The sequence below is a fragment of the Nicotiana sylvestris genome, chromosome 11 (genome assembly GCF_000393655.2).
Source record: "Nicotiana sylvestris chromosome 11, ASM39365v2, whole genome shotgun sequence".
NCBI lineage: Eukaryota > Viridiplantae > Streptophyta > Magnoliopsida > Solanales > Solanaceae > Nicotiana > Nicotiana sylvestris.
Window position 1 is genome coordinate 118,749,257 of NC_091067.1, and position 72,089 is coordinate 118,821,345.

General features: G+C 37.8%; 3 protein-coding genes and 1 long non-coding RNA gene across 4 annotated transcripts; 1 reads left to right on the forward strand and 3 right to left on the reverse strand.

Moving 5' to 3' along the window:
* Nucleotides 1-1,599: 1,599 nt before the first annotated feature.
* LOC104248450 (uncharacterized) lies at nucleotides 1,600-2,591 on the reverse strand. The gene is made up of 2 exons (XR_716458.2): nucleotides 2,472-2,591; nucleotides 1,600-2,169 (listed from the first exon to the last, which is right to left on the reverse strand). It is a non-coding gene; the product is annotated as an uncharacterized lncRNA (long non-coding RNA).
* An 8,245-nt stretch (nucleotides 2,592-10,836) lies between these two features.
* LOC138881558 (uncharacterized) lies at nucleotides 10,837-15,001 on the reverse strand. The gene is made up of 8 exons (XM_070161792.1): nucleotides 14,215-15,001; nucleotides 14,004-14,104; nucleotides 13,762-13,947; nucleotides 13,491-13,557; nucleotides 13,337-13,400; nucleotides 11,904-12,231; nucleotides 11,639-11,743; nucleotides 10,837-11,508 (listed from the first exon to the last, which is right to left on the reverse strand). Exons 1-8 carry the CDS (start codon nucleotides 14,999-15,001, stop codon nucleotides 10,837-10,839), a joined length of 2,310 nt encoding a protein of 769 aa, XP_070017893.1.
* A 1,177-nt stretch (nucleotides 15,002-16,178) lies between these two features.
* LOC138881559 (stress response protein NST1-like) lies at nucleotides 16,179-17,171 on the forward strand. The gene has a single exon (XM_070161793.1). The coding sequence runs from the start codon at nucleotides 16,179-16,181 to the stop codon at nucleotides 17,169-17,171; it is 993 nt and encodes a 330-aa protein (XP_070017894.1).
* A 17,536-nt stretch (nucleotides 17,172-34,707) lies between these two features.
* On the reverse strand, nucleotides 34,708-50,522 carry LOC104248449 (uncharacterized). Its single transcript, XM_009804702.2, has 3 exons — nucleotides 50,269-50,522; nucleotides 49,304-49,487; nucleotides 34,708-35,150 (listed from the first exon to the last, which is right to left on the reverse strand). The coding sequence occupies exons 2-3, from the start codon at nucleotides 49,463-49,465 to the stop codon at nucleotides 34,995-34,997; spliced, it is 318 nt and encodes a 105-aa protein (XP_009803004.1). The 5' UTR covers nucleotides 49,466-49,487; nucleotides 50,269-50,522; the 3' UTR covers nucleotides 34,708-34,994.
* Between the last annotated feature and the right edge of the window lie 21,567 nt (nucleotides 50,523-72,089).

Consider the following 72,089-nt stretch of genomic DNA (forward strand, 5'->3'; position numbering starts at 1 on the left):
TAAAAACGAACAGATAGAGTACGTTGCTATAAAAGGACAGCAGTCAATCACACTAATTTGCATGAGTCACACGTACAGGTTCTTTTTTCTGGAATTACTCCCTCAGGTTTCAAATATTAGTCATTTTAATATTGTATTCCCTCCGTTTCAGTTGATGTGAACCTATTTCCCTTTTGGTCTGTTTCAAAAAGAATGAATCCTTTCTAAATTTGGAAATAATTTAGCTTAAACTTCCAATTCTACCCTTAATGAGAAGTTTTTATAACCACACAAATACTATAGACCCATTTTTGACTTGTTTAGGACCACAAATTTCAAAAGTCTTTATTTTTTCTTAAATTCCGTGTCAAGCCAAACAGGTTTATATAAATTGAAACGAAGGGAGTAATATTTTTCATATGTTGTAAGAAGTCACGTATTGCTTCTGTTTTTTTTCTTTTGGAGCAAATGACTCAAAACTGTTCTTATTGTTCTAACTAGTGAAGCATTAATTAAGTGAAATGTTGGAGAGATAAAAGAGAAATTTAGACATATACAACTCATTATACTCACCCGTCTCATATTATTAGTCGTGGTTATTAAAAATAGTTATCTCAAATGATTTGTCATTTTAGAAGTTCAAGACAAAATTGATTATTTTTTTCCTTTTTTATCCTTAATAATAATTGTTCTTCAAGATGGAGAAAATACATTAATAGAGTAAATATTCAATGAAGAGAGATTTTTATCTTAAGACGTGAATAAGGATAAAATAGTCTAATCCCTTTCTTAATTAATATTTCTCAAGGAACGCATAAAAGAAAAATACAACTATTAAGAGTCATGTGCACAGTTGTATTAGTTGGTTAAGTGCACGTGTGAGCTAGTTAAAATGTGTATATGTACTGTTGCTTCTATGAATGAGAATACAGCGCTCAATTTCATTTTCTTTTGGTCATTCTCTCTTTTATCTTCTCTCTGCTATCTTCTAGAAAGTGCGATGACCTGCAATGGAGGTTCCTCATCTTAACAACAACATATAATATGAAACAGAAGGAGTAATTAATCAAGCCTATTAAAATATCTTTAATTTATTTTTTATGTGTATACAAAAATCATAAAAGACTTAAAATATGGACCTTTAATTAGGTAGTATTTCTGAAAGTGGAGAGTGCGTGGGAGTAGTGCTTAAAAATGGCTTAATTGAGAACATACAATATCTTCCAAGTTCCAACAAACCATGTGAAGCATCTTACAATATTAAATTTTAATGAACTACAAACGTTTCAAGTTTGTGTAATTAATGAAGGTAATAACGAGGGTTGTCGCAACAAAAATGGATGCATTTAGTAAAGATAGAAATTATATACTCCCTCTGTTCCAGTTTATATGAACATATTTTTTTTTGGTTCATTCCAAAAAAATGAGCCTTTTCTAAATTTGGGAATAATTTAGATTAAATCTACAATTTTATCCTTAGTGAGAAGCTTTTATAACCACACAATTGCTCTATCCCTTTTTGACTTATTTAGGACTACATATTCCAAAAGACTTCATTTTTTCTTAAACTTCATACCCAGTCAAATATGTTCACATAAATTAAAACGGAGGGAGTATATATGAGCTGCTAACATCAAAATTTTAATATGAAGGACCAACCATATATGTATATATAGCAGGTCTCAATTGGCTACAAAAACTAATACGAAATTCCACACAATCAAAAAAAAAAAAAGATTGATATCAAAACTAAAACCTAAATTAAGACTTAAGGCAACGAAAATAAGATTGTTTCTTGAGTTCATCCCTTGGAGTTCTTGATTCTTTCCTCATGGAAAAAATCAAGCAAAACAGTACTCTTGCATTTAGGGCATTTTGGCTCATGCACTGATAGCATAACATACATTAAACATCTAGGGCATCCCACAAGCATCATGGAAGTTGTCTCTGGGCTGCTAGGGTAACCGATAAACTGATCGTCGGGGCTCGGTTCTCGAGAAACACATGAGCTGGCTGCTGGTGATGATCTCTCCATTGAAGAAGAAGATGATGATGATCTGCTTGGTGAAGGTGAAACTCCTCTTGCAAAAATTGCCCTTGGTGGTGATAAGTTCAGCTTCAAGTCAAGCATTGCATGCCTCTCGTTGCTATAGTTCATTTTATTTTCTTGATACTTTAGCCCAGGAAATCCTATATCATATATATAATACAAAAAAAATTAGAAAAAGAAACAAATAACTGCTTGGACTAAAAATAGCTGACGGATGTAAAATATATGTATAATTCATGTTAATATGTATATAACTATGTATAAATAGTGTATAATCTATGCATACCAGCTTGAAAAAGTAAACAGTAAATCTACTCATGATATATTTTTGTAACGATCCTATAATTAAAGAATTAACCTAGATAAGTATGAGAAAAAAAGAACCAAGATTAAGAATAAATAAATAAAAAGAGATGTGACCATGTCAAGAAGATAAAATTACCTTGATGAGAAGAGTTGACAATTTACCTAATAGTAGATCAAGATTTGTAGCCAATGTAGAGAGTGAGAATTGAGGGGAAGAAAGTAAGCTTGGAGTGGGAGGAAAGAGCCTAAGTTGGCCAAGATTTATATAGTAAGTTAGAAGAAAGAGAAGTTATGATGTTTGTTAAGTGCAGAATTAATTGTGATTGCGACTTGGATACAGTAGGACTACGTGGAATATTATTGAGAAGGCTAGAGGAGTTGAAAACTTTAACTTAGGTACAAGTAATGAAGAAGAATTCGGTAAAGCAGTTAAAAAGAGTAAATTTCATGTGGCAGAGATAAATAGCGGTTTGAATTATTTATTAGATTCGGGTAGATTATTGAGATATAGTAAATTTTTGCAACTTTATATAAAGTCCAGAGAAGGTTTCCCTTCAATATATGCTGTAATTGTAGGCTTATAAATTAAATCTCATTAAAAGTCTAACCGCTGTGATCATTTTAATATATAAAGCTGAGGGACGATTTCATTAAAATCTAGGAAAATATCGCTTTGTCAGGAGTAGAAGCCTATTACTACTATTTACTATGAGCCCGTTTGACTTAGCTGATTTAGAATAGCTGATAAGCAGTAAGTGCTGAAGCTAATTTAAAAAATAAGCAGTTACGTGTTGAATAGAAGTGCTGAAATTAATAATAAGTAACTGAAGAACTGGGTATACAAAGAGTTTTGTTTTAAAAAGAAGTATTTTAGGGATAGAATGGTAAATATTTTGGTCAAACTTAAAGTGTTTATAAGCTGAAATTTGATAAGTTGGGGGGACCAACTTATGGCTCTTGGCTTATTTTTGGCTTATAAGCACTTAACTTATAAGCACTTTTAATTTTACCAAATGCGTAGATAAGCCAAAAAGTGCTTATAAGCCAGTTTGACCAGCTTATAAGCTTAGCCAAACACCCTCTATAATGGAAATGATACACTCTGTAAATCCAGATTAGGTGTGGACGTGTTAAATGAGTATTAATATGACACCTTAGACATATGAAGTTCTATTGGGATGAGTATGGATGGAAATAGTTGTTTTGAAATCAAGACGGAAAGTGGGGTGCATAAGATTCGATAAAAATCGAATAAGCCTGATTCCATGAAATTCTGTTAGGAAGTTGAGAAAACTCAAAACATCAAAGTTGTATCCCTTTGAAATACCTTTCCAATAATATATTGTGAATCCCGAATAAATCTTTGTACAAAATGTTATGTGCGTTTCACTGGACAATGTGCAGTGTGTGCGCTCAAGTGCGCGACCGCGCACCTGTGGCAATGCCACTGTGATGACCCGATAGATCATCTTATGAATTACAACCAACTTCTATGTTCCGAAGCTTTAAAAACCTTATTTTATCCTTTCTCGATTTGCATGCGCAGTTCGGACGTATTTCCAGAAAGTTTTTATGTTGAAGTTGATAAAAATAAGTATTTTTGATTAAAAACTTTATTTGAGTTGACTTCGGTGAATATTTTTGGTAAACGGATCCGGATTCATGTTTTGACAGTCCTGTGGGTCCGTATCAAAATATGGGACCTGGGCGTATGCCCGGAATCGGAATTGGTGGTCCCTAGCTCAAGTTATGAATTTTTGTTGAAAATTGAGAGTCTAAAAATTTAATGGTTTTTAAGAAATTCTTAATGTTTGATCTTGTTGGTATGGGGTCTGTATTTTGGTTCCAGAGCTTGGTACAGGTTCAATACAATATTTAAGACTTGTCTGTGAAATTTGATGAAAAATGGAATTGGTTTGACATGATTCGGACGTTCGGTTGAGAAAATAGAAATTTCAAAGTGTTCTTGAGAATTTCATTCTATTTGGTGCTAAACTCGTGTTTCTAGGTGTTATTTTGGCGATTTGATCACGCGAACAAGTTCGTATGATGTGTTAAGACTTGTGTGCATGTTTGGTTTGGAGCCCAGAAGGCTCGGGTGAGTTTCGGATAGGCTACGGAGTGATTTGAACTTGAAAAAGAATTGCTGGTGTAACTGAGCAGGTTGCGGGCCTCTGATCTCGCATTTGCCAGATGTGGCATCACAATTGCGATCTTTGAGGGGTCCGCATTTGCGAGGAGGAGCTGGGCCAGCAGTATTCGCAATTGGTCACAATTGCAGAAGATCAGGCTCGCATTTGCGAGACTTTCTTCGCATTTGCAATGAAAGCAGGAATGGGGAGACCTTCGCATTTGCGATAGGTTCTTCGCATTTGCGGGGCTCGCATTTGCGAACCCCAAGTCGCAAATGTGATACCTGCAACTGATCAAAAATGACTTTTGGACGGGATGTTTCATTCATTCTTCAAATTTTCAAAACCAAAAACACAAGAGGCGATTTTCCAAAGACTTCTTCTTCCCCAAATCATAGGTAAGTAATTCTTAACTAGTTTCTTTTAATCTTTCACGGTGTTTTACAAGATTTCAACCTAGAATCTAAGGTGTTCATGGTGGAATTTGGGATTTTTGGGTAGAAACTAGGGATTTCCAAATTTGGGGATTTTGACCTCAAATTGAGGTCGGATTCCAAAACCAGTTGTATATCCGGACTCGGGGGTAAATGAGTAATCGTGTTTTGGTTTGAATTTCGAGTTTAGACCAAGTGGGCCTGGGTGTTTACTTTTGTTAACTTTTCAATAATGACCTAAATTGAGTCCTTTAATATCGTGCGTGATTCCTAAGGCTTACTTTGAAACGTTTGGTTGGTAATTTGCTAGATATTGTTGGTTCGAAGGCGTGTTTGAAAGGCAAAGCTGTAATTGAGTTTTAAGTGGCCTTTGATTCGAGGTAAGTGGCTTGCCTAACCTTGTATGGGGGAATTCCCCTTAGGATTTGGTACTATATGATATATGAGCATCGTGTACGTGAGGTGACGAGTGCGTACACGAGCTATTTGTTGAAAACCCCCATTTTCATTAAGCAAATATCTGTTTTTCCTTTAATTGAGCAACACTAGCATATGTAATAATCCTGTTTAGTTTAAGAAATCATGCCTACACGCTTTAACTATCTTAACTGCCTATCTGAACTCTGTGCAGCATGTTTTAGTGAAATTTCTTGTTCCTCCTTGACTCGGACTGTCTAAATTGCGGTTTCTTGTTGTAATTGTTATCTCTGTTTGGTTGAGCTGCATATTTACTTTGGGATTATGGAGCGGTATTGCGAGAGATCCTCTTGTACTGCATATTTATATTGGGACTACGGAACGGTATTCCGGGAGATCCCCCAGCACTGCATATTTACTTTGGGACTACGGAACAGTATTTCGGGAGGTCCCCTGCATATTTACATTTGGGACTATGGAACGGTATTCAGGGAGATTCCCATGTTGCTATTACTGTATTCTGAGTTGTTGGTTCCATTGAGTTCTATTCCTATTAAATTTCCGTATTTATTTTATTGTAATAAATAAAATTGTAATATTTACTAGTATATTTCCGTACTTATTTTATTGTAATATTTAATTTTAATATTCTTTCTGTCTTATTTCATTATATTTACCAGTAGGGCCCTAACCTGATCTCGTCACTACTCGACCGAAGTTAGGCTTGGCACTTACTGGTACTGTTATGGTGTACTCATGCCCTTTCCTGCATATATTTTCCGTGTACAGATCCATGTACTAGCTATCAGCCTCGAATCTAGATGTGTGGTTGCTGCTTCAAGGTACATCTGCCGTGTCCGCAGACCTCGAAGTCCCCTTCTATCCCCTATGTTCATTTTCTTCTTTTCCGTAGAAATGATGTATAGAACAGTTAGGACTTCTTAGAAGCTTGTGACATTGTGACTTTCCGAGTTTTGGGAAAAGTGATTATTGTATATGCCAAGCGGCACGTTTTTGCTTATTAACTATATTCGTTAGCTGTTATCTTTGTATTTTTATTTCATTTCCGCAATATTAGACTTACGTAATCGTAGGGACTAGGTTCCGTCACGATAATTCACGGAGGGAGAAACTTGGGTCGTGATAGCCACTGCCTTTGATGCGCGTTCAGGTGCGTGGTTGGGCCTTCAGCTGAGTGGAGGCACACCCGGAAAGTCATTTTAAAAGACCTACTTCGTCACCCACACCCCAAAACACAAAAACTTGCTATAGAAAGGAAACTCTCAAGAACCTAACTCCTTAAAGGTCCCTCCACCATCCAAGGTAAATTCTAATAGTGATTCTAAGTTAATTTCAATTCTCCAACACCTTTTAAATATGAGTAACCCCTTTAAATCATTAGATATCTGATTGGGACATCATGGTTGAGAAAAGAAACCTTAGAACTCGAATTCAAGAGGACTGAATAAATGATTATAGACTCTAAGTTCATGAGATATGAGTTGATGGGTTTAATAGAAAAGCATGAACGATTATAGGTTTGGGTTGTTGATTTTTTATTATTGGTTAAGGGTGTTGTTTAACTTAAGGGCGAAGAAGAATGATATTGATTATAAGAAAATTGAGATGTTAGAATTTATCTAGGAGCAAGAGAATGGGTTGTTAGGTGTAGAAACACCATTAATGAGGGCTATGAGGCTTTACGCCCATAAGGTGTTTGATAAAATGCCTAAGTGACCAAAACAAGGGTATTATTGCTAATATGGAATCTCTTTGACTTGTATTGATATAGATTAAAGATTAAAGGGTTGGCGAATGTTGTATTATGCTCAAGAGCAGGAAGTTAAGGTACGTGAGGCTAACTCTTTATGTTTGTGAATGTTAATAAGTTTTCCTACACTAAGTTTCTTTTACAACGTTACTAATTACCTCAGAAATATAGTTAAGCTTAGTTCCTTGAATAGTTATAGAACTTCTATTCTCTAGCTTCATAACTCGTTCATGACTTTCATTCTGAACGTTGTGAGCTCAGTACGTAATCAATATAGACTTAGGTTTGATGCCCATGAGTCTCAGTCTAGATTACTTAGCATGTCATAAACAGTTGAAGCTTCAGTTCTCATAATCAGTTCATGAATACATGTCTCGATCTAGTCCTATTCAGTATTCTAGTATCATATAACTCAGTATGGCTCAGTATTTTCAGTATCATGTGTTGCAGTATGATTCTCAGTTTCTGATTTTAAATCCCTGAATATTGAACACCCGTATTTGGGCCTAAGGCCGCAGTTTATGCTTTATGCATTTTTGGGCCTGAGGCCGCAGTTCATGCTTTATGCATCTTTGGGTCTGATGCCGCAGTTCATGCTTTATGCATCTTTGGGCCTGAGGCCGCAGTTCATGTTTTATGCATCTTCGTTGCAGTTCATGCTTTATGCATCTTTGGGCCTGAGGCCGCAGTTTGTATTTTATACATCTTTGAGCCTGAGGCCACAGTTATATGTATACGTATACTTGGGCCCGAGGTCGCAGCTTGTGCATATATATATTGGGCCTAAGGCCGTAGTTTGTTTATTCAAATAAACAAGTGGTTCATCATTCTGAAGAGGGAATATTCATATCCTTACTTCCTTTGTTCAGTTTAATTATCAGTTAATAGTTATCAGTTATCAGTTATCCGTTCAGTTCTCAGTTATCAGTTTTCAGTTTAGTTTCAGTTTCAGCATTTACAGTTTTTTCTTTTAGTTTCTTTACATAACAGTGCAATTCAAATGCATTGACACCTAATTTGCCCGAAGCCTGCATCTCACGATGCAGATAATGATTTACAGGTTGACGATTCAGAGCGGTAGGATTCTTGTACCAGCTATTAGGTGAGCCCCAGTTCTTTCAGAGCATTGCCATTACTATTCAGTCTTTCAGTATTTATAGACAGTCAGTATTTTCAGAACTTCATTAGAGGCTTCACAAACTAGAGTAACACTTAGACTGAGTCACAGGCTCTTCATGTTAAGCAATATTGCTACAGATAGGTTTCAGACTTATATTAGTGTTTTCGCACTTCATGATTTATATCATTCAGACTTTCAGTATATCAGCATGTGTTAGTTTTTGTTCAGCATTCAGTATATTATGATATCAAATATTGATTCAGCGAGTCAGTTAGTTCACTCGGTTACATATAGTCAAGCACTGGGTGCCATGTTACGTCCAGGTCAGATTCGGGGTATGACAGAAAATATCATCATGATGTTATTTAAGGGCTAACTATACATTTTAATTCCACATGCCACCTCTATTATAAGTTTTAAAGAAGAGTTTTTTGGGCATCCAACCATATCAGTAAACAAATAACATGTATTTTCAAACAAAGGTTGTCTTGACAAAATCCGATTCAGCCATTATTACAATTTAACCTGCTTATTTTCCAATTCAATTGTCATGTTTATCGAGTTACTTGTTTATACTTATCATAGAAATTTACTTGCACTTAGTGTTTGAGCAAATAAATGCTAAATCAATTAATGATGAATTAAAGGGCGAATCTTAGTTGAACTTAATAAATTCTGGACCGAATAAAATGGAGCACTTGTGAAACGAGTAGTGCTCAAAAACATTGAATAGTGGATTTAATACACTATGAATGACAATAAATATGATAGCATAAATATGTAATAAATGTAAATAATGGCGATGAATGTAATGAGAAAGGATCTACCACCCAATGATTATATGATTGGGATGTTCCTCTTCTCTATCTGCGATGTGGAAAGTGAGAAATCAGGATGGGTATGGAATCTTAGATTTATGGATAAAGTTTGAACAACGTGTGCTTCAACAATATTATCAACGAAACAAGACAACTTTTGGATATTCTCTTTTGTCCACCTTTACAATGTGTTTTTTTTCAAAAGTTAGAAGATCCCCTTTTTGTTCCCTATCCTTTCCTATTTATAAGGGATATTCCCCAAAAACCCTAAAAAGTACAGCATAAAGAATATCCAAAAGAATATTCGTTATGTCCACTTCTGAACCTATGCTATCGTTACTCTTTCATCTCGGCTGCCCGCTTTTGGCACCAGCCTTTGTGAGAACGACCTTCAATCGTTATACCATGGCCGATCCCGTCCTTTGTCTTACTTATCCGTTATCGCTGAGTCACCAAATTTGGAGCTATACACTAAGCTTATCAGGCGTGATTTTGTTAAATAAATTTTTATACCATCACTGGATAAAAAAAATAGTCGGTTACGGCTTGAATGCCTACCCTTTGGCCCGTGGTCATTATCGTGCTATATTTTCGTTGTGTAACCTAACCTAGTTAAATCATTACATTAATGGAGCACATGTCGAGTACTCTCTTAATTTGATGTTTTCATATTTTTAATGTCACAAGAAAAAATGTTTACCTAATCTTTAATGGTTAATTTTTAGTAAGGGTGGCAAACGGGAGGATCATGTCAAATATGAGCGGATCAAAATGGATAAATTATCTGATCGACCTATATTTAGTACGGATAGAAAATGTGTTAACCGGCCGATAATATAGTTTTTATCCATATTTGACCTATTTTTTAAAAAGTTCATTATCTAACCCATATTTTAGTGGATAATATGGATGTATAACTATTTTTAATCCATTTTGTCACCTCTAATTCTCAACTTCATCTCCTAACATTGCCATACGTGTTCATGAAAACTTTAACCCAATACCAGAGGTAGATGTAGGATTTAAGGCCTATGGTTTGTTTAACCTTTAAGGTTCTTGGCATTGAAATGTTATACATCCTGAAATAGTATTTATTATAATTATAATTAATTTTAAATTTATGCTTCCTGCCAAAAATATTGCGTTTGAATGAACCTAGTAACTTATAACTTATTAAAACACAGAGATAAGGAAATTTCTGATTTTACTTTCTTGAATCAAAAGTGTTGTACATAGTAGTGTATTTATCCGGTAACAAAAAAAGATGGAATCTCTTGAATACTCAAATGCCCATGAGCAGCCCATACTAGTGGATTTGTTTAATTTTGTCTGGTACTATGTACTATTTTTGTTAAAAGTAGTGCCATATTTTTTCTTGCCGTTGGAGGATGTGGAGCATGTGGGAATATTGTCATATTCTGTCTGGTCATTTTCCCTTACTTTATCCACAAACCCATTCAACTTCCCAATATCCCCCCTCAAGTTAGAGGGGCTCGAAGAGACTCCCAGCTTGCTAATTATCGAGTGATGAGCAGGCCCGTGGAGGGGTTTAGTAAATATATCTGCAAGCTGGGATGAGGATGGGACAAACGAGAGAGAGATGAGTCCGGCTACAAATTGTTGTCGGACAAAATGACAATCGAGCTCAACATGTCTTGTGCGCTCGTGGAACACTTGATTTTTTGTGATGTGGATAGTTGCTTGACTGTCGGAGTGAATTGGGATTGGAAGAGATGGTGCTACTGATAGATCCTCTAATAGACGTACCAACTAAGTGATTTCAGCGACTACCCGACGCATCGATCGATACTACGCTTCAGCGGATGAAAGGGAAATTGAGATTTGTTTCTTGGATTTCCAAGATATAGGTGAACCCCCAATATTTATGAAAACCCCGCTTACAGAACGATGAGAATGTAAACGATGAGAATTCGGGCATGATGCCCAATCCGAGTCACAAAAGGTAACTAGGCAAAAAGAGGCCTCAGATGCCATAAAAAGGCCTATCCCCGGGTTTCCTAAAAAGTATTTAAGGCATCTGATTGCAGCATCAAAGTGAGGTCTTCGGGGGTCTTGCATGAATTGACTTAGATGTTGCACTGTGAATGATAAATTGGGCCGGGTATGCATTAAAAAATTTAACTTTTCCAAAATTCTCCGGTATGTAGTTGGATCAGCAAGAAGCTCCCCTGAATTGGCATGGAGTTTGCAGTTAGGGTCGAGTGGAGAAGATATTGGCTTTGAATCAATGCAGTCAAATTCTTGTAGCAAATCCATGGTAAATTTTCTCTGACTAAGTATGAGTCCATTTGGTTCTCTGATTATCTCCATACCGAGAAAATAATGTGCATGGCCTAGATCCTTAATTCTAAACTCATGATTAAGAAACTCCTTTAGTCTGCTAAACTCATCAATATCATTCCAAGTAAGGAGTATATCATCAATGTATACAGCCACAATTGACACCTTAGATCCAGAATTCTTAAAAAATAAAGAGTAATCATTTAGTGAATGAGAGTACCTTTTGAAATTCAAAGCTGCTGTGAGTCGAGCATACCATTGTCGTGAAGCTTGACGCAATCCATGAAGAGATTTTTTTCAAAAGGCATACATGATTTGGTGAATGTGGTTGCATATCAGCTGGAAATCTCATGTAAACTTCTTCTTGTAAATCTCTATGTAAGAAAGCGTTGTTAACATCTAGTTGAAAAAGCTCCTAGTTTTTCTTAATTGCAATTGCCAATAAACATCGTATGGTTGTCATTTTTACCACTAGTGAAAATGTTTCATTGAAATCAATTCCTTCACGTTGAATGTCTCCCATAACCACCAGTCGTTCCTTAAGCCTTTCTACTCTTCCATTTGAATTTCTTTACCTTGTACACCCACTTACAAGGCAAAGCTTTCTTCCCTTTCGGTAACTCCACTACTTCCCAAGTCTTATTTTGTTCTAAAGCTGCAAATTCTGTAGCCATAGCTTCTAGCTGTCCTGGGTATAAAGCAGCCTGTGAATAGGAAGTTGGCTCTGAAATATGTATTACAGAATTGAGTATATTCTGATTGGTAAGAGTTAAGGCTGCAAAAGGTAGAATAGTGGGAGAAGGAGGTGAAAGAAAACAAGAATCTGTGTGATCAGATAAAATCACGGTATTGCAGACATAATCACTTAGATAAGATGGAGTTTGATGAGGCTTGCTGGATCTCCTAAGTATAGTATACAACATTGGTGAAGCTTAAGGAGTATTAGGTGGATGTTGGATATGAGTAGGATGAAAAGAACTAGGGTAGTTTTGTGATTCTGTCTCTGAAAGTTCCGAATGACCTGGATGTTTGGGAGATGTAGGATCTGGAGGAGATTGATTATGTGTATTGATGCAGGGAGATGGAGTGTATGTGTTATTGACCGGAACATGGGAGGATCAATCTGAGATGAAAAAGGAAAGACATGTTCATAAAAGATCACATTTCTAGACACAAAATACTTTTTATATTGAAAGTCGAGCAATTTGTAACCCTTCTTTCCAAAAGGGTAACCCAAGAATACGCAAGGCACGGATCTAGGATCTAATTTAGACCTTTGTTGTGATAGAGTGGAAGTATAGTATAAACAACCAAAGACTCTTAAAGAAGAATAATCAGAAAACTTTCCAAACAACTTCTTATAAGGTGTTTTTGAATGTAGAACTTTGGAGGGAAACCTATTAATAAGAAAAGTGGTTGTAAGAAGGCAATCTCCCCAATAGAAAACTGGCAAATGTGATTGAAAAAGAAGGGCTCTACATGTTTCAAGTAAGTGTCTATGTTTCCTCTCTACAACCTCATTTTGTTGAGGGGTAGCCACACAGGTTGTTTGGTGGATAATCCCTTGTAAAGAAAAAAAATGTGATGTTGAGCTGCTAAAACCTAGCTCAAAAGCATTATCCGGCCTTACTATTATAACTTTTGTGTTGAATTGTCTTTCAACCATTGCCAAAAAAATTTGAGAATGGTAAAGGCATTACTTTTGATACTAAGAAGGTATGTCCAAGTTCCTCTACTGTAGTCGTCAACTATAGTTAAAAAATACTTATACCCATCAAGTGTACTTTGTTTATAGGGTCACCAAGTATCTACATGTATATGCTCAAAAATAGAAGTAGAGGAGATTGCACTAGATTGAAATGGCAATTTAGTTTGCCTTTCTAGCTTACATACTTGACATGGATCATGTATTTCAGATGAAAAAGCATTTGGAATAACTGAAATTTTATTCATGTTTGAAAAAGGCATATGCCCGAAACACTAGTGCCAAAGGCTTAGATCAGTGGACCCTTTAAGAAGACTAGGAACTGAATTGGAAATTGCAACATTTACTGGCTGCTTAGCATTGAAGACTGAATTAGAAATTGCAGGATTACTGGGCTGCTTACAATTGACCTTAAATTGAGAAAAATCTTGATTTCTATCCTTAGAACTAGACTAACTAGACTTCAAAATGTATAGACCTTTCTTGACTTCACCAAGAACCAGAAACCTTTTCATTGAAGGGCCCTGTATTATAACACCATATGAAGAGAAAATTAGTAGACAATTAAATTGATTACACAACTTCTGAATAGAGAGTAAGTTGTATCTGAAACTTGGAACATATAAGACATTTGAAAGAATGAGATTTGGAAAAATCCTGACATTTCCCCAATGGGTAACTTTTATCTTGTGTGAGTTAGGTAAGCTAATGTGTAAAGGACTGTTTACTGGCTTTATATTAAACATGATTGATGCATCATATGTCATATATTTTGATGCGCCTGAATCTAAAATCCAGGTGAGGGAATTGATTGAAGAAGAATAAGAAAAGGATTTGGAGTTGGGAAATGCTTTACCAGCACAGTTGGCAGACACTACGGGTTCAGAGTTTTGCTCGTTCTGACCAGCTTTGACCTGTTGAAGTAAGTTAAAAAGTTGATTAAGATGCTCCTGAGTTATAGACTTGTTACCTCTTTAACATTGACTGATTCTGATGGAATCTCTGATCCTGCATATGCTGCATTGCTGTGTGCGACTCCTTGATATTTCTTAGACTTGGTAAACTTAAAATCTGCAGGAAATCCCACAATCTTATAGCATTTTTTGCTGTATGCCCAGATTTCTTACAAAAACTGCATATCAGGTTGTTTCTCCTTCCCTCATTGCTTCCCTTCTGCTTACTTTCAAACTTTCCTTGTATCTGGTTTCCAAACTTGTTTGTGGTAAAGAAAGCAAACTCTCCCGGGTGTTGTGTGACATGAATCTCCCTTTGTTTTTCATCTTGAATGAGAAATGAGTAGGCTTGATTCACGGTTAGGAGAGGAGACATCATTAAGAAGTTATGTTTAACACTTGAATAAGCTTCATTCAGTCCCATGAGGAACTGAATGAGCCTTCCATATTGGTAAGATTTGAGTGACTTAGCTTTGCCACCACATGAGTGTGTACAACTACAATGAACACAAGTGTTCAGGTTATCCAATTCATCCCAAATTTTCTTTACTTTTGTGTAGTACCCAGCTACATCTGATGAACCTTGAGTTAAATCACTTAACTCTTTTTGTAGTTGATATAGTTGAGCCCCACTACATTGGCCAAATCTGTCCTCCAATTTTGTCCAAAGATACTTAGCAGTCTTTGAATAAATAACACTCTCTGCTATCTCCTTGGAGAGTGAGTTGAGTAGCCAAGAAATCACCATGTCCTTGCACCGATTCCAGGCTTGTGAAAGAGTTGAAGTGCCTGCTGGTTCAACAAAACTTCCATCAATGAAGCCTATTTTATTTTTAGCATACAAAGCCATGAGAACTCTTCTTCTCCATACAACATATCCTTTTCCATCAAATATTGAATATACCATGAGCATCCCTGGAAAGACGGAAGAGTGAAAGTAATAAGCATGAGTGGAGTCAATCACAATAATACTCCCTAAATCAAGGGTAGAGGTCTCCTCTGTGGTAGATCCCATGATGAAGAGAGAAAGAAAGGAGATTGAGGATGAAAAATAAAAATTAAAAAAAATCCGCAGAAACCTAAAACATGAACACTGCTCTTGATACCATATTAAAACATAGAGATAAGGAAATTTCTGATTTTATTTTCTTGAATCAAAAGTGTTGTACATAGTAGTGTATTTATCCGGTAACAATAAAAGATGGAATCTCTTGAATACTCAAATGCCCATGAGCAGCCCATACTAGTGGATTTATTTAATTTTGTCTGGTACTATGTACTACTTTTTGTTAAACGTAGTGCCATATTTTTTCTTGTCGTTGGAGGGTGTAGAGCATGTGGGAATATTGTCATATTCTGTCTGGTCATTTTCCCTTATTTTATCCACAAACCCATTCAACTTCCCAATATAACTACATCCGCCCCTGCTAATACCTAGTAAACCAACATTCTCTATATGATTCTATGTGAACTTATTATTTAGGTACTCATAAGTAATCAAACAGTTAAGAAAGTCAATCAGTTATTCTCTCTCCTCGACTTAACCCAGCGGCTAGTTTATAGACCAACGTCTCTTCCACGCGCCATCTGATGGAACCGCCGGACGACGCCGTCCGGAGCGTCTGGGGGGCCAATCAACTCCAAATAACATGGAGACCCAATCTGCTGATCCAATTGGCAGGAATTTGAACTATGCTTCAAAGGTCGTCTCTTCATCGTCTCCGACCTCTTCGATTTGCCAAGACAGGGAGTCTGTAATTGCAACACACACCATACACAACGGCATGTCGATGGTTCTTTTCAAAGCCACAGATTACTATGGTGTCATGACTGAGGAGTGCAAGCTCACAATCGTTGGGAGATTCCTCAAACCAAGGCTCCAAATTGACAAAATTAGGTCAAAATTCAAGAAATTAATATCAATTAGGGGCTCTATAAAGATCGGGGTCTATGATATGTACAATGTTTTCCTTGATTTCACTAATGAAGAAGATTTTAATATTGTCTGGTTTAAAGGAGTTATCGAAATTGAAGGGCAACAAATGTGGCTTCAAAAATGGTCGCCGGACTTCAAGCCGGAAGAAGACCTGCCTATCGCTCCGGTATGGGTGCTTCTTCCTTGTCTACCTTTTCATATGCACACTTGAAATTATGTTAAACAAGTGGTGAGTGCAATTGGTACTCCCCTTGAAATGGATTTAGCTACTAAAGGAAGAACAAGGCCTAGTATGGCCAAAGTAAGAGTTGAAATCGATTTGCTTAAAGAACAATCGACCTCTGTTTATGTTGTTCAAATATATGACAATGCACCTCAAAAAGGCTTTGTGCAAAAAATTGAATTTGAGGGAGTTCCTAAATACTGTAAATTTTGTCGAAAACTGGGACATAACTTGGTCAATTGTAGATCTTTAGAAAGGAAAAAAGCTTCTGAAAATAGGGAGTTAGAGGCCCAAAAGAATGCTGAAAATCAGAATGAAGATAACAGACTACTTGGGGATCAAAATATGGAATCTGGAAATAAACTTGGTACTGTTACTAATAGAGAAAATACTAGGCTAGTTGATCAAAGCAGTGAAACTGCCGCTACTGTTTCTGCTGAATCTGTTGAAGCTGGAACAGATGCCAATGCTGGGCAATCTGAACACAGAATTAATCAAAAACAAAAAAATGAAAATTTGAAAATTGGCACTACTGTTGATAGGGAAAGTGTGAGACTAGGTGATCAAAATAAAGAATCTAAGGTTGCTGAATATGCTGAATTTGCTGGACCTGCTGAGCATACTGATCAAAACAAAAATTATATTTCTGCTGAATCTGCTGCATCTGAAACTGCTAATAAGGCTCGACAGCAAGAACACAGTTTTAGTCAAAAGGAAAAAAGTGAAAAACAGAATCCTAGAACTGTTGTCTATAGTGAAAATTTGAGACTAGTTGATCAAAATAAAGAATTTAAGGTTGATGAATCTGTTGAAATTGATAAAACTGGAACTGCTACTAATACTGAACAGACTATTAACAGAATTAGTCGAATGAAAAATAATGAGTCTAAGTTTGATAAACACTTGCAACAACCACCTAGCAACATCAGGGAGAGATCGAGGAAAAAAACAAAAAAAAAGCAAAAACAGAAAACTTCCTCAGAAGAGAGCCAAAGTCTTGTTCAAACCAATATACAACTTATCTGATGACTATAGCTGGAGGAAGAAACATAACAAAGAAATAAGCTTGGCCCTTCAAAACATGAACCAGAACATTGCTGAGGACAATATTTGTGAACAGGGAGGTCAAGCTAATGTTTGTGAATTGGGAGATCAACCTAAGGCTGTCAATGAGCAAACTAAGGCACTCAACGACCTAACTGAGGCTGTTAATGATCAATTGCATTCGAGATCTAAGTTAGACAAGCAGGAGAAGAAAGCTTATACCAATGATATTGGAACAATGGAGAATATGCAGGAGTCCATTCGAGAAAATGAGAACATGAGTGAGAGGGGTGACTATGAAAACAGTCAAATTCAAAATAGAGCCCTTAACCTAAGTGATTATGTCAATGAATCACTAGTGTGCCTTCTGAAATCCGAAATCTTCCTGGAATTGAGATGGTAGTTAATCTCAATATGGAATCCAACTTAAAACATGATAGATATGTGACTAGTCAACAAATAGAGGTGACATCGCCTAATAGGGTGACAATTATAGTTCCTGAAGATCAAATACAAACTGATTCAAAGGATGAGTCTTTCCATATCATATGCTCCAAAGAAAAGAAAAGGAAAAAAGTAAATAAGAACAAAAACAAAGATACTACACCTCCTAAAGGGGGACACTCATGCTATTCTGAACTGTTTCCATGATAAATGCCATTTTTTGGAACATTAGGGGCGTGAAAACCAAAAAAGCCTTGCCAAGGCTCAAAAAATTGATCTCCATCTATAAGGTGGAACTTGTTGCTATTATGGAGCCTTTTATTAGTACTAATCAAATAGAAAGGTGCAGGAGGTTCCTTGGTTATCAACACTGTATTTCTAATTCAAATGGTCATATTTGGATTATGTGGTCAGGCAACAACATGACTACTATTCTGAGCAACCATGATCAACAACTTACTATCAAATTGCATTATGGAGCTGCCAATAGTGTTCTCTACATCACAGCAGTATATGCTAAATGCACTCCTGAAGAAAGGAGAGAGCTATGGAATAGTCTTGAGTTAACCAATCTTCATGTGAACGGTCCATGGTGCATTGGAGGTGATTTCAATGTCATTTTAGATCCGGATGAGAAAAAAGGCAGTAGACCTCACAGAATGAACAAAAGTCTAGAATTCAGCAATTGCATGGATAACTATGGTATGATGGACCTGGGTTTTGTTGGGCCAAAATACACATGGTGTAACAATTGGGAGCCAAGAAGAAGAATATGGAAGAGATTGGATAGAGTGTTTATCAATGATGATTGGTCCCGAATCTTTCAAAATAATATTGTCAATCATTTGGATAGAATTAGCTCTGACCATAGACCTATTCTAATTCAATGCAAGGACTCTAACCAGAAGGGGCCTAAATACTTCAAGTTTCTAAATTTTTGGACTAATCAACCAACTTTTTTGCAGGTAGTTGAAGAAGTTTGGAGAAATCATGTCAATGGAAATCCTCTGTGGAGACTTCATCAAAAGCTTAAAATGCTGAGCAGAAGACTGACTCAATGGTCCAAAGACGACATTGGCAATGTTTTAACCAAGTTCAATACTGGGAAGATAAAATAAAAGACCTTGAACAAATGGATCTTATGAACAGTAATGATACAACCAGAACTGAACTGAACAAAGGACAAGCTGAGTACATTAGATGGATGGGGATGCACGATGACATTCTCAGACAGAAAGCTAGGGTGAACTAGTTTGAAGAAGGAGATGCTAACACTAAATACTTCCATAGCACCATCAGAGGGAGAAGGAGAAGGCTGCAAATTCTTAAAATCAAAGATCATAGAGGCCAATGGATTGAGGGGGATGCTAATATTGGCAAGGCAGTTGTCCATCACTTTCAACAGTTCTTTAACATCAATCATCACTACAATGATCATGATATCATCAACTGTATTCCTAGATGTGTAACTGATACAGATAATAAAAGTCTCACTGCCATTCCTGACACAAAGGAGATTAGAGATGTTGTCTTTAACATGGATCCTGACAGTGCAGTAGGGCCGGATAGTTATAATGGGAAATTCTTTCAATCCTGTTGGGATATCATTAAGGAGGATATCACTGATTTTGTTCAAGCTGTTTTCAATGGCAGGAGGCTCACTAAATAATTTTCTCATACTTACTTAGTTCCTATTCCTAAAGTTGACTCCCCTAATAGTTTTTCTGACTTGAGACCTATTAGTTTGAGTAACTTTACTGCCAAGATTATCTCCAAGATCCTTTCCAGAAGGCTGAATCCTATTCTTGGGAAGCTTATATCAGAGAATCAAAGTGGCTTTGTAAAAGGAAGATTGATCACTGAAAATATCCTTCTAGCTCAGGAGATTGCTTAGGGCGTGAACAAGAAGAACAGAGGAGGCAATGTTATTATAAACTTGACATGGCAAAAGCTTATGATAGAATTTTCTGGACCTTTCTGATAGCATTTATGAGGAAATTTGATTTCTCTGAGAATTGGATTGACATGATCTGGGGACTTCTACAAGATATATGATACTCTATCATCATCAATGGGGCTAGAACAAGTTTTTTCACATCTGCTCAGGGCCTCAAACAGGGAGATCCCTTATCCCCTTCTTTGTTTATTATTGGAGCTGAAGTTCTTTCTAGATCTCTAAATGCTCTAAATGACTTTATCGGCTTCACTCCTTTTAGCATGGATCCGAGAGGTCCGATGGTCAATCATTTAGCCTACGCTGATGATATTGTTATATTCTGTGGTGGAAACAACATGACTCTCAAGTTAATCAAAAAGGTTATTGACAGGTATGGAAAGGCTTCTGGGCAGAAAGTTAACAACGATAAGAGCTTCTTTATCACAGCCCCTCACTCTTGCGCTTCTAGAATCAATAGAATTAGGAATGCTACAAGCTATATGGATAAGTCTTTCCCTTTCATTTATCTGGGATGCCCCATTTATTTTGGGAGGAAGACTAGCAATCTTTTTGACGGTATGCTCTCTAAGGTGGTCAAGAAACTTAATGGATGGCAAGCCAATATGATGTCCTCTGGAGGGAGAATGATCTTGATTAAACATGTCTTACAATCCCTCCCCACATACATCATTTCTGCTATGAACTCTCCTAAAGGAATTACTAAGCTCATGGAGAAACACTTTGCAAACTTCTTTTGGGGCACAAATGAAGGTAAAAACAAATATCATTGGTCTTTATGGAATAATCTTTGTCTCCCCAAAGATGAGGGAGGAGCCGGTGTCAGAAAAATGAAGGATATCATAGATACACTTAACATTAAAAGATGGTGGAGATTCAGAACTCACCCCTCCCTATGGGACAACCTTCTCAAGAATAAATATTGCAAAAGAGCCCATCCAGTGAATAAAAAGTCAAATCCCTCTGATTCTCATATTTTGAGAAACATGCTCAAAATCAGAGACAAAGTAGAGGAAAACATTATATGGGAAATACAGAAAGGTAATTGTAGCTTTTGGTGGGATAACTGGACAGGTAAAGGTGCATTGGCCAACATATTACAAGGTAGTGGAAGATCCTCTAAAGTACAGGTGAAAGACTTCATAATTAATGGAGAATGGAATATTGTCAAACTCAACGATGTTCTTCCCGTGCATATTATGGATAGTATTGCTCAACTGGATATAGGTGACCCAAATGAGGATGATTTTCCGGTTTGGACAACTTCTAATGATGGGAGATTTTCTTCTAACTCAGCATGGCATTCTATAGATTCAAGAAACAGAAGAATATCTTCATAAACAAAATCTGGCATAACTCTCTCCCTTTTAAAATGTCCTTTATCTCTTGGAGAATTTTCAAAAATAGGTTACCTTTTGATGATGTTATTTGTAGATTTGGTACTAACATTATTTCCAGATGTTCTTGTTGTTCTTCTATGCAGGTAGAAACAGTTCAACATGTCTTTAATGGTAGTGAAACTGCCATCTTCATATGGAACAACATAGGTAATGCATTTGGAATCAAACATCAGCAGGAGCCTATTATTGCTACCTTTAAAAGATGGTGGGAAACAACGGCCAACAATAAAGTGCACAATCAAATGTTTAAGATAGCTCCTACAATCATATGCTGGAAACTGTGAAAACAAAGAAATGCATGCAAATATGGAAAACAAAAGAAGTTTTGGCTGAACTCGATGAGACACCAAATCATATGGACATTGAAAACGGCTATCTCCAACATGGTACCAGGTGAATACACTCAGATGGAATGGCCTTTATTATGTGATAAGGTCGAGAGACTCAGACCATATCAGAAATGGATACAAGTTACATGGGAGTCTCCACTACCCGGCACTATCAAAGTTAATACAGATGGAAGCTTTTGCAAAGAAAGTGGTAAGGCAGGCATTGGAGGGGTGGTCAGGAATAGTCAAGGGGACCTTATTGCGGCTTTTTCTATTCATATCAGCTGTGATGATCATATCATGGCAGAGGCTAAAGCAGCAGAGTTTGGAGGAAAATGGTGCAGTCAGAATGGGTACACTAATTTCTCTATCGAACTGGACTCAAAGATCATAGTGGATATGCTCACGGATGGAAATCCTAACAACATGAAGATTAAAAAGGTTATAGACAGAGCCTCCCTCATCAATAAACAAACTAGAGCTACGGTCAGGCACTGTTTTAGAGAGGGGAATCAGGTTGCGGATTGTCTTGCTAAATTGGCTACAACCACAAATCAGAGAAGGTTGTATCACTCACTCCAAGAATTGCCTAGCAATGCAAAAGGACTCTTTCTCCTTGATAAATGACAACTTCCCAGTACAAGGACAAAGTATGAAAAATCTAATTTCTTTGTTAGTTAATGTTGTTCATAGATCTAAGGAAGGAGGGTGTATATATATGAATCTCTTGTCCTTCTTTTGGGGTGATTGCAACACCATTGTTGTATTTTTGTGAGGTCAGGTCTAGCCCCCCTCTTGCACTTTTTTGAATACAACACAACCTAGACGTCTGTCTGGGCAACTTTATTTTAAAAAAAAAAACATTCTCTGTGTGCATGCTGGTTGGTAATTAAGTTGATGAGGTCTTTTAATTTACTACACAAAATCATTAAATGTTTATGTTATTAATAAGGTTTTCTTGAATGTTTGCTAGTTATTGTTCGGTTCATTCATATCTGAAAGTCTGATACTAGCTGTTTCTTCTCTCCAATTAAGTAACTCTTTTATTGGGCGCTATTGACACCGTTTTGTTAGTTTCTGAGAATTTAACTGACATAATTTCCAACCATATAGTTGATGAAGAAAAAAGAACAAATTTATAAGCCCCAGCCATGCATTTAATCCCTTCATGCAAGATGCAACTCAACTTCTTTATATTATATCCTACATAAACAAATGATGAAGAAATAAGGTTTACAAAAAAAAAATGAAAAACTGCAAACGAAATAAGAAAATAATTCTGTCTTTGCTTTCTTTTTCTTTTTCTATTCCGCAATATCTTTCACTTTTATTTTTATTTTTTATTATTGTTTACCTTTATTAATGTGTCAAAATTATTTGAAGAAGTTGTATAGAGTATGACATGATTAAACTTCATGATCTGATAAATTTTGCAACATAGATGAATAAAAGTTTAAGCATAAGCGCGAATTTATCCAGTTGATATTAATATGCAGATCTGAAAAGAAGAGAGATTTACATAATACAGTACTATATTTAATATTGCGTCTATTGCAACGGTTGTTTTGCAACGGTTGTAACAATTGTATATATTGAATCTAACGACGATTTTACATGTTGCATTACGAATCTGGACCTATTGAAGCATTTGAGTTATGTATTGCGACGGTTATGGTCTTGACTTGAGATTTGAAATCTCGTCTTTTATTTTGTGTGAAACATGGCTTGATTATTGATATGATGAAAATCTGTCAGTATTTTATTTTTGTGATATTTTTCCATAGGCAAAATACATCATTTATCCATCGATCTTGTCCCCAAATCCCTCTTACATACTTGTTAAACACGGGAATAGTATTACACACCAAATTTTTTAAAAGTGTGTCAATTACACACCACTTCGGTGTTTGACCACATCTGCTTAAAGATTGCTTTTACACGCGCCAATCAGCATCTAATACGTATCATAAATCGAGGGGAAAAAAAAACGCTCCCCAACCCCCCCCCCTCCTCATCTTCCCAAAGAAAAAAGAAAAAAGAAAAAAAAAAACCGGCCCACCACCATCAACTTCTCCACCACCACCATACTACCACCAACCCCATCATTTTCTCCACTACCACCATACTACTACCAACCCTTCTACCACAAGCACCTTCTTCTCTAACTATAGATTCAACTCTTCGATTTTTAAAAAGTTTTAACATCCATCACAAATCCTTTTATAAATTTCAAATTCAAGCTCAAACCCAAAGCTTCAAACTTGTTAATGGCGTTTTCTGCATTAATCACCTAAGTAAATTTTTACTCAACAATAATCAAGAATTCAAACTACTTTTCTAGGTCATGGAACACTAAAATCAACAAGACCGATTAAATTTTCAAGCATTTTCAAAAGGTTAATAATGGTGATTTTTACAAGACCCAATAGCTTCTTTTTTCTTTTTCTTTTTATTTTTCTTCTTAGTCGTAGGGGTTAGAGAGACGAAACATGAAGGGTAGACAAAATTAGGATGGGGATTGGGGAAGAAGATGAAACGGGAGGGGGTGGGAGAGGAGAGGAAACACTGGGGTTTGGGGCCGGGGAAGCAGACATGGGTTATATTTATTTTTTTAATTTGAAAAGGAAATAGTTTAAAAAAAAGGGAAAAAACTTAATTTCAAATGATTTTTTTAGTTTTCACGCGCTTCTTTTTTGTGTAATACACACGTGTGACACATAGCAAAAGAGGTGTGTAATTGACATACTTTTAAAAGTTTTGGTATGTAATACTATTCCCGTGTTTAACAAGTGTGTTAGAGGAATTTGAGTACAAAGCCGATGGGTAAAGTATGTATTTTGCCTTTTTTCCATATCCAGTCTCCAAAAGATTGGCACTATAACTATTTGGGAAGTTTATGAGGTTGATCTTTGACCATGTTTTTCTTAAATATTTTTTAAGTATTTTAAGTTATTAATTATTATGACTTATAATACTTTGTATGTAATTTCTGAAAATGTAAATTTTAATTTCAAAAATTTGAAGAATTTATGTCCAAATTTACAATCAAAGTTTAGTACTTTGACCTCCGAACTCCAATTTTTTTTAAACTAAGGGAGTTCAGGTTGACGAGAGAGAAACACAATGTTTTTAATAATATATGTACGGCATGCTTTAAATGTTGTACCAAACTTTGAGGTTCTCACCCAATCGGAGTAGGAATGGGTGTTTAAAGTCGTTAACTATCCAAAAGCTACTTCAATTAAACGGAAATCGTCTCTAACTAACCTTTCTTTAATGATGAACTTTGACCCCTGTGTGCCCTAAATTATTTCTTTGCTTTTGAAGTCCTTGAGAATGTTAGAGATCAACATCTAACACGTGTCATAAATCGAGGGGGAAAAAAAGCTGAAAAGAAAAAAAAAAACCGCCCCCCAAACCCCCCCCCCATCTTCCCAAAAAAAAAAGAAAAGAAGAAACCCCGGCCCACCACCACCATACTACCACAAACCTCATCATCTTATCCACCATCACTATACTACCACCAACCCTTCTACCACAAGCACATTCTTCTCTAACTATAGATTCAACTCTTTGTCGATTTTTAAAAAGTTTTAACAACATCCATCACAAATCCTTTTACAAATTTCAAATTCAAGCTCAAACCCAAAGCTTCAAACTTGTTAATGGTGTTTTCCGCATTAATCACCTAAGTAAATTTTTACTCAACAATAATCACGAATTCAAACTACGTTTCTAGGTCATGGAACACCAAAATTAACAAGACTGATTAAATTTTCAAGCTTTTTCAAAAGGTTAATAATGGTGATTTTTATAAGACCCAATAGCTTCTTTTTTCTTCTTCTTTTTATTTTTCTTCTTCTTTTTATTTTTCTTCTTAGTCGTGGAGGTTAGAAAGACGAAACATGAGGGGTAGACAAAACTAGGATGGGGTTAGGGAAGAAGACGAAATGGGTGGGGGTGGGAGAGGAGAGGAAACACTGGGGTTTGGGGCCTTGGAAGCAGACATGGGTTATATTTATTATTTTTTAATTTGAAAAGGAAAAAGGGGAAAAAACTTAATTTCAAATGATTTTTTAAATTTTCACTCGCTTCTTTTATGTGTAATACACACGTGTGACACATGAGAAAAGAGGTGTGTAATTGACATACTTTTAAATGTTTTGATGTGTAATACTATGCCCGTGTTTAACAAGTGTATAAGAAAAATTTGAGTACAAAATCGATGGGTAAAGTATGTATTTGTCTTTTTGCCATATCCACTGTCTCCAAAAGATTGCCACTATAACTATTTGGGAAGTCTATGAGGTTGTTCTTTGACCACGTTTTTCTTAAATATATTTTAAATTATTAATTATTATGACTTATAATACTTTGTATGTAGTTTATGAAAATGTAAATTTTAATTTCAAAAGTTTGAAGAATCTATGTCCAAATTTACAATCAAAGTTTAGTACTTTGACCCTCGTATTCCGAACTCCAATCTTTTTGAAACGAAGGGAGTAACAGTTTTGTCTTACTAGTATAAGATATTATTTGTTCCGATATTTCCGGTGCTACAATAAAGTACTGTTACAAAAAATGTACCTTATAATATAATAGGAAAATTTGGTTCCAAAGAAAACTTGATCGTTGTTAGAAAATGTTGTTATATAGGATGATTGTTATAGAGAAATCTGATTATATACGTCTGGTGGATGGCCCCGTTGTCTCCCGCCATCCAGTTCTAAGTTGTTTTATTTTTAAGCGACAAATTTGCTCTACAATCAGCTCGAAATGTAAATTTTTTTAGCTCTATATATGTAAATCAAACTCTAAAAGAGAATTAAAATAAAGGTAACCAACAACTAAATGAAGTTGCTTACGAAACAATTTCTCTAATTAATTTCTGTAAATATTTATAATCAATCATTTATTACGGCTCATCAATTCTTTATTGCAAGAGTATTGACAGGTGATCTAATTTAACTAAAATGGTGAACCTATATCGTAGCATCAATCGCAGCTGCAGCTCCAACAATAAAAATGTATGTGGGCAATTTATTGTTGACTAGTGACTACTATACAACTCCCAACATGACAATATGTTAGTCTATAAATGAGAAACACTATTTTTTCTTGGTCTTTGGCAAAATAATTGTACCAACCAGCTGACAATGCTGATAAAGTTGAAGTTATTAAGTGTACCGGCCTTCAATGAAAGGACAGTTAGGCAGGATAATCCGGCGCCCCCCCTTCTCTCCCATTCTCATTTTCTTTGGGGTCGTGTCTGCAGTTTTATGTGAAGGTATGTAATTCGATACATGTTTAAAAAATTAAAAAAGATTTTTTGACATATACTTGATAAATGATGAAAAATACATATATTTGAGTATATTTATATATTAATTCTTGTGTGAGTCGCGGGAGTTTACAGGGTTTTCGAAGTAAAATATGTTAATTATGTGTTTCTTATGTGTAGGAACGAGTTTGGATGATAAATGATCAAAATATGACAATTTGACATAAAAAGAAAGAGATGGAAAGAATTGGGAGCTCATCTATTCTCATGCGTGGCACGAAAACGGACGCTAAAAAGGAGAAAAGTGAAGGTACAAAACAGCGAAGTGAAGCAAAGGCACGGATCGCTTCGCGAAATGGAAGAAGTTCAACAGCTGAATCCGTGTCCATGGGCGCGCGACGCGCGGAGGCAGTCGCGGATTCTAGCTTTTCCCATCCGAAGTTGGATTGAAAAATTCCGCCCCTCATCAACTCTAAGTGATATAAATACATCATAAAACGCAAACTTTGGGGAAGGAAACACTACTTTAGGTTACACAACACTTTTGGAGGCAAGAACACACTTAGAGCATGGAGAAGGATTCAACCCCACGTTTTTCCCTCTTTCTTTCTCTATTTCCATTATTGATTATGAATTCTAGTATTCTAGTTTTGCATACTATTATGAATAGCTAATTTGTTAATTAGGGCTTAGACAGAACCTTTTGGAGGATGAATTCTTGCAAAGTTTTAATATAATTTAGCCTTCAAATTTCTTTACTTGTTCAACTACGTACTTATTTCTGTTGGTTGAATAGCCATCAATTGAGTGTGCCTATTTATTATGTATTGATTGGAAAAGGGTACATATTTAGGTAGTTGTAGAACAGCGTCACTCCTAACTTATATGAGGAATCAATACGACAGGTTTAAAGGTGGGTTTAGAAATAACAAAGTCTTGATGTGGTCATAGCTAGTGAGCGGTGAGATTGCGCCAGTAAGCGTAGTTTGGGAGAATATGTCTAGTAAGTTGTTGTAGTTGCTCGGGAGAGAATTACGATACCTGAAGTGCTCACGATCAGTAGAGAATACTTAGGCGAAATTATAGAAGATGCAGCAGGAAGGATTTCGACAATTGAGAAAATCATAACTTTAGAGCTCCTTAATCTTGTCTCCAATCCTTATTATTGTTAATTGATAGTTTTACTGCTTTCTAGTATTTGTTAGTTAATTAGATAAAAATAAACATTATAATCTTTATAATTAGGAAATTGTTTGGACTTGTATTTCTTATTGATATTGAACAACTATAGCTAAGCTTTAGTTCTCTGTGGGATTCGACACCGGACTTTTAGATCGGATTATATTTGCAATGACCGCTTATCCTTTTTAGGACTAGAGTTGGGCGTGATCAAATTTTGGCGCCGTTTCCGAGGAACTAACGGTGTAGCTGTAGGTGTACATATTTCTAGGTTTCAAGTTTGAACTTTTATTTTATTTATTTCTTTAGTATTTGATTTTTTTTAGTTTTACTTGTTTATTTGAGAAACATGGCATCTTGGAATTATGAGAGTTTTGGTGTTGGTAATTCTACTATTGATCTTCCTAATGCTTATTGTAGAGGAAACCACCCATGGCAAAATTATCAAAATATTTCCGAGAGCGAGTTATGTGCACCAACTCAATCTTATGTGCGGAATGTATGTGATATATGTGGTGGTCAAGATGGTCACTTTCATGGTTATGCGCATATTTCTTATCCTCTTTCAAACCCTTATTATGATGGATCTACTTTTTCTTGTGAAGTTAACATGAACAAAGAACCCAGGGAAGCGGACTTGAAGGAGATCAAAGATATATTAAAGTACCTCATGGAATGAAGTAATGAGAAACAACTGCAAATACAAAGGCTAGGGGATACTAACCAAAGACAATAGGATACTATCCAAAGGCAAGAGGCAACTATTCTTAACCTGGAGGTACAAGTGAGGCAATTGGTTGAAGCTTTACATGCTCAACAAGATAATATTTTGAATAGTAGCCAGGAGCAGTATGCATTAGAGACAGAAATTGGGGTGCCAATAGAATGGTCCATAGTAGGACTCCAACAATCTATCAAACTAGAATTTGAAGATGCCGAGAATGTAGAAGAGCTACTAGAGTCAACCAAGGACATTAAGGATACATATTTAGTTGACTCTAGTGTGATTGGTGTTGAGGGTGTCAAAAATCTTGAAGTTCATGTATTTTAGTGCATTGGACCCCATTCCAAACACTTCTCTACCTTGTGTTTTGATGGTGAAATGAAAATGGATCCTTACGAGCATACAAAGGAGTCAACGGAAGAGGTAGATGAGCCTTATATTTTAAAGGTTTCAAGGCTGTATAGGTAAAGTGACATCCTCGGTCTAGAGCCAAAAAGTGCATGAGAAATTATTTAATTTTTGGCTCGCAAGAATTTGTACGGCCCCAGGAGCATAATCATAAACTTGAAGAAAAACTTTGGGTTCAATTCATAAGCTCGGGGTGGAGACAAAAAATAATTTGTGTTGCCGCGACATTAAGTCAAGCGCTTGTTGCGACGCAACCCACCTTCACTATTTTCTTTTTTTTTATTTTTTTTATTCTTGTAGGTGTTGTTTTTGATTTCTCTAGGAGTATGGGAAGCAAGGCCATTGGAAGAAAGCAAAAGCAGGAGAGATGATTAGAACTAAGTGTGGGGTGCCCGCACAAAGAATCAAGTCTGGGAGAAGTCTGAGTACCTCATGAGCTGGTAATGCTTCGGCCTATGACTTGCCAGAGAGTTTTTCTTACCCTCTTGTATTTATAGGTGTGCATTGAGGCAATCCACAATTTTAAGTGTGGGGTAAAGAGATTATTTGGGTGGATTCCAATACTAATTTAGTTGTGTTATTTTATATGTTTTAAAAAGAGTTTAAAAAAAATAATTAGGTAGAAATAATCCCTCTTGATTTTTCTTATGACCACGGTTCTTTTCCAAGGGATGACTCTTTGAACCGGGTAGTAATTTTTTTTAAATAGAATTTTCTAAAAGTTTTGGACTTTTCCCAACGATGGACTTCCTAGTCAGTTTTCTTGAGGGTTTAAAGCCTAAAGAAAATACAAAAATATTTTTTTTCTTTTTTTCAACTGATAATAGAATGGGAAGAACTTGAGTATCTATGCTTTTTGACATGTTTTATGTTGGGTCTTAGAGTTGGAGCATTTGCACTAAGTACTTTTTTCTTTATTTTTGTGACTATATGCCTTGAGAGTATATGTGTTTCTTTTGACGCTTGGGCTCGTCTATTGACTCATGTTGTTACTTCCTAGTGTTTGGATTATATTATGATTGTGCTAGTTGCTTTAACTTGAGACTCGGGTCTGAGCCGTCCTGAGTAAGTCATGTGCATTGTATGAGGTGAGATTTTGGTTGTACTCTGTAACATCCCTTATTAGTCTAGAACTTGTCTCGTGTGTGAGTCGAAGCAAAATGATTAAGTCTTGTGAGTTTAGGAAATGATATAGGCATTTCTTTGATAGATCTTTCAGCCTATTTGCCTACCAGTGATAAACTTATCCTTTGTTAGCCCATTTGAGCCTATAAACCTTTTCTTTGGTACCCATATTACAAGACGAAGCCCTTTTGTTCTTAATTAAATCTTGTTTAACTTTTACCTCCGAAAGCACTTATGTCGCTAGAAGAGAAGGAAAAGAGATTGGGTAGTTTTTGAGTGGAATGATCAAAATGCCAAAAGGTGTATGTGTATATTGAGAGAGCCACTAGCTGGAAATACTAATTTATGGAGGGTATTGAAAAAAATTTGAAAAAAAAATACAAAATTAAAAAAAATCCCTCCAATTCACTTTGATATGTGCTAGTGCTTATGTAGATGTGTTAAAGTCAATCGGCTACATTAGGTACAGTTTCGTAGCGATATGTTGAGTGATCATGAAGATTATGTGCTTAAAAGTTAAAGTGGATTGTATTAAAAGTACTTAGGAGGGTTAGTCACTATTATCCATATCTATCATACCCGTACTTTAGCCGACATTACAACCCATGAAGACCTAATTGATCCTAGACTTTGCGAGCTTAAAATTAGTAGAGACTTACATTATGGGCAAGCTTATGGTACGAGCTTTGGGGGCACATGAGTTTCTTTGAGAGAGTGAGTAAATTCTTTCATTGTGTGAGTCCTTAAATTATACTTGAATTCATAGTTGGTAAAGGCACATGCTTTACAACAGATTGGTAAGGAACTTTTATCTTTAGTTTGCACAAGAAGCGAGTCACAACAAGGAACGTAGTGGAGTCAATTTTTGAGGCTAGGATGTTAGAAGAGTCACACAAATATTTTAAATAATCTTGTCATGAATTTAGAACTTGAGAAAATGTATGAAGAGTGCATATGTTGGGTTCTAAGCGTTGATATAAAACATTGTCATTGGTGTGATGCTTGAGTATGTTTTGAAAGGTATTTCTTGCCTATGTTCTTAATATTAAGTTGCTCGAGGACGAGCAAAAGTTTAAGTGTGGGGTGGTGATAAATGATGAAAAGTACATATTTTTTGGTATATTTACATATTAATTCTTGTGTGAGCCACGGGAGTTTATAGGGTTTTCAAAGTGAAATATGTTCATTATGTGTTTCTTATGTATAGGAACGAGTTTGGATGATAAATGATCAAAATATGACAATTTAACACAAAAAGAAAGAGATGGAAAGAATTGGGAGCTCGTTTATTCTCATGCATGGCACGAAAACGGACGCGAAAAAGGAGAAAAGTGAAGGCACAAAATAGCGAAGTGAAGCAAAGGCACGGATCGCTTTGCGAAATGAAAGAATTTCAACAGCTGAATCTGCGTCCATGGGCGTGCAACGCGCGGAGGCAGTCGCGGATTCCAGCTTCTCCCATCCGAAGTTGGATTAAAAAATCCACCCCTCATCAACCCTAAGTGATATAAATACATCTTAAAACGCAAACTTTGGGGGAGGAGACACTACTTTAGGGTTACACAATACTTTTGGAGGCAAGAACACACTTGGAGCATGGAGAAGGATTCAACTCTATGTTTTTCCCTCTTTCTTTTTCTATTTCCATTATTGATATTAATTCTAGTATTGTAGTTTTGCATACTATTATGAATAGCTAATTTGTTAATTAGGGCTTAGACAGAACCTTTTGGAGGATGAATTCTTGTTAAGTTTTAATATAATTTAGCCTTTAAATTTCTTTACTTGTTCAACTACGTACTTATTTCTGTTTTGAATAGCCATCAATTGACTGTGCCTATTTATTATGTATTGATTGGAAAAGGGTACATATTTAGGTAGTTGTAGAACAACGTCACTCCTAAGGTATATGAGGAATCAATACGATAGGTTTAAAGGTGGGTTTAGAAATAACAAAGTCTTGACGTGGTCATAGCTAGTGAGCGGTGAGATTGTGCCAGCAAGCATAGTTCGGGAGAATATGTATAGTAAATTGTTGTAGTTGCTCGGGAGAGCATTACGACACCTGAAGTGCTCACGATCAGTAGAGAATACTTAGGCGAAATTATAGAAGACGCAGCGGGAAGGATTTCGACAATTGAGAAAATCATAACTTTAGAGCTCCTTAATCTTGTCTTCAATCCTTATTATGGTTAATTGATAGTTTTATTGCTTTCTAGTATTTGTTAGTTAATTAGATAAAAATAAACGTTATAATCTTTATAATTAGGAAATGTTTCTTATTGATATTGAACAACTATAGCTAAGCCTTAGTTCCCTATGAGATTCGATTCCGGACTTTTAGACCGGATTATATTTGCAGCGACCACTTATCCTTTTTAGGACTAGAGTTGGGCGTGATCAATACGTCAAATATTCAAATTACAAAATTATTATTGTGAATAAGTGGTAATGAGAGTTCTATATAACTTTCTATTTTCGCTCTTTTTATAAAAGAATGAACTTGTATATGAAATGAGGCGAACACATCACGTCAATAAAGGTAAAATGAAGGTGCTAAAACTAAATAATTTCCAAGAAAATAAATGTGTCATTCACATAGTAAGACGGTGGGAGTAATAAATGTAGATGATGGTACTATTTTAATTTAGTTTTCATAAAAAAAATAGTAAATTGAACAAATTTATTTAGAAGAAAAATGCAATTTCAATCATTAATTGCTTAATTTTCTACAAACAAGAAGAAAAGAAAAGAAAAGCAGTTGCTTAATTTTTAAAAGGGAGCCACAAACAATACAAGTTTGCAGGTTTTTTGTCGCTACACCTAATAATTTGGGGACATTTGTATCTGTACCCGCTTTTTGTGTCACATTTTAACTTATACCTACTTTGCAAAAAAAAGTTACAAGCGTACCCGCTTTTTCGCATAACTTCAACATGTGGGGCTGAAGTAACAAAGGCAATCACACAAAACTTCAGCATTCTAATAGTCGGGTCTAAAGTTCAGCTCTAGAGCTGAAGTTTTTGTTTTTGTAACTGGCTGAAGTTTTTGTTTTATAACTGGCGAAGTTTTTATTTGTAACTGGCGAATTTCAGCTCTAGAGCTGAATTTTTTGTTTTGTAACTGACGAACTACAGCTCTAGAACTGGAGTTTTTAAAATCCTTGAGCATGTACCACTGAAGTTTCATAGTTCAATTGAAAAACAAGAAGGGAAAGTAGAAAGTTTCCCAAATATACTAAATATGTCAAAGTAGAGGAAATTAAGTAAGAAAGCAAAGAAAATGATGTAACCGAGAAACAGGTTTCTCTAGTCATTCTTTACCAATCAATGATGCCAACCAAACATTGAATGCTATTTACTACAGAATTCAGAAATTCTTTACCCTGGCCCTAAGTACTACTTTATTCAACCAAACATTAATTTATTCTAGATCGATACGTCTGAGGAATTGAGTGAAGCCGCAAAAAGAGATATTGTTACATCAATATTAAGTTCTAGAGAGATATGGAGATCACTGGGAGAAGAAGGGGGAGAAATGGGCTGAAATTATTTAAAAAATATTTAAAAAAATATGCAATTTTTACAATAATTTGCGTATACGCATTGATGTCTGACATACATTCAGGCGGCGGCTTAAGACATTATTAGACAAGCGAAACCTTATTGTAGGTCCCAAAAATTTAAGACTCCAAAAACTAAAATCTTTACAAAAAAGAAAGAAAATCTTTAGCTCTATAATCGATGGAGGAATAAGGGGAATATATGGGGGCAAGTGCACAGCTATTTAGAGATTAACTACTCCCTCCATTCCAAAATAAGTAATTTTTTGAATGTTTTCACACAGATTAAGAAATCCACCTTTTAGCATTAATTACTAATGGAATTGACCATATTAACCTTTATTATCTCACATAAATACTCCTAACGCATTCCAACACTATTTACTCCAGGGACAATATAGGAAAAAAATAATTAATTCATTCTTAAAATCTGAAAAAATCACTTATTTTGGACCACAAGAAAAAGGCCAAAAAATCACTTATTTTGGACCGAAGGGAGTAGTATTTATTATGTTCTGAAATTTTAAACTAAAACTCTTAACTTAAGGACATTTTTGCCCCAAAAAATTAAACTAGAAAACTGAAATATAGGACGATGCATTCGCATGTTATAAATGGGGTAAGTTTACCACGGTCGGTCAGCTAAAAAAAAATACATTCGCTAGCCAAATATACAAAAAATATACATGAAATATGTATATTATTCATTAATATAGAAAAAATATACTATAGTTTATCGGCTATTATTTTTTGAACGGCTATAATGTGTAATTTTTTCCTTATAAATATGCAAGGAAAAAGATACACATAACCAAATCCTTTTGATCCATTTACACCCCAAAAATATACATAGTATAGCTTTAGGATCGTTTGGTATGATGGATAAACAAAATAATCCTAAGATAAAAATCTAGTATCGCCTTATCCCTTGTTTGGTTACTAATCCTGATAAATTATACCAGGATTAAAAATAGCATTGGGGATAACTTATACCTGCCAAAAGGTGAAATAATAATCTCATAATAAGTTATTCCAGGATAAAGCAATAAAATTGGCAATCCCATAATTAATACAATATACCAAACAATCAATAAAAATAATACGAGAATAACTAATCTCAACATAATTAATCCCTCTTCAAACCTTAATTAGTCATCTGAAACAGCTCAAGTATATCAAGTTCCAGGGCACGTCTCATATACTTGTACGAGAAAACTAATTTCAGAACCAAAGTCCTTTTTCTTTTTACACAACTAGTATTGACCCAAAATTACGACACTTAAATTGCACATTTCATCAGCAACTTACAAGATTTAACACACAAAATAAGCAGAAAGAAAGAAAGAAAGAAAAAACAAGTTACAGATAGCAAATAGAATATAGTTATCGATGTCACCGTCTAATCCTCCAGAATTTGCTGTTTTTCAAATTCAGCCAGTGAGCTAAGACTGTTGTTTACTGTTTCATTGCTACTTCTGCACTGAAGCAACTGTTCCCTCAGACTCCGTACTAGCTCGTTTAGTCTCTGGATGTTCTTCTCCTGTGATAAAATAATCTGCAGATTTTGAAAACACCAGTTAGAGCAAGGCTATAACAAGTCTTCATTCACTATTCCGATTAAAATAAGCAGTCCCCAGTGTACTGCAATAAAACAATTGCTCTCCCGCGACCAAAAATATTAACATGAAGATTTCATAAGAAAAAAAAATTATGACCACGTTCAATAGGCCAAAGCGGAACTAATTAGCAGTGGTATGACAGAAGAATAGGGAAGAAACAAGTGCAGTAAACTTGTAATATAACCGGAGGGTTCATATTTTATCATTTAACAGTAACAAAGAGGAGTCGACTGGTATTTTGTAAGATTAGGTGTAGGGAAGAGAAGAAAACTAAGAAATTTAATTTTGAAAAGTAATGTATGATGAAAGAGAAACAAGATAGTACCAAGTGGTCGAGGACATTAAACCATCATTAAAAGCGCCAAGTTGAGCTGTAGCACTAGAAAATTTCTGGCCTATGCCGGGCCAACTCGGTTGCATTACATCTCTTTGCTCCCCACACAATTACTACATATTTTTGTTTTTTGCTTTTGGCACTTTGTCTTGCTCATACTCATTCCATTCTCAACAGAGCAGAGACTTCCGATGGAGAAAAAATTGGGAGGAGTAACTCTGATCAAAACAATCAAATATTTGTAAAATGTAGATTTTGCTTTAACTTACTAATTTCACAATCATGCGTGTTTTGTTCTTTTCTTTCAGATTTTAAAATTCAAATATATTAGTGCAAAACTTCTGCCATAGGAAAACTGAGAACAATCGCGATAGCATCTATTCTAATGAAGCATGTTATAATTAACAAGGTATGGAAGAATCAAATTAGTGCATTATTCAATGTAGTGATACATATATATACATGTACATCAGGTGCTAACTAAGGAAAGAAAATAAAAGAGATTCCTACAAATCTGCTATCTATATATGAGTTATGTACACTACTAAGAAACAATCTATGTTCATTGTGTAAAGTGTCTATGTTCATTCTGTAACACTCCCCCTCAAGCTGGAGCATATATATTGATCATGCCCAACTTGTTACAAAGATAATCAACTCGAGTGTCATTCAATGCTTTAGGGAACAAATCAACTAACTGCTCTCCTGTCTTCACGTAGCCATTGGAAATCAAGTTCTCAATCTTCTCATGAATAAAATGACAGTCAACTTCAGTATGTTTGGTTCTTTCATGATACACTGGATTTGAGGCAGTATGGACTGCAGCTTGATTATCACACCAGAGTTTTGATGGAGTAGGATGCTTCAACCCAATTTCAGTTAAAAGGTGATGTATCCATATTATCTCACATGTTGATTGTGCCATAGCTCTATACTCGGATTCTGCACTGGACCTAGATACAACATTTTGTTTCTTACTTCTCCATATACCAAGTTTCCACCAACAAATACAAGGTAACCAGTAATAAATCTTCTATCAATCTTGGATCCAGCCCAATCTGCATCTGCAAAACATTCAATACAAGAATGACCGTGATTGTTGTATAATATGCCAAATCCAGGAGCTCCTTTAAGTAACATAGGATCTGCTCCAAAGCCTCCTAGTGTTTAACTGTGGGCGCGGACATGAACTGGCTAACCATACTCACTGCAAAAGCAATATCTGGACAAGTCACAGTGAGATAGTTTAATCTCTGAACTAACCTCCTGTATTTATCTGGATCATTAAATGGATCGTCATCATCTTTCATAAGATGCAAATTAGGAACCACTGGAGTACTGCAAGGCTTGGCAGCCAGCTTACCAGTTTCTGCTAGTAAGTCAAGAATATACTTTCTCTGAGATAGAAAAAATTCCTTCTTGCTTCTAGTTATTTCTACTCCCAAGAACTATTTCAGTTGTCCCAGGTCTTTTGTATAAAACTTAGTAAGCAAGAAAGACTTGAGAGAAGGGATTCCTACATAATCACTCCCTATGATAACAATGTCATCCACATATACAACAAGGAGAATAGATCCAACTGTTGATTGCTTGTAGAAGACAAAATGATCACATTTGCTCTTTTTCAGCCCAAATTCTTGAATTGCTTCACTAAATTTACCAAAACCAAGCCTGGGGACTCTGCTTCAAGCCATATAAGGATTTCTTCAAATGACAGAACTTGCCATACTTCCCCCTGAACAACAAAACCATGTGGTTGCTCCATATATACCTCTTCATGGAGATCACCATAAAGAAAAGCATTCTTAATATCCAATTGATGCAAAGGCCAATTCTCAAAAGCAGCTACAGAAATAAACAAGCGGATAAAAGTAAGTTTGGCAACCGGAGAGAAGGTGTCTGAATAATCCACCCCATAAGTCTGAGCATATCCCTTAGCCACAAGTCTGGCCTTAAGTCTCACCACAGAGCCATCAGGATTAACTTTAACCGTGAAGACCCACTTGCATCCCACTGCTTTCTTTCCACTGGGTAAATCCACTAAATCCCAAGTGTGGTTTTTCTCTAAGGCATGTATTTTCTCAAGCATTGCTTCAAACCATCCAGGATGATTCAAAGCCTCCTTCACCGTTTTGGGTATAGAAACAAAGTCTAGAGACACAATCAAAGATCTAGACGCAGGGGACAAGTGGTCGTAGGAAACAAAATTAGCAATAGAATATGTGGATTTGCAAGTGCGTATACCTTTGCGAAGAGCAATTGGAAGGTCAAGGTTTTCCGGAGGATCAGGTGGAGGCAAATCTGATGATGAAGGAACTGATGACGAAGGAACTAGTGCAGAATATGTATCATTTGTTCGTTGCCTCCGCTAGTAAACTTGAACAATTGGTGGTCTTGCTAACACAGTTGGAGCAGGTGCTAAAGGCAGAATAATGGATTGGCGCTCGATAGAACTAGGAGATGGAGGAACATCATCTCATTGTTTTGTCAAAGTACGAGTAACCTGATATACTAGCCACTCATCTTCCTCCCCCTGACCTGTAGAAATAGGAGGTGCATAGAAGAATGGTGTAGTATCTGAAAATACCACATCAGTTGACACTAAATATTTGCCAAGTTCAGTAGAATAACACCGATAGCCCTTCTGAAGGCGAGAATAGCCAAGGAAAACACACTTCAATACCTTGGGATCTAACTTGGTAATAGACGGTCGAATATCTCAAACATAACATATGATTCCAAATACCTTAGGTTCCACCGGAAATAATGCCTTGTTTGGAAAAAGGACATTGTAAGGCACATTACCACCAAGCACAGTAGATGACATGCGATTAATCAGAAAGCAAGTCGTAGAGACCGCATCAGCCTAGAATTGTCTAGGAACCTTCATTTGGAATAAAAGTGCGCGAGCTGTCTCAAGTAGATGCATATTCTTCCTCTCAGCTACTCCTTAGAATACGCACCGAAGCGTTAAATTGAGTTTTGATTTCAGCACAGAAGGCAGAAAAGTGAGTAAACACTTCAAAGCGGCTCTTCATAAAGTAAATTCAAGTCATTCGAGAAAAATCATCTACAAAGGTGACAAAATACTTATGCCCAGTTTTGGAAACAACGGGACATGTCCCCAAACATCAAAATGAACTAACTCAAAAGCTGGCTCAACTCGTTTATTAACCCTTGGACTTAACGAGATGCGATGGTGTTTTGTAAATCGACATGACTCACAATCTAATGAAGAAATATTCTAAAACTGAGGGCAAAGCTTCTTCAACAAAGGTAAAGAGGGGTGTCCCAATCGACAATGTGCTTCAAAGGGAGACACAACACTAGAGCATGCAATAGACCGTGACTCCCATTTATCAAGGATGTAAGGATCACCAGATAAATATCCTTTACCAATAACCTGTTTTGTTGTAAGATCTAGAAACAAACAATGATCGGGAAAGAATGCAACACAACAATTAAGGTCTTTGATGATTTTACTAACAGAAATCAAGTTAAAGGCCAAGTTTGGTAGACTTAATACAGATGGCAGGGTAATAGAGGAAGTTGGTTTAACAGTCCCATATCCAACACTGCTACAAGTTGATCCATCAGCTACAGTAACTGGAGATGGTGCTTTATGCGAGCGAAAGCTAGAAAAATATTTGGATTATTTGTCATGTGATTTGTGGCACCTGAATCGATCACCCATTTATTTGAAGATGTGATAAGACATGTTTTATCTGATCCAGCAAAGGCAGTAATTGAAGAAGATTCCTTAACTGATTTATGATTTTGAAGGAATTTTAGAAACTCATCCGAAACCAAGATTGTTGGACTATGAGTTGTTACACTATTATTCTTTACCATCATTCTTTTCTTTGAATAACAAACCGATTAAATTAACAGAGGTCCCCAAAGCTAAAAGATACCAAAACAGATCTCCGGTAAACACGAAGTCAACAATCTATTTAACAGAACTTCACTCCAATAATCCACTTAACCAAATCAGAGAACCAAACAAATATGTCCCCAAATCAAATAAAATCAGAGACCAACAAAGTTTCTGATAAGGGAAGACCCAACAGATAATATCAAGTCTCAAATTGTAACAAATCGTCTTACAAGGAAGACTCAACAAATACCAATTCACAAGACAAGCAATCAGATGCAAGAATATTGTTCCATGACTAATTCAGTATCCTAAAAACAAACCAACCAGGAGAAGAACTCAAACCTGGCCAAAATTGGTGTAATACAACCTTGTCCGAGTATGTTCTTCACGAAAATAAGGTTATGTTATCAGAGGATAACCAACAATCGATCGAAAATATCAAGCTGATCTCGGAGAACAAAGCTGGACAGAGAATGAACCACACACGCACCTCACCTGTCTACCGGAAAGTTTTGGTCAACTCCGGCAAAGCTACAGATGTGGCTCTGATACCATGTAATTAACAAGGTATGGAAGAATCAAATTGGTGTATTATTCCATGTATTGATACATATATATACATGTACATCAGGTGCTAACTAAGGAAAGAAAATAAAAGAGATTCCTACAAATCTGCTATCTATTTATGGGTTATGTACACTACTAAGAAACAGTCTATGTTCATTGTGTAAAGTGTCTAGGTTCATTCTGTAACACATGTCAAATGATAAACCAGCTAAAATTAGAAAAATTTCACTATGAACACCACAACCTAAGAAATCAAACTTTTTGTCCCAAATCAAACAGGTATATATTTGGTGCAACACCAAATTTTTTTGCTCTTGAAGGAAGCAACTTTATTTACTCTACTTTTGTTGCTTTTTGTTATATTTGGAGGGTTCTTTTACCGACACAAATGCTTTTGAGTCACCTTTCCCCATCATACAAAGAGCATTGATGGGGATATGTAGATCTTGAATGACTCTAACTTGTCTGCATTTGAGCACCTCAATTCTGCCTAGTCTTACATCGAATTCATTATTGTAATATTTTTTTTTTAAAATTGAGCAAGTGTATTATTACTTCATTTTTCTAATGCTGGCAAAAATTGATATAGTTAGTTTCACTTTTATTCTAAAGCTATTAATCTCTGGAGTGTTTCTACAACACTCAAGCTCCTGGTTAGCTCATTCACTAGTTTCTCCAATTAACAGGATATCGTCCACAAATAGCATACACCATGAAACCATATCTTGTATATATGGTAACCCATCCATAATTCAAGGCAGATTCCTGACCCACGATTAAGGGAAACTCCAATACACCACTCTATTCTCGCACTTGCGACATCTCCTTCCTACAAATCCTTTTATGGTATTTATGTATCTAATAAAAATCTTTTCTTCTCCAACACCGACCAAAATACTTCTCTTGGCACTCTATCATACACTTTCTCCATGACAATAAAATAATGTGATCCACTTTGTCTCCTATACTTTCTTCAATCTTCCAACAAAATATAACCATTTGTTGTAGATCCACCGAGCATAACCTAAGCTGGTCCTCTGTCACTTTTATAATGCCTTAAGTTTACACTTCATCACTTTTTACTAAAATTTCGCCGGACGACTCACAGGTTTAATGGTACTATGATAATTTGCATAACTTTGAATATCTCATTTGTTCTTATATGTTGGCACCAACCAATGGTCTGGCATATTTCACTCCTTAATATAACATTGAATACTTTGATTCCAACCTCTCCTAGACACTTCCTAACAATAATATGGATAACATCTAGCTTACAAGCTTTTCTTACCATCGTTTTTTATGTGGTATCCTTTACTATTTGCAGGCCAAATTCTCCGAATGTAGCTAAGGTTACTATCTTCTATGGATGTATGGAGAAATTTCACCAAAAATGAAAATCTACACATTTGTTCTAGTGAATGAGTTGAGGAATTGATCAAGAAAGCCTTCCCATCTCTTTTATTCTCACAACCTCCTGTAAACCTTGTTGGAAATCATCTTTAATAGATTCAACTTAGTTTAAGTCTTTACGTCTCTTTTTACTCGAGTGTGCTTAATACATTTTATTATCCCCATTATGCATTCCTAACTTTTACTACAATCCATCTAGAATTTTATCCAAGCTTTGGTAGTAGCCTTCTTAGCTTTCCTATTAGCTCTCTTATACTCTTCCAAGACTTATCTAAATTCTGCTTTTGGAATCATTTTTATACCACTCTCCTTTTCTCTACACCTCTTCCTTCCACCACCGCGATTCTATGATAGAGATCCTAGACCTTTGTTTAGACACGCCTAGAACTTCACTTGCTACTATCATAACGTACGCTGTCATTTCCTTCAATAGCTTCTCCTTAAAAGTTATTTGGTTTATACCATTTAGTCCCACCGCCAACTTCGTTTGCTTGCAGCTCTTCTCCTCTTTCACTCTATTCTTTCGCTTCAAATCCAGAACTACAAATTATGTTGGGTAAAACGCTTCTGCTGGTATAATCTTAAGGTCTTTACATGGAACTCTGTCGCCTTTTCCGGCAAGAATGAAGTCTATTATGTTGTGGTTACTTCCACTCTTAAATGTTATCAAGCGGGACTCCCTTTTTTTTTAATGTACTATTTGTTAGCCAAAACTAAATCACAAACTAACGTGAACTCTAGAAACGCTTTTCCTTCTTCATTCTTTGGACTATAACCATATCTTCCATGTACTAGGATGAAACTGTCACTGTGTCTACCCACAAGTCCATTCAGATCTCTCCCAATAAAGATCAATTGGTCATTTGGAATCCTATTGGACCAAAATATCCATATGTCACCAAATATAATTTTGGTTTCCTTATCTAATCCTATTCACATTCATGCGGCAAGCACTTATGATGTTAATTGTCACCTTTCACCACACTAGTCCTAACAAGATAATGCTATTACCACTTCAGTTTACCTCTACAACTTATCTATAAGTCTTGGTTCTAAAATGATTACTATCTAGTTGCCATTTATCTATCCCACAATGCCACAATTAATAACTTGTATTGCCAATCAGAATCTCTCCAACTTTTTCCAAGTCTACTTAGTCTCTTGTAGACACAATATCCTCAGTTCAATGCATTTGAAAATAACATTACTAATTTCATCACATTTTAATTGTTAAGATGCTAATTTTGATTCATATTTGTGTGGGAAAAAAGTAGGAGCACAGACTAATCTGTTACTACCTTTGTTGATTTTATCATGTCACATAGTGATGGTGGGACCTCATAATTAAGAAACGATACTTTGATACATATCTCCCACCACCACAGGTATCGGGTAACTTTATCCACCAAAGTTTGGACAAATGGGAAAAAATCACCTAGTGTTTTTGCCTCGGCTGAAATTTGAACTTGAGACCTCATGGTTTTCAACCCACTTTATTGACCACCAGGTCACATCCTTGGGTGCACATCTAGAAGGCTTTATTTTTTTGTTCATTTATTTTGTCAGATATAAGCAAATGATGGCCACCTTGAAATTAGAAAATAGGGTAAAGTGCAATTTTTTTTCTGTTTGACTTTTTCTTTAATCGATATTTTTTTTCTGTTTGACTAACACTGTAGTGTATGAGCCATTTGATCATTTAGTGGGGCCTAGGGACTATGTCAACTATTAGGGGATTGCTGATGTAGAGAAGGACCTTATTATCAATTCAGCAGCTGTTCTCTCCTTCAGAAGCAAAAAATTATGATTTCCTCGATCCTATATATTTTTTTTGGGACACAAGTTCTAGAAGGCAACTCCTAGTCTGAAATCAGATGAACTCCAGGAACTTCTTGCAAGGCCCTACAAGATTAGAGCTAATAAAGATGGGTATAGTACGTTGAAAATGATAAAGATATAGCGCATGCATATCCATGTTAAATCCTCTGTGGTTGCTGCTTTATAGAAAATAACAATAAAGAAAATAAAGGATATCCTTGTAGAATTGACAGGAAATTGCTAGCTATCATGCATTGAGTGAAAATCATGGGACCGGGATTCACATTTCAGTGACAAAAAATGCTAGGTGAATTCTTCCCATCTACCTAAATTTTGGAGAATAGAGTTCCACAACACCTCTATACTGGTGGGAGACAGCAGATACTCGACAGAACAGCCAAGGTGCATGCAAGCTGCTTGGAAACCATTTTAATAATAACTATAAAAAAAGAATTGTCTAGGATTCAAAAGCCGTAAAAAGGTGAGTTCCTTTAAACTGTCAGACTTGGGAAGACAATAGTACAGCAAATAGTTTCTGACTGGTAAATAATACAATTGGATAGATTGTCCATGAGATATAGTGTAGATGGTCGTTGCTATATCTCAGTTGGTCTAAAGGTAAAGCGGAAGCGAGCCCCAGGGCGTCCATTGTGGCTGGCACATAATTTGGCCCATGCTTCAGACAATTAGGTTCCCTTAAAGGTTCTCAGTTAATGAGGGACAACTCTTGCCTATTACAAGGCCAAAGCACGCTACAACATTCATTATCTTCTCCCCGTTACCCTCAAATCCTCAATCAATAACTCTGGTTGGCAGTTGCTACTACTTTTTCTCCTGTTTCTCAGTGCTCTTCTATTGTTTAATTTATCAAGAAACGAAGTGATAATGCAAAACAAGTACACAAGAAATACCTGATAAAAAGATTCGACAAACAAAATGGAGGAGACAAATATATGTATTTCTTTCTGTACTTTTTCCCAGTTCTTTTTCTATCTCTAACAAAAACTATGTTTCGATATTAACAGAATCTCTTGTAAGGCATATACCTCATTCGTCGAGGCAGAGGCATCATCTCACAGCAAGGAGAACGAATTTCTCCGTATTTTTTGCCCTTTCTAAAAGAATGATCCAAGGATCATATTTGTAGGAGCCCTAAAGGGATGAGATTTGCTGCAGACAAAGCTTTAAAAACTGCTGCAAAGTGCATTCTATGTAAGGACAACAAACATCGAGCCTCATGTTTGTTTCCACACGGGAAAATATAGCGAGAAATACCCCCTAGGATTTCACAGATACCTATTAAAGCACATGGGATATCATAGCAAGAAATATCCCACAACAGTCTGAGTAACTTTAGAAAGGCCCATGGCATCCTCTAAAATGCTTGAATTTCTATGTTAGAATGAGGTTTAGAAAAGATACATGAAAGAGAGTCGAAAAACAGGAAAGAAACTTATAAAAACTACAAATAATTGATGTAATACATGCCATAAAAGGAATCACGCGCCAGCCCTATTATAGTTGCAAGTTCTTTCCTTGTTTTTGTCCTTGCTCTCCTCTTTCCTTTAATTATACAGTTTCAAGCCCAAAAAAAAGTTGTAACCTCAGTACTTGTGAATTTATTTATTGATTGGCTGCAACCATTGGCTAAAGCTTTCATAAAATTAGAAACTAGAGCTTCTTACATCCAGATCAAAGGCAAATGGACTACTTAAAGCCAACATGAAGGATTTGGGACTCCATGGAGCTAACTCTATGAGTAATGAGCAGTTTAGAGATACTTAGCCTTCAACAACAACAACAACATACCCAGTATTATCCCACACCGTAGAGTCTGAGGAGGGTAGTGTGTACGCAGACCTTACCCCTACCTTGTGAGGATAGAGAGGTTGTTTCCAATAGACCTTCGACTTAGAAAAGCATAAGCACCACATTAATGAAAACATAGACAAGAAGGGAAAATACCAAAAAGCCATATAAAAGCAGGATAGAAACAACAAGACAGTAAGGTGATCAACAATGAAAGAAAACAACGATTAGTCATAAAAACCTACTACCAACAGAAAGCGAGACTGCGTGTCAATACTACTGTTATGAACACTCTAGACTACCTACTCTACTACCCTAATCCTCGACCTCTATACCTTCCTATCAAGGATCATGTCCTTGGTCGGCTGAAGTTGCGTCATGTCTTGCCTAATCACCTCTCCCCACCTATTCTTTGGCCTACCTCTACCTCTCTATAGGCCCTCCAATGTCAACCTCTCACACCTACTCACTGGGGCATCTGTGCTCCTCCTCCTCACATGACTAAACCACCTAAGCCGCGCTTCCCGCATCTTGTCCTCAAAAGGGGATCACCCACCTTGTCACGAATAACCTCATTTCTGATCCTATCTAACCTGATGTACCCGCACATCCATCTCAACATCCTCATCTTTGCTACCTTCATCTTCTAGACATGAACGACTGGCCAACACTCAGCCCCATACATCATCGTTGGTCTTACCACCACTTTGTAGAGCTTTACCCTTAAGTTTCGGTGGCACTTTCTTGTCACACAAAACACCGGAAGCGAGTCACGATTTCATCCATCCCGCCTCAATACAATGTGTGACATCTTCATCAATCTCCCCATCCCCTGAATAATAGACCCAAGGTACTCAAAACTCTCTCTCCTAGGGATGACCTGCGAGTCCAGCCTCACCTTCTCTTCCCCTCCTTGAGTCTCGCCACTGAACTTACACTCTAAATATTCTATTATGGTTCTGCTCAACTTAAAACCTTTAGATTCCAAGGTCTGCCTCCATATCTCTAATTCCACGTTCACATCGTCTCGCGTCAATCAATACAATATCATCTGCAAATAGCATGCACCACGGCACCTCCCCTTGGATGTGGCGCGTCGGTACCTCCATCACCAGAGCAAACAAAAAAGGGCCGAGTGTCGACCCCTAATGCAACCCCATCATAATCGGAAAATGGTCCGAGTCCCCGCCCACCGTCCTCACTTGGGTCTTTACTCCATCATACATGTCTTTAATCAACCTAACGTAGGCAACAGGTACACCTCTAGCCTCTAAACATCTCCATAAAACCTCCCTCGAAACTTTATCGTACACCTTTTCTAGGTCGATGAACACTATATGCAAGTCCTCCTTCCTCTCACTATACTACTCCATCAATCTCCTAACAAGGTGGATGACTTCTATAGTCGAACGCCCCGGCATAAATCCAAACTGGTTCTCGAAAATAGACACACTTCTCCTCACCCTTAGCTCTACCACTCTCTCCCAGACTTTCATAGTATGGCTAAGCAGCTTGATACCCCAATAGTTATTGCAATTTTGGATATCACCCTTGTTCTTGTATATAGGAACTATCGTGCTCCACCTCAAATCTTCGGGCATTTTCTTCGATCTAAACATGACATTAAATAACCTAGTGACTAGTGAGCCACTCCAAGCCTGCCTTGCCCCCACTCTTCCAAAACTCCACCGGAATTTCATCCGGCCCGATCGTTTTGCCCATCCTCATCTTACGCATAGCCCCCGCAACTTCATCAACTCTAATCTACCTACAATAGCCAAAGTCACAACGACTTCTAGAGAGTTCCAAATCACCCAGTATAATGCTCCAGCCCCCCTCCTCGTTCAAGAGACTATGGAAGTAGGTCTGTCATCTCCGACGGATAAGCCCCTCATCCAACAAAACTCTACCTTCTTCGTCCTTGATACACTTCATTTGGTCCAAGTCACGCACCTTCCTTTCTCGCGCCTTGGCTAACCTGAACAACCTCTTATCCCTACCTCGGTCCTCGAGTTCCTCATACAAACAACTAAAAGCTGCAGTCTTGGCCGCCGTAACTGCTAGTTTTGCCTCTTTCTTAGCCAACTTATAATGCTCCCTATTCGCCCTCTTCTCCACCTCGTCTACACTTTCTACTAGCTTCAGATACGCTGCATTCTTGGTTTTTACTTTTCCTTGCACCTCTCCATTCCACCATCAGTCTTTGAGACTCATAATATCTCTCTCGCGACTTCCCTAATGCATTGTGCGGTCGTGGTCCACATAGCGCTTACGTCCCTACTACTTCTCCAAGCCCCTATAGTCACCAGCTTGACCCCCAACTCCTGCGCTTTAGCTTCCGTCAAGGCTCCCCATTTTATCCTATGCTGGCTATACATCGCCCTCTTCCTCCTCTTCCTCGTGATCTCAAGGTCCATGAATAGGAGCCTATGAAAGGTTGAGGTTCTCACTCGGGATGACCTTGCAATCCGTGCAAAGACCTCTATCGAACTTCCTGCAGAGTAAATAATCAATCTGAGTCTCGGCCACCGAACTTCGGAAGGTGACCAAATGCTCCCTCTTCTTCGGGAAACTCGAGCTTGCTATCACCAAATCAAATTCTCTAGCAAAGTCCAGCAGAGACGTTCCTCCTCCGTTTCTATCTCCAAAACCAATGCCACCATGCACATCATCATAGCCCCGACGTCGCTCCAATGTGGCCGTTGAAATCTCCTCCTATGAAAAGCTTCTCGGTATGCAGGACACCACGCACCATCTCATCCAAATCCTCCCAGAAACGCCTCTTGACTTCCTCATCCAAGCCTGCCCGGGGTGCGTATGCACTGATTATGTTCAAAGTAAAACCTCCAACAACTAGCTTAATAGTCATCAGCCTGTCATTCTCCCTCCAAACCTCCACCACTAGTTCAAGGAGGTCCTTATCAACCAAGATACCTACCTCGTTCTTGCCCCCCACCCTCCCAAAATACCAAAGTTTGAAACTGCCCACATCCCGCGCCTTATCTCCTACCCACCTAGTCTCCTGTACACAAGATATATTAATCTTCCTTTTCTCTCAGCCTAGTAACTCCCTTAGCCCTCTTAACCCCCCCCCCGCTGACACCCCGAAGACAAGAGTTTACCCTACTATCGTTCACCAAAGCCACTATAATCTAGGAGTGACAATGCAAATTTAACATAGATATAATTTAAACTCTATGAGTTCAATTTTTAAGGTTTTTAACATTGAACTCATTATATTTTTAAAGTTATGGGTTCATATCTACTATTTTTGCAATTTTTCATACTCTACAGCAAAAGTTATGGGAATCCATCACTAGAATACTACACTCGCCCTACGCACAAAAAATAGAGGCAGAGATCACTGAAAGTGAGGTAATCAAAAATTTAGTGTAAAGCATACCTTAAACTTTACAGTAAGGTCAAAACAAAGTGATCATGTGTTTTGGTTGAGTCTTCTAAGAATTTCATGGCATTTGATGTGCTTGAAGCGTTGAAAATTGGTAAGAGATATTTTGAATATTGGTCTTCATTTCTCACTCCCATATAGATTAACTCGGTTCTTCCATTCTTTGGGATTAGAAGGATCCAGTGGAAAGACTATGTCCAGCCGAAGGAAAGAATAATATGAAGATAGTTGGTTCGATAACAACATACGAAGGTATCAAAAACTAAGTACAATCCCATTCATAATTTGGTCTTGCACAAACCAAATGATCCTTTTGGGTCCATCATATTATCTCCAACTAGGCAAGTCCTAACCACATTACTAATTCTAGACCCTGTAGACTCCATATCTCCTTGTTGCTATGACTTTTTTCCAGCAAGTTTAAAACCTTAGTCAACTGCAGAATCCCTTTAACTTTCTTACTCCTAATTAATGCAGAATCTACAAATAAAGTATCGAAGTGAAAAGGACTTTAAAATCAACCTATATAAGAAACAATAGAAAGAAAAAAATTTAAAAAAAAAAAAAAGGAAAACAGATGCAAGAGGTCATTAAGTGCAGTAACACAAAACTATGATATTTCCAATTTTGTAACTAGGAAGTCTAATTAAGATATCCAATGCATATTATGTCGATTTTTCACTATCAGTCAGAGAAATATCAGTTGCGCATTTAATGATGCAAATATTCTTCAGCAAGATACAGTGACTTATTTAAATACCAATCTTCCAAACTCCCATAATTAACCATAAGCAATAAGAACCTAAACAATTAATTCAAGAGAGTCACACAATATGCAACAAAAACATGAGCACATGATTACCTTCTCTTTAACAGCTTCTTCTCTGTTTGAAATCTGTTGCTGCTTCTGAGATATACTAGGACTCGGTTCGACATCACTCACCAATTGCTGCTTCCATTCCAACTGAGATGTGATTATGAGTACAATCAACAGAAAAACAAGCAGTATTGGTCTCGACATCATTAACAAGCTACTCTCACACCACCTGCCAACAACCCCAACAAACGAAAAAGTATATACATCAAATTCAGAAACAGACACATCCACAGAATTCATAACAGAACCCACCTTCACGATAATCTAGCAAACATTAGGCGGTAGTGCCCTCATTTATTCAATAGATTATAGTAGTATCTTGAAAGTTACATTATTAAAGCTGCTTTTTTTTTTGGCAATTCAACATCAACCGAAAGAGAAAACAGGATTTATCTCAAAAGAGAAAAGAAATGAAACCCCTAAATTACAATGCTCCATACTGAAAACACAAGTAGCAAAGCAGTTAAAAAAGGGATAAAATTTAAAGAAAATCAGTAACCCTGTTATAGCAACCAAGAACTAATCTTTTTCACTGTTTATGTGAAATTCCACAAATTTCCTAGAGAACCCAAATAGAGAGTACAGATATTGAGCAAATAACTTAAAACACTCCATGAATAAAAACCCAAGTAACAGAACACTAAATAACATGGATAGAATCCTTTAAAAAGCCAATAGCCCTATTGTAGCAACAAAGGACTGATCTTTTTTCACTTTTAATTTCAAATTCCACAAATTTCCCAGAAACCCAGATAGAAATAGAGAGTACAAAAATTGACCAAAAAATCCAAAGTAACAGAACAGCTTACAACAGCGCTATAACTGTAAAGAACTGATCTTTTTCACATTTAATTAGAAATTCCACAAAAATTCCTAAAGACCCAAATGGAGAATTTAGAAATAGACCAAATAACTTAGAAGATCTAAGCTTGAAGTGGAGTTCAACTAACCATAGGTCCTGTAATTGTGAAGTACCAAAAAAGGTCTTTTTGGGTTTCACTGTTTGCTTTCTTTTTTTGAGTTTGGTGTTAGAAATTCTGGCAGTTTCAAAGAAGCAAACTGCTTTACACTAAGACAAATTCAAATTGAGATTTTGAGAGCAATAAATGATGATGGTGAATTTGTTTTGGATAATGCTTGGGGACTGATTGTGGAGGTTACAGTGAATTTTTGGACTAGTCTTTAAATTGCAAGTTTGAGAGAGATGGATTCTCCTGTTGAAGAAGAAACATTCTTGGAAATTACAACAAGTAACCACAAGTTTCATAAAAGTTAATTTCGGTCCAACTTCTTTTTTATTTTATTTATTTTATTTTATTTTGGGTCTTGGTAGGAGTGGGTTAGATAGAAAAATTAGAAGGTCAGACAGGTTGTTGGGTAAAGGGCGGAATATGTACACCTTGTTGCCACAAAAAAAAAGGACATAAATTCTTTGGAACTTAGTGATCCTTTTATTTTTATTTTTTTACTAAGAAGGGAAAAGGTCGTAGGATGAGGACAAAAACGTAGAAAACAAGAATAAATGTAGAATTTATGCTAGAGTGAATTTATCCATTCTGGATGTTTTATAGTGTATATATAAAGCCCATACAAGCTCACGTGTAAAAATAGCACGGACTAGTCAGTTTTCGGACTAGCCAGCATTTACAAAGTTATTGAAAAATAGCTATTATTTTGCTGCAACACGGAAAGTTCCAGCATAATATGCTGGAGATCGGTGTACCTGTATCAGAGGCGGATCCAGGATTTGAGGTTTATGGGTTCCTACCGTAATTTTAAATTAATATGCAATAATAATTGGGTTTACAGTTAGATATTTACAAATATTTAGTGAATTTCTTAATATAAATATAGAGTCTACGCAAAAGTTATTGTGTCACGACCTCGGTTCGCCCTCCGTGAACCATCGTGACGGCACCTAGTCTCTACGACTAGGTAAGCCTAAAACGCAGAAGAATACAATTTAAAACAAAAATAATGTAATAAAACAGCGTTTTAAAAATGTCGCTCGGCATACAAAATATAACTCTCAAATCCAATATATATATCTCTCCCAAAATCCGAAAATCCATGAATAACAAGCTAAGGATATCACATAGTGCTCTAACTCCAGAATAGTCTAAAACAAGTAAATACATAAGGGTTGTAGCTACAAGAGAGAATAGAGAGAGATTTCTCGGTCTGCGGACGCGGCAGATATACCTCGAAGCCTCCGATGGGTCGCCTCGCCTCAGGGATGGTAAGTCTGAGTCAAGGTACTTGGATCTGCACATGAAAAATATGCGCAAAAAGGGCATGAGTACACCACAACGGTACTCAGTAAGTGTCAAGCCTAACCTCGGTCGGGTACTGGCGAGGAAGGTCAGGGCCCTACTGAGGTTAAATAAAATATAAAGTTCAACAATGTAGAACATAACAGTATAAATAAGTACAACAATAAAAGTAACACAAGATATAAAGGGCAACAACAACTATTACAGAGACAAGGTAAACACAGAAAGAAATACGGTTCAGTACCAAAATAAACAATCAGGAATCTCCCAGGATATCGTCCTGTAGTCCCAAATATACATATCAATGGATCTCCCGGGATCCCGTCCCGTAGTCCAACTCATAGTGCGCAGGGATCTACCGGAATCCCGTTCTGTAGTCCCAAATATAAATACCCAGTACTGGGGAATCTACCGGGTGCATTCCCGTAGTTCCATATAACTGTGCATGGGGATCTACCGGAATCCCACATCCATAGTTCCAAAATAAACAGACAAGGGGGGAGCTACTGGAATCCCACATCCGTAGTCCTAATGTAAATACACAGCAGCGAGAAGAAAATATTCAAAAATGACAAATTTCATATTAAGGCAAACAAGTAATTCTAGCCTAGCATGCTGCACAGAATTCACGTAAGGCAGTTTGAGCAAGTAAAGTAATTAAGTCACTTAGACATGTTTTTCTAAGCTAACAACACGCTTAATAGTGCAAGTAATATAAACACGGAAAGGAAACATACTAGTAATTACTTAATGAAAATCGGATTTCCAACAATTAGCACAAGTACGCACTCGTCACCTCACGTACAAGGCATTTCAATTACCAAATATACCAAATCCTAAGGGGAAGGTCTCCCACACAAGGTTAGACAAGCCACTTACCTCGAACCGGCTCAATAATCAACCCGAGACCATGTTCTTGCTACGAGTACTCGACTCCAAATGGCTCAAATCTATTCACTTCAATTGCATAATTTAAATAACACTTCAAGTAACTGATTCTACAAAGAAATTCTAAGCTAATACGTGAAATTAGGTAAAATGACCAAAACGCCCCTCGGCCCCACATCTCGGAATCGGGTAAAATTTATATTTTCAGAATCCCCGTACTCTCATGAGTTCATGCATACCAAAATTATCCAAATCTAAGTCAAATTCACAATAAAAAGTCGAATTCTAGGTCTAAGAACTTTCTTCCAACTTTTCCCAATTTTCATCTCCAATCCGAAATTAAATGATGAAGTTAACTATAGATTGATGGAATATAACTAGAAAGGGTTAAAGAATTGTTACCCACTGATCTCCTCTTCAATTTTCTCTCAAAATTGCCCTCTCCCGAGCTCCAAATCGAATTTCCAAATTTTGAAACTAAACCCTCCAAATTTCATATTTTTGTCCAGCTGTTACCGCATATGCGATTCCCGCTTTTGCGGAACAATGGTCACATCTGCGACTTCTCACTTAAAGCCAGTTTTCGCTTCTGCGGTAGACCATCCGCACCTGCGGTCTTGCAGGTGCGATTCCCTTCTCGCATTTGCGGCTCCTGCTGGACCTCTCCAATTCCGCTTCTGCGACCACAAAGCCGCTTATGCGGCGCTGCACCTGCGGGACCCAAACCACAGGTGCAGTTATGATAGAAAACCAGCTGAAGCTGCAACCTCAAACTCCAAAATCCTTCCGTCAACCATCCGAAATTATCCCGAGGCCCCCGGTACCTCAACCAAAGGCACCAATAAGTCTAATACCATTGTCCAAACTTATACCAATCCTTAAAATACCTAAAACAACATCGAAACGACGAATCAACCACAGATTCAAGCCTAAGAACTCCAAAACTCTAGAAATACGCTTTCGATCAAAAAGTCTATCAAACCTCGTCCGAATGACCTGAAATTTTGCACACACGTCACATTCAACACTACGGATCTACTCCAACTTCCGGAATTCCATTCCAACCCTCGAATCAAAATCTCACTACCAAACCAGAAACTTCAAAATTTGACCTTTCGGCATTTCAAGCCTAAATTAGCTACTAACCTCCAAAACACAATTCGAACACGCCCCTAAGCCCGAAATCACCCAACAGAGCTAACGGAACCATCGGATTTCCATTCTGAGGTCGTCTTCACACTGTTCCAACTACGGTCAACTTTCCAACACTTAAGCTCTCATTTAGGGACTAAGTGTCACAAAACTCTCCGAAACTCAAAATCGAACATCCCGACAAATCAAAATAGCAGAAATAAACTGGGAAAAAGCAGTTAATAGGGGATCGAGGCATAAATTCTTAAGACGACCGGCTGGGTCGTTCTAGGGAACCCGTATTCTATACTCTAGGTCCGCCCCTGCCAGTGTATGAACTTCCAGCATATTACTGTAACGACCCGAACCATCGTTTCCTGTATTTTCATCCCGTATTCCCCGTTAAATGCTTATTCATGTTTCAATATGTGTACTTGGTGAATTTGAGTCAATTCGGATCGAGTTTGGTATGAAATGGGACAATTAGTCTCTTTAAGGAAGAATTAGTTTTGAAAAGTCAACTGGACGTTGACTTGTGAGTTAGAGGGATCGTAATTGAATTCCGATGATTCGGTTAGTTTTGGAGGATGATTTAAGGCCTAGGAGCGCAATCGGAATTAATTTTGGAGGTCCGGTGAAGAAATTAGCTCATTTTGGCGAAGTTAGTATTTTGGCGATTTCCGGTTGATAGGTAAAATTTTGATCCGACGGTCGGAATGGAATTCCTAGAATTTCTGTAGCTTCGTTATGTCATTTTGGACTTGTGTACAAAATTTGAAGTCAATCGAACGTGATTTGATAGGTTTCGGCATCGAAAATAGAAGTTGGAAATTCTAAAGTTCATAAAACTTGGATTGGAGGTTGATTCATGATTTTAGCATTGTTTGATGTGATTTGAGTCCTCGAGCAAGTCCGTAATGTATTTTGGTACTGTTTGGTATTATTGGTAAGGGTCCCGGGGGCCTCGGGTGTGTTTCGGATGCCCAACGGGTCATTTTTTGAAGATTTTTGCCGTTTTGAGCATAAATGTAATGATCTAAAGGTTCATTTTTAGTTCTAGAGATCAAAATTTGATTTCGAGACTTCCAGAATTTAAATCATGAATTATAGGACTGATCTGGAAATTTTGGTTTAATTTCATCAAGTCGCGATTGAGTTTTTGACGTGAAATGTGAGTTAATTGTTTAACGAGCGAAATGGGTATTGAACTGGGCAAACGAGCTCCGAATTGAGTTTCGATTGAAGGGTTGTGTTCGTATTATTATTTGTGACTCATAGGAACAAGAATCGTCTAATTCCGAGTTCGTATGATGGAGTTAGAGCCATTTTAGTGAAAAATGGTTGTGCTGCAAATTTCTTAAAAGTTGTATTTTCTGCAGCATTGAACAGTACCCGCGCGTGAACAGTAACCGCGCGGGTGAAAAGTGAACAGTGACCTCACGCGCATGAACAATGTCCCCGCGTGAACAATACCAAAAATTTCTGGACAGATTTAACGTCCAGCAGTCCGAGTTTGGTCATTTTTTTTGACTTCCAAGCTCGGATTTTGGGCGATTTTTAGCAAGAAATCTTGGGAAATCTTGAGGTAAGTCACTTGTGATTATTTCTACTCCATAATATTGAATTATCATCGAATAATCCGACTAGATTACATGTTTTTGAGGAGTAAATTGAAGATTTAGGCCTAGGGATTTGAAAATAAGATTTGAAGATTTGAAGGGTCATTTGAACTCCGATTTTGGTAAAGTTTATATGTACGGACTCGTGGCAAGACGAAGAATCCGGTGATGTGACTTTCGTAATTTTTCGAGAAGTGGGCCCGGGGCTCGGGTTTTGCGAATTTCATGAATTTCGATATTTTTCGAGTCTTTTCGATTGGGTTATATTCCCTTAGCCTATTGTAATGTATTCGTTGTGGTTTTGACCAGATTCGACGCGCGAAGAGGTAAATTCGAGAGGCAAGGGCATAGCGGAGTAGACGTTGGACCGTCTTGAGGTGAGTAATGATTTTAAATGATGCACTGAGGGTTTGAAACCCCGGATTGCACAACATACTGCTATGTTGAGATGAGACACGCGTTGTATGACGAGCGCGGGGTCATTTACTATTGGGGATTGTGACTTGGTCCATCCCAGTTGATATTTTTACCGCGTAATTGATAAAGATTTATTGTTTTTCACTATGATTGGGCTTATTGCCATATTTGGGCTTCGTGCCAATTATCTGAAATCTTTTGTGAATTTACATCACTATTTTCCTCACGAATTGAAATATTATTTGAACTCAGTCCAATTGAATTATATTATTTTGTGAACTCAACTACATTTATACTCAACTCGAGATTTAATGATATTTATAATGTTGTTGAGCTGGACACTATTGTTTTACTGATGCCCAAGAGGCTTATGATTATTTTTTAGACTGATTGAGGCCGAGGGCCATACGTGAGGATATGTTGAGTGATGTGAGGAGGCTTTCAGGCCTTGAGTGTTATATGAGGAGGCTTTCAGGCCTCGTGTGTGATGTGTGAAGGCTTTCAGGCCTATTGATATTGCGCTTCGGCTGTAGGAGCCCCTCCGGAGTCTGTACATACCCCCAGTGAGCGCAGAGTATCCAGGTGAGTTGGGAGTGGGCCTGAGAGGCCGTCGTTGTGTGTGGTGAGTTGGGAGTGAGCCCGAGGGGCTGATGTTGTGTGTTGGTGAGTTGGGAGTGAGCCCGAGGGGCTGATACTATACTGAGATTTACATATGGAGCCCGAGGGGCAAGCTTTTGATTTATCCTTACTGTGGAAATTATTTGTCTTTACTGTTTTAAAAGAAGAATTATCTGATACTCACTATTTTTACTGTATAACTGATTTTACTGCTTGGGATAGCGCTATATTGTGCCGTTATGAGATTTCATGTTTTCAGTCGTTATTTATTTTTATTACTCACTGGTTCGGAGTACTCACATTACTCTCTGCACCATGTGTGCAGATACAGGCAGAGCTGAGTTCGCTCCTGAGCGTTGATTCTTTCCAGACCAGGCGGTGACTAGGAGTAACGAGGTAGCTGTTGACGTCCGCAGCCCCGTTTTCTCCCTTATCTTTGTTATTTATGAAAATTCCAGACTTTGTAAAATATTAGTAAACTCTATAGTAGCTCATGACTTGTGACACCCCGATTTCGGGCTGAGTTGGGAGGGTTTTCCTTGTTCTATCACGTTTATTTCGCATTTAAGATTATATTGCCCATGATTTAGACTTATTCCTGCTAAGTAATATAAAGAGATGTATTGTTTTGTTGATTGGTTGGCATTGTCCTCACGAGAGGCGCCATCACGACCGGGTTGGGATTTTGGGTCGTGACAATTACGCTTGAACTCCAACATGCGTAAAGTTCCAGCATAATATACTGGAGATTGGAGCACCTGTGTATGAGCTTCCAGCATATTATGCTGGACCGATATTGATAATAGGTGAATTGGACTATAATTAGGCCCTAAAGAACCACCTTCTTGTATAGTTTTTATGGTAAAAAGTGATAACCAAATGCTCTGATTAATGTTTTTCATGCTTTGCAGGCTATATACAACAAAAGAAAGTCTATGGAGTACTTTTGGGATCAATTACGGAGAAAAAGAGGCCAATCTTACAATATCCGCTAAGTGCACCACGCGAAGGCAGCAAAACTAGAACTGGAGATGGACTGCCGCGGTCCCGGCGTAACCGCAGTCGGACCGCGGTAGGAGGCTGTTGCGGATTCTGAGAGGCTAGTTGGCCGCGGTCCTGGCGTAACCGCGGCAGGAAGCAAAAAATTGAGGGACTGAAGTGCAAAACACGAGATTTTTAGCCCCAAACCCTATAGAAAACAATAGAACTCATCCAAGGGAGGCAGACAATGTTTTAGAGAGTACTTTGGCAAGAAAAACAAGTGTGAGAGATCACCCAAAACATCATATTTTCTTCTTCTTTTTATTTTTCTTGCAGTTTTGATCATGAACATTTTTATAGTTTATTTACCCATTGTCATGAGTAGCTAAATCCTTTGTCTAGGGTTTTGATGGAACCTATTGAATGATGAACTTCTTGATTATGTTAATATAGTTCACCAGTTTAATCTCTATTTGTTCAACGTACGTGTTTGTTGTAGTTAATTGACAGGATCCTCAATTAGCTGTGCCTATTTAGTATGCATAACTCGGGAGAGAGTGTATATGTAGGTAATTGTGAACAACATCACTCCCAAAGTATAAGAGGGATTTATAACTGCGGGTTTAAAGGCGGGATTAGGGATAACGAAGTCTTGGGTGCAATCTAAAGTGAACTATAATAAACAAAGCAAGCTAGCGTATCTCGGGAGAGTGCGTCTAGTAAATTATCGTGATTACTCGGGAGAGATTCACGATAAATTGAGTGTTCATGGTTGATAGAAATGTGTTGGTAAATCTATATGAAACATAAACAGAAGGGATTCCATCAATAGGGGAAATCACTACCTTAGAACCTTCTCATTATTGTTCACAACTTAAGCATATTTAGTTTACCACTGTTTATTGACTTTCAATCTTAGTTATTAAATATACCATCAACTGTTATTCACAACGTTTGGGGAAGTTGATTCTAAAGAATTTAGTAAGTCCAACGAAAGTAATTGATAGGTGTGAGCACGTGATTTTTGCCCAAAGCAAATTATTCCCAGAAATTCAAACAAAACAATTTCTTTATTGCTTTATAATTTTTGTGAATTTTGGTGTCATTTTTATGCTAATTGTCGCATTTATATGTGCATTCTAATTCATTTGAAAAAAAAAATACAAAAATATGCATTCGCATTTAGGATTTAATTTCATATTTTTAGGATTAATTAAGGGTTAATTTGTTTTAGAGCAAAATATGAAGAAAATAACAAAAATAGTTTACTTTTGCCTTTTTAATTGTTTAAATGTGAATTCGTCTCGAAATAGTTTTTAAAATAATTTTAGAAATCAATTAGTTTAATTTTGAAATATATTAGAATTGTATTTTAATTGTTGCAATTTTATAAAATCAGAAAAAATATACAAAAATAGATAAAAGAAACAAATGAAAAAAAAAGGAAAACAAAAAAAAAAGAAATAGAGAAAGGGTTGCCCACGATTTGGGCCATGCCCAATTCATTTCACCCGGGCCCAAAATTTCTTTCTTCTTTCCCACGCCCCAGGCCCAATCCAACACAGACTAGGTCCGGGTCCTCAAAAAGTCCAAACGACGTCGTTTTCACGAAGTCCATCTCAGCCGTTGTTTCTTGATCGAACGGATGAGATCGTCTTAGGTTGTTTTATATATATATATATGTCCGAATATTCACCCCCCCTATCTCGTCTCTCAACCCCCCCCCCCCGTCCATCTCTAACCCTAAAAACAAACCGCCCCCACATCCTTCGCCGGAACCCTACCGCCAGCGAACACAACCTATGCCGTTGACCACCAAAATTTCACCGTAAATTCTCCTTCTCCTCCTCTTTCCAACCCCTATGGTCATCTCCCTCGAATCTTTCCCTATCTCCTCTAATCTTCGATGGAAGATTTTCCGGCCACGACGAGACCTACCCCAAATAACCTCAAATTAACACCATGTGACCGCCTGAGCCTCCTCTACCCAACCCCCATAGCCCTATCTCTCGAATCTGCCTGGAATAGCTCGAATATCAAATTGAAGGTTTCCGACCAAAACCCTAAGGCAAGATCTCCATGATTTTGGGCCCTAACAACCCTAACCAGGTGTTTTCTTATGAAAACACATGGTTAGAGATGTTACGGGTCAGAAATTTTGGGGGATTTGGAGGAAAACCACTGGCCGGAGCTCTTTGTGGTCAGTGGGTTCTTATTGGTATTTTTCTTTTATTTTCAATTTCTTTTTCTTTTTCTGATTTTCTGCATGTGTGAATTCCATGGTTAATGTCTTCTTAATGTGCGTTTTAATTTTTTGTCAATATTGTTCTAATCATTGTGTCCTGATTTGATTAAGTCTAGTTGTTTGTTTGATTTTAATATGTTCCGATCCCTGATATTAGTTCGATTTATAATTTTTTAATTAGTTTTACTAAGTTTTGCATGAATTAGTTTCTGGTGTTCCTTTAGTTAATTACTAATTAGTTCATGTTTGGCTTCAGTTTGATTAGTCGTCTAGCTAGTTCTAATTAGTTTAGTTTTTTTTGATCTGTTTAAGGCTGAATTGGAATCTTTGGGAGACTATAATTAATTGGTAGTTAGGCTAACAGAGGGTTTGAGTCAGTTAGTTAGGGGCTTAAAGCTTAGCTTGCTTGGGCAATAATTTCAGGGAGGGAATAAAGGTAGTTTAGGCATGGAAAAGGGTAGTTGTATTAAGAATAGCAATTTCAAAACCAAGATAAGGGTAGTATAGGTATTGTATAGGTAAAAGAACACCCTAGGGCCTTCTAGAATAAGACTTTAGTGTAGATTTCAGTAAACTTAGGGGAGTAACTTGAGAAACAAGGCAGAAATTGAAGGACTAATTGGGGAAATCTGAAATTAAAAGGGGGAAAATGTGTGAGTGCCATGAAGAGCATTCTACCTTATTTGTTGCCTATAAAAGGCAACCCCAATACCTTCATTGGGGGGGGTCTGAAAAAATTTCCCAAGGAAGCTCCTCTCTGATTATTTCGATCTGAACTTGAAGTTCAAAACATTCAAAAAATCAAAAAACAAATTAGTGTTTCATTGCTTTCTTTAGGTTGTTTTCGAATTCCAGCTTTAACTCAACTTTCTAGTTCATCTCGAAATCAAAACCAACTTGAACTCTTCCGTGTCTGTTCAATAGTTGAAATCTGAAAGTGTTTGGAATTATTTGAGCACTGGTGTTGGTTTATTTGAGTTAGCTGTGGGTTATTCATCGAATGTGTGGATTGATGGGTTCATTGCTGGTTGTATTGGTGCTATTTTGGTTTTGAAAAGTTTCCTGGACCACTGATTCATTTTTGGGTTGAAACTGCTGTTTGAAATTCCAAATCATTGTTGCTTGTTCTGCTGTTGCTAACTGCTCCTTCTTCCTTTGATATTCTGATTTCCAGGTACACGTTTTGAACTTGTTTCGATGTATCATTCCCTGTTGACAACATGAAATGAAATTGGAGCAAATTCTCTGTTGTAGATCTTTAGCTTGTTATGTTTTAGATAGTTTGTCATGGTTTGGTGGTTGTACATTGTTATCAAATTCGAAATGCATAATTGAACTGAAACTGGTTATGTATTAAGGGGACTGTAAACTGTTATGTATTAGAATCAGGTGAGTTTATTTTTTGAGTTAATTAATAGTTCTAGTTAGCCCCTATTAGCTGATGCCTACCCCTGTTGAATACTGGTTATAATTAATTTCATAGAATAAGTCCATATTAGTTGTAATTAGATAGAATTTCTACTAGTTATTTTCATGTTCTCAATCTGAAATTAAAGAGGTCATGATCCTAGATGAATATGTTGGTTTAAATGTTGAATTCAAGTTTGAGTCTCAGCATGTTGATTCATAAGTGAGGAAGCTACTGTCCAGTCCCACTAGGATTCTGAAATTGACGATAAATCTCCAGTTTGTTTTCTAAAAATCTGATAATTTAAATTCAATTTCGTTCATAATTAGTATTGAGGCCTATTTCAACTTGAGCCATATTTCTGGGCTCACCTTGGCCCAGTGGCATGAAACCCTGCTAGAATAGCACAAGACCCATTGCTGATCATTTAGTTGCTAAGAACTGAAAGCTGGCGTACGTTTGGACCTTGAAGCTCAAGCTTCTTGTGAATCGGGTTGGGGCCCAACAGACTGAAACCCATTGGGTTGCTGAATCATAGACCTAAGGTTTGGGCCTTTTGAGTGTTTCTAATGATAATTGATTGGTTAACTAATAAATTATGGCCTTTAGAGACAAATAAGAACAAAAATCGTAGTCTCTGTTAGTTTGGCCTTTCTTATAATGATGAGACGAGCCTCGCTAAATAAAATACGAAATGCGGCACCCTCAATAAATGCTATGGATTCGGGAGGGCCGTTTAGCAAATTTCACGGCCTTCCCCAAAATAATAATACACTAGACCCTTTATGCACGACTTTAATAAAATTACATTCCTAAACTCGGGTGCGCATTGATGCGACCCAAATCCAAATCTCAACGGAATCGAAATGTGTTGACAACCATGGGTGCATTGATTGCGACATGGTTCGAGACGCATTTCCACAACGTTGCAATTCTTTTAAAATATAATGATAAAGGCGGTTTACGAATAAGTGGCACATAGGCTAGCATGAACTAAAATCAGATAAAATCAAATACAATAGTTGAGCGACCGTGCTAGAACCACGAAACCCGGGAATGCCTAATACCTTCTCCCAGGTTAACAGAATTCCTTACTCGGATTTCTGGTTCGCGGACTATTAACAGAGTCATAAATTTCCTCGGTTCGGGATTCAACCGGTGACTTGGGACACCATTAATATCCCAAGTGGCGACTCTGAATAATTAATAATTAAATCCCGTTCCGATTGTCCTTTAATTGGCAAAACTCCTTTACGCCCTTGTGGGTGTAGGTGAAGAAGGAGGTGTGACAGCTTTGGCGACTTTGCTGGGGACCGAACCCAGAATCTCTGGTTCAGGGTTCAGAATTCTAGCTTAGATAAATTGTTGTATTTGGTTATATCTGATTTTCCTACATGTTTTGTGCTGAATATGCTAAATGTTACCGCTTTGATATCATTTGAACTGTATATAAACTGTGCCGACGCCTTTCTCTCTTTACCTCTGAGGATGTGCTTACTGGTTGAGACTCCCTATTCTGTTAGTGTCATACCCTGAAATAAAAAAGAGGCTCGGATAAGTTGCAAAGTCGGACGATCTCGCGGGTCCCCGGTACGCTGCCCTCTCCTCGACTCGAGTTGTCCGCTCGAGTGCACTGTTTAGAACACATACCCAGGTTTTGAACCTAGAATAACTTGACTTCATGCCAGATTCCTAGAAGGAGCACTTAATTGCATCATATTGTATTTGACTTAGGGGACTCAACACAGGGGTTGGGTCCGTCTATGGCTAGCAACCTGAAATGAAAAGATCATCCTGATGCATCCTACTTGTTCTATACATATATTTGTTTTGAACCGGCATGTTGACTGGCTTTTGAATCTCGGGAATGTTGAAAAATTGAGAAAAAGAGAAAAAGAGAAAAAGAGAAAAAGAGAGAAATAGCAGTTAGAGAGTTAATCGATTATTTTAGAAAAATCAATGACCAAATACTGTCGAAACTCTGCCGAAATTTTGAGAAAATGGGAAAAGGAAAATGTTTTATTTTTATTAGTAAAAAGCAAAGGAAAAAGAAAAAGAGTCTTTTATTTTTGGAAAGTTGTTTGTTGAAAAAAAAAGGAAAAGAGTTTTTGTTTAGTTTGGAAAAATAGGTTGTTTATTGTTTGTTGAAAATGAAAAATGAAAAGAGGAGAGTCATTATTTTGTCTTGTTTTCAAAAATTTTAAAAAAAAGGAAAAATAGTTTGTCTTGCCATGGAAAATGAAAAGAAAGAGCCTTATTTTCAAAAATATAGTTAGTTTCTTTGCCCGAACTACGCAGGTTTGATTCTCACAGGGCGTGAGATACGTAGGCAACCTTCATCGGGTCCAACCTCCCCTTTGCAAAAATAACCAAAAATATTTCAGTTTAAATTTTTGCATGAATAAATCGGGTGATGCCGTTTTGTCAAAAACAACCGAACGTTCCCGAGATGGACGCCAGAAGGCTGACTTTGCATAACTGCCACCTTTGGTCAATTTTGATCTTTGACCGGTTGACTCTCACTGCCTTAAAATCTTCGTTCTTGGGAGTGTTGAAAGGCCGTATTTGAAAACCGAGTCTTTCATTTTAAATTTGGAAAAGGAAATAGTTAATTTTGTTTTGAGTCAAATAAAAGTTTTGTTTTTGCTTAAATCACCTTAATAAATGTGCAGGATGAGCACGATGTAAAACGAACCTTTCTCAATAATGACTAAAATCCCTTTCGAATTGCGACTATGGTGGAACGATTTAGGCAAAGAAGGACAAGACGAAGTCAAGAAATATCTGAAAGATCTTACGGATTTGCTGGAAATCAAGCCTCGGGGTGATATTATAAGAGCGTTGGTCACTTGTTGGGACCCAACGCACAATGTCTTCCATTTCCCAGATTTTGAGCTCACCCCGACTCTGGAGGAAATCGCCGGGTACATCGGAAATGCTGAGGTTCCGTTAAGAGAAAAATATCTGGTTGCTCCAAGAGCCATCACGGTGCATCGGTTTTTAGATTCATTAAAAATACCCAGGATAGTCCATAATCCAGATTTGGCAAAAGGCTTCTGTACTCTGCGCTTCATATACGACATGTACGACCACGTGGGAGGGTTTAACAAGACGGACATCAAGCTATGCAGTAAAAATAACCGTAAAAAATGGGATGAGCACAAACGGGTGGCTTTCATGATAACCTTTTTAGGCCTCCTGGTGTTCCCAAGGAAAGACGAGAATATTGATATAAAAGTAGCCGGGGTCGTCAATACCTTGCTTGCTCAAACTGAAAGCACTCTTGCGCCTATGATCGTGTCTGACATTTTCTGAGCTCTCACTGCCTGCAAAGCCGGAGGCAACTTTTTTGAGGGGTGTAACTTGTTGCTACAAATGTGGATGACTGAACATCTATGCCACCGTTCCCAGCTCTTGAGTTATGGTTCGTCTGACAAGACATGTATAGAAGAGTTTTACACAAGGATTGACGGGGTTAGTCTGCCTGAAGGTGTAACAACATGGATATCATACTTTCGTACTCTCACGGACAATCATATACAGTGGACGTTGGGATGGTTGCCTATTGAAGAAATCATATACATGCCAGCAGCTAGGTCGCATTTTCTTTTGATGGGCCTTAAGAGCATCCGGCCTTATGCTCCATGCCGGGTTCTGAGACAACTCGGGAGATGCCAAAAGTGCCACGGGAGGAAGATCTTAGTGCTCAAGTAATTGAGATTAGCCCTGACGGACAGTTTCCCGAAGCAAAAGTCCGCGATATTTGGAATGAATGTCAATATCTACAAACAGATACTTGTGTGCAGGATCGGGCCAAAGGAGAAATGTCGCCAGAATACCTCGCATGGTACAAAAGAGAACCTGAACATCAGAGGCCAGCTAAAAGACCCCACATCCAAGATTTCACTGAATCATCACAAGAACAATAGGGTTGGCTAGCAAAAGAAGAAGACTATCAGGCTGAAATCGGCAAGCTGAAACAACAGATTGGAGCTCTGAAATTTGAGAACAGTGTGCAAGTTGCTGGTGATCAGGGAGAAAAGAACAGGTTGGCCCAAGAAAACGAGGCGCTTAGGGCCCAAATCCAGTAATGAGGATAGATGCCAATAACCAACAAAGGAGCCGGTCAGACGAGCGGTTGATAAAGGGGCTGAAAAAGGAAATTAGTAAGTACCGGGATGAGCTGAAAAAATCCGAAGGCACCATAGCGGAACTCCGGGCACAGTGGGTAAAATGAACAGAAGAACGCACATATTACATGCAACAATTAAAGAAGGATTATGAAAAGACCATCGCTAGTCTGAAAAGGAAAGTGATCACCCTTGAGGATAAAGCAGCTAAGCAAGCTAAAGCTTTTGAGACCGAAAGTGGACATTGCTATGATTTACTGGCCCGAATGGATGGAAGTAGAAATACAGCAGCTGCAGGATCAGCATTTTCAGGATTCTCATGTGTTGGAGGCTCGCAATAATCAAGTAAGGCGATTGCTTATAGGAAAGGGTCAAACAAGAGACAGGATTGAGACCATTGCCCACGCCATCGCCTTTTCTATATACGTAGGCAATCTCTACAGGATTCGATCGTAACCAAATGAAGAGAGAAAGAAAGAAGAAAAACAAGAGGGGTGGAAAAAGAATAAGAAAAGAAAAGAGCGAGAAAATAAGAAAGGGATAAAATGCAGAAAGAAAATATGAAAGAGAGAAAAGAAAAGAGAAAAGAAAACAAAAGAAAGGAGAAAGCTTACAGTTGGAACTAAGGAAATGCCGGGATGACGCATGCGGTTGAACAAATGCATAATAGAAATGGTTAACTGTATAGGTGCATTCATGCCCAATGTGCGGTTATCCAATATGTTAAATCCTAACCGCTAACGGAATTGTTGTCTACATGTGTAAGTCCAGGTAGGTGGTTAGTTGTTTGGCATTCTGGCAACTCATCCATACAATACCCGGTCTAAAGATAAAGTGAACATGACTGGCCCAGAATCTGATACGAGTATTGTTGACCCATCGAAAGAAGTAGAAGAAATGGACGTTCATGCAATGAGGGAGGAAATGTATAAGTTAAAGCAATAGATGGCTGAAATGTACCAAGCCTGCGCGAAAGGGCATCCACCGCCAGCTTATCCCACTAACCCCGCTTATATCACACCATTGGCTCAGCCTCAGGAGCCACCCACTGTGAATTCATCTCCAGTATTTCCCCTCTACCAACAATGCCAAGGCACCACTTCTCATACATCACAGGCTCCTCCATCCAAACAAGTTTCATACCCTCCTCCACCAATCACTCCCGTTTTTGTGTCACCTCCGCCTGCTACCCTACACCGGTCCCCCAGTGAACCTTTATTCCAGACGCACGACAACCAGTATTATCCCCCTGATCCTACCTTCAAAGTGGCAGAACCCTACTCTTATACCCCTTATCTTGATCTCACGGCAGGCACCGAGAAGCATCCCAAAAACCCTGAGCAGGAGGAGATGATCAGAAAGGTCAAAAACCTGGAGCAATCATTCCGAGACATGAGGGGGTTAGGGGGCCAAGTAAGTGTGGCCTATAAAGATTTATGTCTGTTCCCAGATGTTCAGTTACCGGTCGGGTTCAAGATGCCTAAGTTTGATTTGTACGATGGGCATGGCGACCCAGTAGCACATTTAAGGGGATTCTGTAGCAAGATGAGAGGAGCAGGAGGGAGAGATGAATTGCTGATGGCATATTTCAGCCAAAGTTTGAGCGGATCGGCGTTGGAATGGTACACTAGACAAGACCATAGCAGGTGGTACACCTGGGACGACTTGGCCCAAGCCTTTGCCTGTCAGTTTCAATACAATCTCGAAATCATCCCAGATCGACTGTCATTGACAAAGATCGAGAAGAAGCCCGGTGAGAGCTTTCGAGAATATGGGTTCCGTTGGAGAGAGCAAGTGGCGAGGGTTGACCCCCCGATGAAATAGAGTGAAATGGTTGATTATTTCTTGCAGGATTTGGAGCCCACCTATTTTGGTCATTTGGTGTCAGTAGTGGGCAAGTCCTTTAATGAAGTTGTAAAAATGGGAGGCATGGTTGAGGAGGGACTCAAATCCAATAAGACCATGAGTTATTCAGCAATCAAAGCAACCACCCAAGCCATTCAAAACGGCACTGGGGGTATGCTTGGGAAGAAGAAGAAAGAAGAGGTTGCAAATGTCGAATTCGGATTATGGTCCAAGTCTGGAAGCCCTTCACCATATTACAACCAACCCAGACCCCACCACCCAAATTACCCGTATACCCCATATGGCCCTCCTCAACACTATTATCCACCACCAGAACCACACTTTTTCGTCCATCATTCCCAAACTTATACCCAGCCTCCGGCTCACGTGCAATGTCGTGCGCCAGCTACCCAAAACACATACCCAGCTCTACAAAACACATATCCACATCCGAGGGCTTATAGGCCAGGAGCCGGCTTTCGCCCGAACCAAACTTTTAGAAATGAGAAATTCCAGAACAAAAGAACCTTTACTCCATTGGGAGAATCTTATACTACACTCTTCCATAGATTGAAACAGCTTGGAATGTTGACACCAGTCGAGCCCAAAACGCCAAATCTCCCTCCAAGAAACCTGGACCATTCGGTCAATTGTGAGTATTGTTCAGGGATGTCGGGGCACGATACTGAGAAATGCTAGAGATTGAAGAATGCGATGCAGGAACTTATTGGTAATCGATGTATTGAAGTACAGGCTCCGTAGGCGCCAAACATTAATCAAAACCCGTTTCCAGCACATCATGAGGCCAATATGATTGAACTGTTATATAAGGGAGCAAAGCCTAAAAAGCCCTCATAGACGGTCATGATGATCCGTTCTATTGAAGCCAAGGAAGAGGAAAATGCAGTTAAGGCAAAGCCAACAACTCAGCCAAAAGGGGTGAATGACAAGCCAGTGGTGGTAATAGGGAAAGGGTCGTCCGTCGTCGCAAAGAAGTCAGAGCCAGCCAAGTTAGTGGTATCAAGGGCATCATCCGCACCCGTGGTTGTTGTGAAAGGGGCCTACATAGAACCAGTTGTTATAAAGCCGGTAGTCCAATTACCCGTGGTTGATAGCAAAGCCGTGCCGTGGAAATATGAAAAGGTAGTGGTGACATACAAAGGAAAGGAAATTGAGGAAGAGAGTTGTGAGGCGCAAGGATTAACTCGGTCAGGACGTTGTTTTGCTCCCGAAGAGTTGAGAAAGGCCAGGGTTACTAAAGACAATCCAGTACTAGTCAAGAAGGTTGTGATGGAGGAAGAAGCGGAAGAGTTTTTGAAAAAGATGAAAGTACAGGATTATTCCATCGTTGAACAATTGAGAAAAACGTCGGCCCAGATCTCGTTGTTGTCATTACTGATCCATTCGGATGAACATCGCCGAGCTTTGATGAAGATATTGAATGAAGCTCATGTGCCCAAAAAAATTTCAGTAAACCACCTGGAGACGATTACCAACAAAATCTTTGAGGTAAACAGGGTGACATTTTCCGATGATGAATTGCCCGTGGAGGGCACAGAACATAATAAAGCTCTCTACTTGACGGTCAAGTGTGAAGATTCAGTGGTTACTCGGGTGTTGATCGATAACAGGTCTAGTGCCAATATTTGTCCATTGTCTACACTGAATAAGTTGAAGATTGAGGATGATAGAATCCACAAAAATAGTGTTTGCGTGCGAGGGTTTGACGGAGGCGGAACAGACACAGTGGGGGATATTATACTTGAATTGACTATTGGCCCGGTCGAGTTCACTATGGAATTTTAGGTGCTGGACGTTGCAGTATCTTATAAACTTTTGTTGGGTTGACCATGGATCCACGCGGCCAAAGCAGTGCCTTCCATGTTGCATCAAATGGTCAAGTTCGAGTGGGACAGACAAGAGGTCGTGCTACACGGGGAAGACCACACATGCGTTGTAAGTGATGCCATCATGCCCTTCATAGAGACTGATGATGATAAGGGACCGTGGGTTTATCAGGTCTTTGACACAATCCCGGTGGATAAGGTGCCGGAGGGTAAAAGCATTCCACGTCCCAGGGTAGCAGCTGCGACCGCCATGGTAGTGTCAAAAATGCTAAGTAATGGGTTCGTGCCAGGGAATGGTCTAGGGGCTGAGCTTCAAGGTATCGTTCAACCTGTTTCTTTGCCCAAGAATTTGGATACCTTCGGGTTGGGATTCAAGCCAACAACGGTAGATGTTAGAAGGGCTCGTAAATTGAAAAAGAAAGCTTGGGTTCTTCCCAAACCAATTCCACGCCTGTCCAGGTCCTTTGTCAGGCTGGGTGTCAGAAAGCAGTTATTGGCAAAAGTGTCAGGTTCACTGATTGGGGTAGAGGAGAACTTGGATAAGGTGTTCGAGAGGGTATTTGCTAAAGTGAACATGGTTGAGGCTGGTGAAGGGTCCAGCAAAGCAGATACACAGTACATCGGACCACGTGCTAAAATCAACAATTAGGAAGCTATTCCTCTTCCAATTCGGAGGGAGCCCTGGTAGTGGGTGTTGTTTCCTTTTTGTTCACCTGAATTATTCCAGGGTTTGTAATTCAATTGCTATGTTCCGTCCGTTAGGATGAGTTAAAATCCTGTTATTTTTACATTCAATGAAATGTAATTTTTCTCCTTTCTTCAGTCCTAATTTTGTTTTCATTTTTCTTTTCTTTTTTGTACAGTTCTTGTTATACTGATATCAATGACATGACATGCATGAGGAATCTTTGGCCCAGTTTTAAAAGCCAGTCTAACTCAGAAATAATAATACAAGAAATCGAATGTGATGATGAGGTGGAGTGTGACGATGACGAGGCCTGTGAGGAAATTAGTAAAGAATTAAGTCACTTTGAAGAAAAACCCAAACCTAACCTAAATGACACAGAAGCAGTTAATCTAGGGGACCAAGACAATATTCGCAAAACTAAAATAAGTGTTCATCTGGAGCCACAACTCAAGGAGGAGATAATTAGAGTATTGTTCGAATACAAGGATGTTTTTGCATAGTCGTATGATGATATGCCGGGTCTAAGTACCGATTTAGTGGTTCACAAATTGCCCACTGATCCGACACTCCCACCTGTCAAGCAGAAGCTGAGAAAGTTCAAAACGGACATAAGTGTAAAGATCAAAGAAGAGATTACCAAGCAATTTGATGCAAAGGTCATTTGGGTTACGCGGTATCCTGCCTGGTTAGCTAATGTTGTGCCGGTGCCAAAGAAAGACGGCAAGACCAAGGTGTGTGTCGATTATCGAGATCTTAACAAGGCAAGTCCAAAAGATAATTTTCCACTGCCGAACATCCATACATTAATTGATAACTGTGCCAAACATGAGATTGGTTCTTTTGTGGATTGTTACGCGGGTTATCATCAGATTCTAATGGACGAGGAAGACGCGGAAAAGACGGCATTCATCACTCCGTGGGGAACGTACTATTATCGGGTCATGTCGTTTAGTTTGAAAAATTCTGGGGCAACTTATATGATGGCAATGACAACAATATTTCATGATATGATACACAAGGAAATCGAGGTGTACGTGGATGATGTGATCGTGAAGTCTAGACAACAGTCTGACCATGTCAGGGATTTGAGGAATTTTTTTCAAAGGCTTCGCAGGTAGAGTCTTAAGTTCAATCCTGCAAAATGTGTTTTTGGAGTACCATCTGGGAAGTTGTTGGGATTTATAGTCAGCCATCGGGGTATTGAACTAGACCCGTCGAAGATCAAAGCTATTCAGGAATTGATGCCTCCAAGAAACAAAATTGAGGTGATGAGTTTGTTGGGAAGATTGAATTATATCAGTATGTTCATTGTTCAGCTCACAACAATTTGTGAGCCGATTTTCAAGCTGTTAAAGAAAGATGCTACAGTTAAATGGACTGATGAATGTCAGGAGGATTTTGATAAGATAAAGGGGTATTTGTCGAACCCACCCGTGTTGGTCCCGCCAGAACCGGGGAGGCTTTTGATTCTATATCTGACGGTTTTGGATAATTCATTTGGTTGTGTACAAGGGCAGCATGATGTTACAGGCAGGAAAGAGCAGGATATCTATTACCTCAACAAGAAGTTCACATCTTACGAGGTTAAGTATACTCATCTGGAGAGGACATGTTGCGCCCTAACTTAGGTGGCACAGAAGTTGAAACATTATTTGTCATCCTACACTACTTACCTCATTTCTCGCTTGGACCCATTAAAGTATATTTTTCAGAAGCCTATGCCTACAGGGAGGCTTGCAAAGTGGCAGATCTTGCTTACGGAGTTTGACATTATCTATGTGACACGTACTACAATGAAAGCACAGGCACTGGCAGATCATTTGGCAGAGAATCCAATTGACAATGATTATGAGCCGTTGACAACTTACTTCCGTGATGAGGAGGTGATGCATATTGATGAGTTGGAACAAGTTGAGAAGCCAGGATGGAGACTTATCTTTGATGGGGCCGCAAACATGAAAGGTGTGGGAATAGGAGCAGTACTTCTTTCTGAAACAGGTCAGCACTACCCTATTACGGTTCAACTTCGTTTCTATTGTACGAACAACATGGAAAAATATGAGGCATGTAACTTGGGGTTGAGATTAGCTGTAGACATGGGTGTCCAGGAAGTTTTGGTCATGGGTGACTCGGACCTACTGGTACACCAAATTCAAGGAAAATGGGAAATACGAGACTTAAAGCTTATATCGTACCAGCAATGTTTGCATGAGCTTTGTCAGCGGTTTCAGTCAATAGAATTTAAGCACATTCCAAGGATTCATAATGAAGTGGCCGATGCGTTGGCTACTCTAGCATCGATGTTACATCATCCAGATAAGGCTTACGTGGACCCTTTGCAGATTCAGGTCCGCGATCAACCCACTTATTGTAATATGGTGGAAGAGGAACTTGACGGTGAGCCATGGTTTCATGACATCAAGGAATACGTCGGGATAGGTGTGTATCCGATACAGGCCACAGGTGATCAGAAACCAACCATTCGACGGTTGGCAAGCGGGTTTTTCCTCAGTGGAGGAGTGTTGTACAAAAGAACTCCAGACCTCGGGTTGTTGAGGTGCATGGATGCGAGGCAAGCCACATCTATCATGACTGAGATACATTTGGGAGTCTGTGGACCGCATATGAGCGGATATGTTTTGGCAAAGAAGATCCTACGGGCAAGTTATTATTGGCTTACT

Bases quoted from the DNA above. Each gene is read 5' to 3' on its own strand.
- LOC138881558 (XM_070161792.1), bottom strand. From the start codon at position 15,001: ATGGGATCTACCACAGAGGAGACCTCTACCCTTGATTTAGGGAGTATT. The intron at 13,948-14,003 runs GTAACAAGTCTA...TTACTTCAACAG, and splicing joins AATCAGTCAATGTTAAAGAG to GTCAAAGCTGGTCAGAACGA. The intron at 11,509-11,638 runs GTATGCCTTTTG...TTATTTTTTAAG, and splicing joins AACCACATTCACCAAATCAT to AATTCTGGATCTAAGGTGTC.
- LOC138881559 (XM_070161793.1), top strand. From the start codon at position 16,179: ATGGATTTAGCTACTAAAGGAAGAACAAGGCCTAGTATGGCCAAAGTA.
- LOC104248449 (XM_009804702.2), bottom strand. From the start codon at position 49,465: ATGATGTCGAGACCAATACTGCTTGTTTTTCTGTTGATTGTACTCATA. The intron at 35,151-49,303 runs GTAATCATGTGC...CAAAATCTGCAG, and splicing joins AAGAAGCTGTTAAAGAGAAG to ATTATTTTATCACAGGAGAA.